The 72089-nt window shown below is 43.0% G+C and overlaps 1 long non-coding RNA gene across 2 annotated transcripts; it reads right to left on the bottom strand.

Moving 5' to 3' along the window:
* Positions 1–43649: 43649 nt before the first annotated feature.
* On the bottom strand, positions 43650–65062 carry LOC127316811 (uncharacterized). 2 transcript variants are annotated; one of them, XR_011749233.1, is made up of 4 exons: positions 64931–65062; positions 64486–64833; positions 61342–61503; positions 43650–43851 (listed from the first exon to the last, which is right to left on the bottom strand). It is a non-coding gene; the product is annotated as an uncharacterized lncRNA (long non-coding RNA). The 2 variants fall into 2 exon arrangements; XR_007860659.2 differs by lacking the exon at positions 43650–43851 and having other exon boundaries at positions 58574–61503.
* Positions 65063–72089: the final 7027 nt, after the last annotated feature.

Here is a 72089-nt window from a genome sequence, read left to right as displayed (position 1 = left end):
ATCCCTGCCACCAGCAGCACAAGCCGCTGCGGCGTGGAGGAGGAGGGGCCGGCGCGGCGTCAAGGTGGAGGAGCCGCCGCCGCGTCAAGGTGGAGGAGCCGCCGCGACCTCCACCCCTGCCGTCGTCGTCGGTGAGCTCCTCCACAACTTTCATCGTCGTCGGTGAGCTTCCTCCCCTCCCCTCCCTCTTCCTCCCCCGCGCGAGCACAACGTGCTCGACGAAATGCTTGATGTCTTGGCGCTGGATGCATTGCTGCTAGGTTTATTCCTGCTAGGTTTATTCCTGTTGTTGCTCTGGATGCATTGCTGTTGTTGCGAAATGCTCGAAGAAATGCTTGATGTCTTGGCTCTGGATGCTCGCTCGGTTGGCTCTGGATGCATTGTTGCTAGGTTTATTCCTGTTGCTCTGGATGCATTGCTACTGTTGCTCTGGATGCTACTGGTGAACCATGCATTGCCCCTAATCCTTGCGTTGACTATGCCTCTCTGTACACCAGCTACTAGCAGTACTATGCCTCTCTGTACACCAGCTACTAGCAGTGACTATGCCTCCCTATACTTGCTTACCATTAACTGGTGAACCATGCTACTGGTGAACCATGCATTGCCCCTAATCCTTGTTGTTGCTTGTCTTAAGCAATAGAAATTGTCTATGCCTCTCTGTACTTGCTTACCATTAACTTGTGAGCTAGTGATGCTTATTGGAGTGTTCTATATCAGTGACACTTCTATGCTGCTACTACATATTGGTGTTGGTTATTGTCAACTTATATCACTTGCTATGCCTGTGTGGCTTACTGGATCATATGTACCTGTTGTTCATGGAGGTTTACTGCCACTTGTTATTGATGAACCATGTGATGGTAATGATTCAATTTAATTCAATGATGTTAATTTGATTTCCATCCTTTGTTGGAAATAAATCCATGTCTGAACCTGTACAAGGTAATGAAGACTTGCTCACTTGGTATGCTACTATGCTACTGTGGTATCCTTGTGAAGATTTACTTGATGGATTGTTGTGAGCTTATGGTATGCTACTATGCTTATAATGCTCTGATTAGTGGGGATGCTTACTGGATCATGTGCATATAGTTCATATAGTTCCCTAAAAAGAAAGAATGCTCCCCAGCTTATGGTATGCTACTATGCCAGATGCTTGATGTCTTGGCTCAGCCAATGATGCAAAGGCTGAGGCAAAAACTTGGATAAGAACAGATACTAAAATAGAGATATTCACATTAGGGAATCATGTAAATGAATGCCACTGTGGTATCCTTTGAAGAAAATGGGAAGTTTCTGATGGTTTAAAAGACTAGGTGATGCTAGGTTATTAAGTTGGCTGTCAAGGTTGGTTTTATCTGGTTAACTTGGATAGGCTATGTGTTCTTGCTTACTTATGCATATCCATCTCTACTGGATTGACTAGCTCAGGCTTGGCCTCTCTCTTGCCAGCATCACTTGGTTACTACCAAGTGATGAATAATCTCTTATGGTACCCCAGCTTTGTTTTGAACTCAACTGAGTAATGATAAATTTCTATTTCTTGTTGGCTTTGATGAAAATAGAGATATCCACAGTAGGGGATCATGTAAATGAATGCCACTGTGGTATCCTTTGAAGAAAAAGGACTGTTTCTGATGGTTTTAAAAGGCTAGGTGGTGCTAGGTGATTCAGTTGGCTACCAAGACTTGTCTCATCTGGTTAGCTGGGATATGCTATGTGTTGTTGCTTGTTTAGGCAAATCCAGTAATCTTACTGGATTTACTGGTTCTTGATTGGCCTCTCTTTTGCCAGCATCACTTGGTCTATATACCAAGTGATGAATAATCCCTTTGGAGCATCTTCTCCATGCATGCTATGTGTGTTTGAGCATCTTGACTTATGTCACCATGGTTGTTGGTTTGTTGGTGTTTTTGTACTTGCCGATGATTAGATGGTTGGTCGATCACTCGTACACTCGGGGGTGGAGCAAGTGAGGCTTGGTGTGATGGCACAAATATCAATATCTTGTGCATCGTACCTGGCCTCACTTACTCCATCCCTGGATGTTAATATTTGTTTCGACCAACAAAGTATGAGGCATTCCATTTAGTTCATACTAGCTACTTCTTAATTGCATTGGCCTTTCTTCCATTTTAGTGCCAATGATTAAATTGTTTGGTCACTTGTACACTCTGGGGTGGGGCCAGTGAGCCTGGTGCGATGGCACAAATATCAATCTCTTGTGCATCCTACCTGGCCTCACTGACCCCATCCCGGAATGTTAATATTTCTTTCGACCAACAAAGTATGAGGCATATGATATCTAGTTGAGATACCACTTGGCTCTTTCTTCCATTTTAGTGCCGATGATTAGAATGTTTGGTCACCTATACGCCGCAATATACTTTGTAGACGGGCCCCCCTTTCCCCGACCGCCGTTCCGTGAACGAGTCCTTGACGAGACAACAACGCCGACCTGCCTCTCCGGCGCATCACCACTTTTCTTCTCTCGCCGTCTAGTACGTGAACGAGTCCTTAATGCAAAGACGGTGCCAGCCTCCCTAGCATCATGCCGACCCCTGTTGCCGCGCTTCAGGCCGTGTCTCACGCACCCTGCACTCTTCGCCTTTTTTCCCGGTGAACGAATAGACTAATCGTTGGAATAAGGAAGCCGATGATGGCCGATCGCAATTTAATCTTGCGACCGGCCGTCATCGGTTTCCTTATTCCAACGATCAGTCTATTGGTTCATCGGGCAAGAAGGCGAACAGTGCAGGGCGCGGGACACACAGCCTGAAGCGCGGCAACACGGCCCGACATAATGCTGGGCAGGCCGGCACGGTCTTTGCATCAAGGACTCGTTCACTGGATGGCGAGGGACTGCCGTGGTTCTGCGCCGGAGAGGCAGATCGGCGTTGTTGTGTCGTCAAGCACCCGTTCACGGAACGGCGACCGAGGAAAGGGGGCCCTTCTGCAAAGTATACGGCGGTGTATATACTGCAACTATGGTTTCTGAATATAGTATTTGTGTTGACCAACAATGTATGAGGCACTTATTCCATTTTGTCATTCCATTTGCTTTGAGATTTTCAAAATGCCGATAATTAAAATGTTTGGTCACCGTACACTCGGGGGTGGCGTAAGTGAGCCTGGTAAGATAGCACAAATATCAATCTCTTGTGCATCGGACTTGGTCTCACTTACACCATCCCTAAATGTTAATATTTGTGTTGACCAACAATGTATGAGGCATTTATTCCATTTCTCTTGTGCATCGGACTTGTTGGTCTCACTTTCTTCCATTTTCATCATAGTAGGAACTGGATGAAGACCCCGATGCAAGCGAGCCTGGTGGGTAGAGATGAGGGAGCAAAGGAGGAACCAGATGAAGACTACTTTGTATCTCGAAATTGTGAATTTTATATGAATTAAGAGTTGTATGCAAAACATTTGACACTTGCCACTATATATGTATCTCGATCGGGCTCTAAGTAATGTGATGATGATGTCTATGTTATATCTGTGCAATGTACATGATATTTATATTATATCTGAATGTTGTTGTATATAACTTGTATATTGCTGTCTATAAACTGCATGTGTATAACAGGCAGCACAAAATCGTGTATAATACAAGAAAATTTTGTGGCGCACTGAAAACCAATTCTGTGGCGCACGCGTTTCTGTGGCGCACCTAAGCACACGTGCGCCACAGAAACCTTAATTCTGTGGCGCATGGGCCGGTGCGCCGCATAAACCTTATTTTTGTGGCGAAGTTTCTGTGGCGCACCTCCCATGCGCCACAGAATCCATTTTTGGTGCGCCACTGATGAGGCTTTTCCTACTAGTGGAAGAGTCATACCGATCTGGGCCGCTTGTTCTCTGGCACTCGTTACAGTCATTACATGTGCTGCCGCAGCTGCTATGATTGTGGGGTCCATTAGTTCAGCATCCGGACCGGTGGCTTTCACTATGAGCGGGGGGATCGATTGCTTACTTTGTTCCCCGAGCTGGGCAACTCGTTTCCCGCTTTCTTTACTTTCTAATTCTTTCTCGGCCTCCTCCAAGGCTTTCTTCTCCTGCTTCTCCGACAACTCTTTCTTCTTCTTGAACATGAGTGCTTGCCTACGAAGTTCACGTGCATAGTCGTCAGGCAGATTCTTCACGGCTGTTGGAGATATGCCCAAGAGGCAATAATAAAAGTGGTTATTATATATCTTTATGTTTATGATAAATGTTTATATACCATGCTATAATTGTATTAACCGAAACATTGATACATGTGTGATATGTAAACAACAATGAGTCCCTAGTATGCCTCTTAACTAGCTTGTTGATTAATAGATGATTAGTTTCATAATCATGAACATTGGATGTTATTAATAACAAGGTTATATAATTGTATGAATGATGTAATGGACACACCCAATTAAGCGTAGCATAAGATCACATCATTAAGTTATTTGCTATAAGCTTTCGATACATAGTTACCTAGTCCTTATGACCATGAGATCATATAAATCACTTATACCGGAAAGGTACTTTGATTACATCAAACGCCACTGCGTAAATGGGTGGTTATAAAGGTGGGATTAAGTATCCGGAAAGTATGAGTTGAGGCATATGGATCAACAGTGGGATTTGTCCATCCCGGTGACAGATAGATATACTCTGGGCCCTCTCGGTGGAATGTCGTCTAATGTCTTGCAAGCATATGAATAAGTTCATAAGAGACCACATACCACGGTACGAGTAAAGAGTACTTGTCAGGAGACGAGGTTGAACAAGGTATAGAGTGATACCGATGATCAAACCTTGGACAAGTAAAATATCGCGTGACAAAGGGAATTGGTATCGTATGTGAATGGTTCATTCGATCACTAAGTCATCGTTGAATATGTGGGAGCCATCATGGATCTCCAGATCCCGCTATTGGTTATTGGTCGGAGAGAGTTCTCACCCATGTCCACATAGTTCGCGAACCATAGGGTGACACACTTAAGGTTTGATGTTGTAATAGTAGAACTTGAATATGGAATGGAGTTCGAAGTATTGTTCGAAGTCTCGGATGGGATCCCGGACATCACGAGGAGTTCCGGAATGGTCCGGAGAATAAGATTCATATATAGGAAGTCATTTTATAAGTTTGAAAATGATCCGGTGAATTTATGGAAGGTTCTAGAAGGTTCTAGAAAAGTCCGGAAGAATTCACTTTGGAAGGCGGAGTCCCGGTGGGACTCCACCACCCATGGCCGGCCAACCCTAGAGGGGGGAGTCCAAGGTGGACTCCACCTAAGGTGGCCGGCCACCCCCCTCATGGAAGGGTGGGAGTCCCACTTGAGGTGGGAATCCCACCTTGGGTAGGTTTCCCTACTACATGGAAGGTTTTGGGTTGGGGTCTTATTCGAAGACTTGTAATCCAACACTTGGGGGTTCCAACTATATAATGAGGGGCCAAGGGGAGGGGGCCGACCACCACAACCACACCACCTTGGCCGCACCCAAGGAGGCCGTCCACCCCCTCTCCCAAACCCTAGCTGACAAGGGTTTAACTTGTCAATGCCTACGGGTTATAGGCTAGGGTTTAGTTAGAAGTAGAGGGCAAGTAGATCTCGAAGGTTTCAGCCGAAAAGTACTCGACGATATGAAAACTAGGGTTTGTGAGACAATGAATCGATGCTTTCTTTGTCCCTCGACTCCCCCTTATATAGGAGGTGGAGCCGAGGGATTCGTGATGTACAAGTTACAGAGTTCGGGAAGGTTTCCAACTTCTCCCGTAATATTACAAGTGTTCTCTCCTAATACAACTCTAGCTTTTCTTAACTAACAAGTTGGGCTTCCGAATTCTCCTTATCCTTCGGGTTGTGGGCCTTCAGTAAACCCCGGGTACCATCTTCGGCAGGCCCATTGGGGATGCCTATGTCAGTAGCCCCCGAGATTTTGCTTGAATCGTAGAGTCAGGGAAAATCTCCACCTTTATATTTATTCGATAACTCTGAACTTTACACATATCTTTGCATACGAATTTCTATATTGTAAATGGATAATGGTAGTTGGGGCTAGTTCATCTGACGGATCAGGTACTAGTTAACTGCTCTAGTGGCAATCCGCAAAAACCTACTTCAAGATCACGTCCCTGGACATGATCTCGGGATACTGGTGTAAACTTCGATAGGTGCCGCTTAAGGTCTTACCATTCTGTCGAGTCCCAGTCATATTTATCGGGTACCTAACGCGTCCGTTAGGATTTTTCTTCGCATCTGTTGATACGGAAAAAAGTAGCAAACCGACGTCAGAGACGGCGCCACGCCACACAGAACGGATCTGGGGTCTTACCTTCGCAAAGTTTTGCGGCATTTAGAAATTGTTCGCAACTTTGGTGTTCTGAGAATATATTGTCGAGTGCTTTTTCGGCTGTTGGAATAACACATTTTATTGAGTCAACGGATGACTTATATTTCTCTCCCGATGGGAGTATATGTAGAGTTATTTATATAACTCGAAATATGCTCACTTTTTCTTCTTCTTTTTCTCTCTCTTTTTTATAATTTTATCGGGCACGCGAACAGCGTTCCCGATGGGAGTAGCCCCCGAGGCTACAGCCAGGAACTTGTGCTTGGGTGTAGGCTCCACGCCTTATGTCGCTTATATTTTTCACCTGTCGCATAATTTTTCAAATCTCTCGAGTGCGCGAACAGCGCTCCCGATGGGAGTAGCCCCCGAGGCTATGAGCAAATACTTGTATTTGATCATAGGCTCTCGCCATTTCTATTTTGTCTTTCTCGAATTTTTCATTTTTCCAAAGTAGCCCCCGAGCATTTGATCAAAACTTGTATTTGATCAGAGGCTCTCAAAATAATCCATAATCTTCTGCTGTCGCCCTTTTTTATGAAGCTGCTGAGTCGAAATTTTCTCTTGCTAAGGTGACATCACTGCTGACGATAGCCACAACCGTTGTTCCTGGAAAACACGAGAAGTTCTCTCTCACTGCCTTGCGGGCCCAAATTATGCATCGTATTGACACGTCGTGCAAGTGGGGGACACACGTCCTCCGCCCAAGATATCAACCTGCTGAAGAAGATGGGGTTCAACAAGAAGGAGAACTCACTCCGCTTCCCCAAGGAGGAGAGCTATCCAAGGCCTCCAATCGAGTATCGGGTCAGTTTCGTTGACCACCTCATCCGAGGTCTTTCTCCCCCAATCCATGAGTTTCTTCGGGGTCTTTTGTTTGTCTATGGGCTTCAACTGCATCAGTTGACGCCCAATTCCATCCTCCACGTGTCGATTTTTATCACATTGTGTGAGTGCTTCCTCGGGGTCCAACCTAATTGGGCTCTGTGGAAGCGTATCTTCTGTCTCCGCCGTAATGGCTCCCACAACGTCGCCTATAACATTGGCGGCGTTGTTATCTGTGTTCGCTCTGACGTCGAATATTTCGACGTCAAATTCCCCGACTCTGTCCAAGGTTGGCGGAAGAAATGGCTGTATATCCACGAAGAAAGCTCCAATCCAGTGGAGGACAACCTTGCCCCTTTCGACGGAGAAGCAAAAATCCTTTGCCGCCGTTCCTGGGATGCTGAAGCTACCGAAGCTGAGAAGTTGGCGACAGAGGCGCTGATGACTCGCATCCACAAGCTACAGAACACCCGCGGCAAGGAACTTTCGGGTATTGAGATTACTGCCTATTTCCTTAGGATTAGAGCGCAGCCTCTCCAGGCTCACAAAAATCCCCTCTGGAAGTATGCTGGTGAAGAAGATGTCGATAGGCTCTCAAAAGATCTTCCTTTGAAGGATTTTGAAAAGCTTATCCGCAAAATCTCATCGCTCAACAAGAAGGATCCAATTCCATCCTCTTGCCGCATTACGCCATACAGTGGCGCCAATCCCCTCCCCGAGGTAATTTTTCCTCTTAGCTGCTATATTGTCTCCTCGAGTTTTACTATTTCCTCGACTACTATCTTGCTAGCTTCGTTTTTTGCATAACTTCTTTTTTATCGACACTCTTTCTTTTTCCCAGAACCACCCCGTTCTCGCTTCTCTTCCTCTACTTCCTGAGGGTGGAGAAGTTGAAGACCGTACCGTTGTCGATGATGAGAACCAAGGCACCTCGCGCCCTGAAAGTGAAGTCGCGGGTTCTCACAAATCCGCGGCTTCTTCTGAAAAAGGCGCTGAGTCTGAGGCCACTGCCTCGACACACTCCCTTCCTCCTGCTGTTTCACCAAGGAACAAGAGGAAGAGGGACGAAGTCGAAGATTCCGGCACCTCCAAAGCCGAAGAAGCTGGTCCTTCAGATCGGAAGGCAGCTTTCGATCCATACCTTGATGCCCTCGTCAGCTCGTAAGTTACCCCTTGCTTCTTACTGTTTTGCTCTTGACATTTTGTGTCTATCTCGCTTCTTATGTTGTCGCTATTTTACTGTAGTGGTGACGAGGAAGAGGCGCAAGCTATTGACGCGACTGCTCGAACAAGTACGTCGCATACTTTAGTTGTTTCTGAAGTGCACGTTGAAGGAGAAGAATCTTCGCCTCCTCAACAAAACACCGAATAACCTACTCCTCCTGCAAGCCCCCGAGTCCCTTCGCCAAAAAAGGGCAAGGGTTGAATCAATCACGGAGCCTGCCCTACAATTGGGTGGCTCCACGACTCCTCTTTTGGATGATGTAAGTCCCTAAGTACTTTCTGATGCTATCGACTTTTTTCATTATTTGCTTCTTTCTTGCTTTGTGCTGTCGAGCTTTTGACTATATTGATGCTTTCTTTCTCTATCTTTCTTTATCAGCCCTTGATTAAGGAATTCATCCGCTTCGGTGCCCAATTTGTCGGGTACCGTGAATATGCTAGCAAAGCTGAAGGTAATATTTTTCTGCTTCTCCTGGACCATGACTTCTCACTCCTTTCTTGTCGTGATTTTGACTGGTTTTGACTATTTTGGCAGAAAAACTTGCGGAAGCCAACAAGCGTGCCGATGCACTTGCTCAAAAATTGGAGCAAAGTGAAAAGGCTCGTAAGAAGGCTGAATCAGATGCTCAGAAGGCTAAAGCAGATGCTGAAAAAGCTAAGGAAGATGCTGCTGGTGTTGAAGATCTTCGGAAGAGGCTTCACGATGCAGAAACTGCTTTGAGCGACAAAATAACTGAGCAGGCTGCTCGAGAGGAAAAGATCCTCAGTCGTTTGGATTCACAGAGTCGATGTTTTGTTAGTAAGTGCTCGAACCCTTGTGCATTTCCTCGAGTTACTTCACATTTCCGAGCATTCTTTATTTATGAACTACCCTTTGCTTGTTTTCAGGGGGAACTCATCAAGAATACGAAGTGGATGGTCCTGAAGGCGACGAGCTTCTCGACGCGCTGACCCTTCTTGAAATCCATGGGGATGAAGCGCGCGAAGGCCTTGCTGATGTTGAGGTAGGTTTGTCGAAGCTTTTCCCCTACTTCTTCCCGAAGAAAGAGGAGCCCAACACTTTTGTTGCTCTTGCCAAAAGCTTCAACGTGCCGGAAGATCTTGGGCTCAAACTTCGCCAAGAGGGCCTGAAGGTTGGCGTTGAGGGCACCATCGCGCTGATTGCTGATAGCCAGCAAAATGTCGACTGGACCAAGGTTGGCGACATAGGGAAGATGGAAACGAAGAAATGGCAATCTCTAATTAGAGCTGCCACACCTCCCTCGAAGCCAATCCTTGCCTACCTTGGTGTTAAACCAACTCCTGCTCCAAGCACATCCAAGCCGGAGGTCAAGTAGACCACCCTTTCTTTCTTTTCTTTTTTCTTTTGATGCTGTCGCCAAAGTAGCTTTGGCGACGCCTACCCCACTAGTTTGTTAGGGCTTTCTCCTTTTGTAATGTCTTGTAAATATTCTGAAAATCAATGGAATTCTATCTAGCTTGATGATTGATGTCGAGCCTTTTCTTTCAGTTGACGTTCGATAACTATACTCCAACTCCTGCTCCTTCCGATGTTTTGCCTACCTCTTCTTGCTCGAAGAAAACGCTTGTGAATAGTGAACTTGGTGAAGATTCCTCGAGTAAGAGTTTATCACAAGACTTGGAAGAACTTCGTCAACAACTTCAGTATGCGAAGAAACAAACACTTGTGATGATGGAGCAATCTCACAAGGCATCCGAAAAAGAGAAGATTGCGCTTCAACAAGCTCGAGAAGCCATAGCTGCCAAGGAAGCCGCCGTTTCTGAAGCTGAAAAGGCAACCACTCGAGAGAATTGTATGCTCGAGCTGATGAATGAAGCCAGTGTTGATATGTCAGGTATGCTTTTTCAACCCAGAACTTCTTCTATCTTTCTACTGTATCCTTTTTTGAATTTCTTGTGCTGTCGCCGAATAGGTTCCTTTCTCGACGCTGCTGCTGAAGACGAAAGGGTAAACGCAAGGACAAATCTTCTCGTTAACCTTTCTCTTGACCACGGTTCTCTGTTCTGGGCCACTCCAGAGCGAACCCGACAGATTGTCAGGTTTCAAGACCGCGCCTGTCAGGTTCGCGAGTTCCTTGATCTCTCCACTAGAACATTGTCCCTTGTTTACAAGACAATGTTTCCTCGGGACGAGGCGCCCGACACTCTTCTTGGTTTGATGGAAAAATTTCGGGATGCTCCTGATACGTCTCAAACGTATCTATAATTTCTTATGTTCCATGCTACTTTATTGATGATACTCACATGTTTTATACATACTTTATGTCATATTTATGCATTTTCTGGCACTAACCTATTAACGAGATGCCGAAGAGCCGATTCTTTGTTTTCTGCTGTTTTTGGTTTCAGAAATCCTAGTAAGGAAATATTCTCGGAATTGGACGAAATCAACGCCCAGGATCTTATTTTTCCACGAAGCTTCCAGAACACCGGGGGAGATACGAAGTGGGGCGACGAGGCGACGCCACACTAGGGCGGCGCGGCCCAGGCCGTGGCTGCGCGGCCCTACTGTGTGGGTCCCTCGCGTCGCCCCCTGACCTACCCTTCCGCCTACTTAAGCCTTCGTCGATAATAGTTCCAGTACCGAGAGCCACGATACGGAAAACCTTCCAGAGACGCCGCCGTCGCCAATCCCATCTCGGGGGATTCAGGAGATCGCCTCCGGCACCCTGCCGGAGAGGGGAATCATCTCCCGGAGGACTCTACACCGCCATGGTCGCCTCCGGATTGATGTGTGAGTAGTTCACCCCTGGACTATGGGTCCATAGCAGTAGCTAGATGGTCGTCTTCTCCTAATTGTGCTATCATTGTTGGATCTTGTGAGCTGCCTAACATGATCAAGATCATCTATCTGTAATGCTACATGTTGCGTTTGTTGGGATCCGATGAATAATGAATGGTATGTTATGTTGATTATCAATATATCATCTATGTGTTGTTTATGATCTTGCATGCTCTCCGTTATTAGTAGAGGCTCTAGCCAAGTCATTACTTGTAACTCCAAGAGGGAGTATTTATGCTCGATAGTGGGTTCATGCCTCCATTAAATCTGGGACAGTGACAGAAAGTTCTAAGGTTGTGGATGTGCTGTTTCCACTAGGGATAAAACATCAATGCTATGTCTAAGGATGTATTTGTTGATTACATTACGCACCATACTTAATGCAATTGTCTGTTGTTTGCAACTTAATACTGGAGGGGGTTCGGATGATAACCTGAAGGTGGACTTTTTAGGCATAGATGCATGCTGGATAGCGGTCTATGTACTTTGTCGTAATGCCCAATTAAATTTCACACTACTCATCATAACATGTATGTGCATTGTCATGCCATCTTTATTTGTCAATTGCCCAACTGTAATTTATCCACCCAACATGCTATTTATCTTTTGGGAGAGACACCAATAGTGAATTGTGGACCCCGGTCCATTCTTTTATATCGAATACAATCTACTGCAATACTCGTTCTTACTGTTCTCTGTAAACATCATCATCCACACTATACATCTAATCCTTTGTTACAGCAAGCCGGTGAGATTGACAACCTCACTGTTAAGTTGGGGCAAAGTATCTTGGTTGTGTTATGCAGGTTCCATGTTGGCGCCGGAATCCCTGGTGTTGCGCCGCACTACACTCCGCCGCCATCAACCTTCAACGTGCTTCTTGACTCCTACTGGTTCGATAACCTTGGTTTCTTACTGAGGGAAAAACTTGCCGCTGTACGCATCATACCTTCCTCTTGGGGTTCCCAACGGACGTGTGCTTTACCGTCACAAGCAGCAAAGCTTTTTCTGGCGCCGTTGTCGGGGAGATCAAGACACGCTGCAAGGGGAGTCTCCACTTCCAATCTCTTTACTTTGTTTTTGTCTTGCTTTATTTTTATTTACTACTTTGTTTGCTGCATTATATCAAAATACAAAAAAAATTAGTTGCTAGCTTTACTTTATTTACTGTCTTGTTTGCGTTCTCCATATTAAAAACACAAAAAAATTAGTTACTTGCATTTACCTTATTTTTATTATCATGACTAGTCCTGTAGTTGTTACTCTATTACCAGAGGAATCGATCTTCACTTTTAAACAAGGTGGTGGAGAGAATTTTAAAGAAGCTTGGTCTAGAATTTTTGATTCTTATAGTAAAACTGAACCTAAAATGACCCTAAGTTTGCTTCTTAGTAACTTTTATTTTGGGCTTATTCTTCGCTATAGATATGCCTTAGATGCTGTAGTGGGAGGAGATTTCCTTCATTGTGATGGGGATCAAGCTTTTAATGCCATAAGAAAATTGATTACATCATCTAACTCCGATAATAATTTTGATCCATCTCTTGCTAGCATTCATAATAGATTAAACACTCTCGAAACAAATATATCCTGTTTAAAAGAAGGGTACAACCAAATTCGCGAATACTATGATTATGTTCCATTAAGCTTCGAACTTTCAATGTGGGTGCCTACCGTTAAAGTTGCTATTGGTGGTGAAACTTTTCATGCTCGTTGTGATATTATGTCTGAGTTTTGCCTTATGCCTAAAAGTATTTATGAATCTTTGACACTTTGGGAACTTAATGAAGGGGGAGAAGGAATAACTCTTACTGATAACTCTATTATAATTCCTAAGGGTATAGCTGAAGGTGTTTTCACAACCTTTCTTGGAAGGACGGTATCCACTGATTATCTTGTTATTGAATGTGTAGGGACAAGACAAATCACGCTTGGAAGATCCCTGCTGAAACTCGTGGGAGCAATCATAGATGTGGGGAAAGACACTCTAAATTTTACCTCTACACCCGGATGAGGTTATGTATTCCCTAAACCAAAGAGTAGGAAAAAGAGTAAGAAGGGTAAGAGCAACGCCCCTGGTAAGAATGTCAACGCATCATCTCTTGATAATACTTGATACACACTTTTTGCGCCTAGCTGAAAGGCGTTAAAGAAAAAACGCTTATGGGAGACAACCCATGATTTTACTACAGCACTTTTGTTTTATATTTGAGTCTTGGAAGTTGTTACTACTGTAGCAACCTCTCCTTATCTTAATTTTATTGCATTATTGTGCCAAGTAAAATCTTTGATAGTAAGGTTCATACTAGATTTGGATTACTGCGCAGAAACAGATTTCTTGCTGTCACGAATTTGGGTTGAATTCTCTGTAGGTAACTCAGAAAAATCTGCCAATTTACGTGAGCGATCCTCAGATATGTACGCAACTTTCATTCAATTTGGGAATTTTCATCTGAGCAAGTCTGGTGCACCTTAAAAATTCGTCTTTACGGACTGTTCTGTTTTGACAGATTCTGCCTTTTATTTCGCATTGCCTGTTTTGCTATGTTTGATGGATTTCTTGAAGGAGATATGCCCTAGAGGCAATAATAAAGTGGTTATTATTTATATCTTTATGTTTATGATAAATGTTTATATATCATGCTATAATTGTATTAACCGAAACATTAGTACATGTGTGATATGTAGACAAACAAGAAGTCCCTAGTATGCCTCTTAAACTAGCTTGTTGATTAATGGATGATTAGTTTCATAATCATGAATATTGGATGTTATTAATAACAAGGTTATGTCATTGTATGAATGATGTAATGGACACACCCAATTAAGCGTAGCATAAGATCTCGTCATTAAGTTATTTGCTATAAGCTTTCGATACATAGTTACCTAGTCCTTATGACCATGAGATCATGTAAATCACTTATACCGGAAAGGTACTTTGATTACACCAAACACCACTGCGTAAATGGGTGGCTATAAAGGTGGGATTAAGTATCCGGAAAGTATGAGTTGAGGTATATGGATCAACAGTGGGATTTGTCCATCCCGATGACGGATAGATATACTCTGGGCCCTCTCGGTGGAATGTCGTCTAATGTCTTGCAAGCATATGAATGAGTTCATAAGAGACCACATACCACGGTACGAGTAAAGAGTACTTGTCAGGAGACGAGGTTGAACAAGGTATAGAGTGATACCGAAGATCAAACCTCGGACAAGTAAAATATCGCGAGACAAAGGGAATTGGTTTTGTATGTGAATGGTTCATTCGATCACTAAAGTCATCGTTGAATATGTGGGAGCCATTATGGATCTCCAGATCTCGCTATTGGTTATTGGTCGGAGTGAGTACTCAACCATGTCCGCATAGTTCACGAACCGTAGGGTGACACACTTAAAGTTGGATGTTGAAATGGTAGTACTTGAATATGGAATGGAGTTCGAATATTTGTTCGGAGTCCCGGATGAGATCCCGGACATCACGAGGAGTTTCAGAATGGTCCGGAGAATAAGATTCATATATAGGATGTCATTTTATGTGAATTAAAATGTCGCGGAAGGTTCTATGGAAGGTTCTAGAAGGTTCTAGAAAAGTCCGGAAGAAACCACCAAGGAAGGTGGAGTCCACATGGGACTCCACCTCCCATGGCCGGCCAACCCTAGTGGGGGAGGAGTCCCAAGTGGACTCCCCCTTAGGGGTCCGGCCACCCCCCCATATGGGAGGTGGAACTCCCACCTTTGGTGGGAGTCCTAGCTTGGCTAGGTTTCCCCCTCTTATGGAAGGTTTTTGGTTCGGGTCTTATTCGAAGACTTGGACACCAACACTTGGGGATCCACCTATATAATGAGGGGCCAAGGGAGGGGGCCGACCACCCCAAGACCACAAGCTGGCCGCCCCCCTTGAAGTGGCCGGCCACCCCCTCCCAAACCCTAGCCGCCCCCCTCTCCTCCATATCTCCCGCGTAGCTTAGCGAAGCTCCGCCGGACTTCTCCACCGCCACCGACACCACGCCGTCGTGCTGTTGGATTCAAGAGGAGCTACTACTTCCGCTGCCCGCTGGAACGGGAGGTGGACGTCGTCTTCATCAACAACCGAACGTGTGACCGAGTACGGAGGTGCTGCCCGTTCGTGGCGCCGGAACCGATCGTGATCAAGATCTTCTACGCGCTTTTGCAAGCGGCAAGTGAACGTCTACCGCAGCAACAAGAGCCTCATCTTGTAGGCTTTGGAATCTCTTCAAGGGTGAGACTCGATAATCCCCTCGTTGCTACCGTCTTCTAGATTGCATCTTGGCTTGGATTTCGTGTTTGCGGTAGGAAAATTTTTGTTTTCTATGCAACGTTATCCTACAGTGGTATCAGAGCCGTGTCTATGCATAGATGGTTGCACGAGTAGAACACAATGGTTTGTGGGCGTTGATGCTCTTGTTATCTTTAGTTTGAGTACTTTGCATCTTTGTGGCATAGTGGGATGAAGTGGCTCGGACTAACTTTACATGACCGCGTTCATGAGACTTGTTCCTCGTTCGACATGCAACTAGTATTGCATAAGAGGCTTTGCGGGTGTCTGTCTCTCCTACTATAGTGAAGATTCAATTTACTCTTCTATTGAAAACATTAGTATCAACGTTGTGGTTCATGTTCGTAGGTAGATTAGATCTCTCTCGAAAACCCTAAACCACGTAAAATATGCAAACCAAATTAGAGACGTCTAACTTGTTTTTGCAGGGTTTGGTGATGTGATATGGCCATAATGTGATGATGAATATGTATGAGATGATCATTATTGTATTGTGGCAACCGGCAGGAGCCTTATGGTTGTCTTTAAATTTCATGTTGAGTAGTATTTCAAAGTAGTTGTAATAGTTGCTACATGGAGGACAATCATGAAGACGGCACCATTGACCTTGACGCTACGCCGACGATGATGGAGATCATGCCCGAAGATGATGGAGATCATGTTCGTGCTTTGGAGATGAAGATCAAAGGCACAAAGACAAAAGGGCCATATCATATCACATATGAACTGCATGTGATGTTAATCCTTTTATGCATCTTATTTTGCTTAGATCGCGACGGTAGCATTATAAGATGATCCCTCACTAAAATCTCAAGATAATAAAGTGTTCATCCTTAGTAGAACCGTTACCAAGTCTTGTCGTTTCGAAGCATCTCGTGATGATCGGGTGTGATAGATTCAATAAGTACATACAACGGGTGCAAGACAGTTTTGCACATGCGGATACTAAGGTGGCCTTGACGAGCCTAGCATGTACAGACATGGTCTCGGAACACGTGATACCGAAAGGTAGAGCATGAATCATATGGTTGATATGATGAACACTTTGAGTGTTCGCCATTGAAATCACACCTTTTCTCGTGATGATCGGGTTTAGGTGCGGTGGATTTGGTTCGTGTGATCACTAAGACAATGCGAGGGATATTGTTTTGAGTGGGAGTTCACCTAGATTTTTAATTATGTTGAATTAAAATTTGAACTCAATTTGTCATAAACTTAGTCTAAACTATTGCAAATATATGTTGTAGAGATGGCGTCCCCAATCAATTTTAATCAGTTCCTAGAGAAAGAGAAACTTAAGAGCAACGGTAGAAATTTCACCGACTGGTTCCGCCATGTGAGGATCTTCCTCTCTGGTGGAAATCTGCAATATGTGCTTGATGCACCGCTAGGTGACCCTCCTGCAGAAACTGAAACCGATGAAGTAAAAGCTGTTTACGCGACTCGGAAAACTCGGTACTCTCAAGTTCAGTGTGCCATCCTGTGCAGTCTGGAATCCGATCTTCAAAAACATTTTGAGCACCACGATCCTCATGAGTTGATGAATGAGCTGAAAGCTATATTCGAGACTCATGCGGCCGTGGAATGCTATGAAGCATCGAAACATTTCTTCAGCTGCATGATGGAAGAAGGCAGCTCCGTTAGTGAGCACATGCTCGCCATGACCGGGCATGCGAAGAAACTCAGTGACTTGGGAATAGTGATTCCTAACAGACTGGGGATTAATCGTGTCCTTCAATCACTGCCACCAAGTTACAAGAACTTTGTGATGAACTACAATATGCAGAACATGAACAAGGAGTTACCTGAACTCTTTGGCATGCTAAAAGCTGCTGAGATTGAGATCAAGAAAGAGCACCAAGTGTTGATGGTCAACAAGACCACCAGTTTCAAGAAACAGGGCAAGTCTAAGGGAAAATTCAAGAAGGGTGGCAAGAAAGCTGCCACACCTCCTGTGAAACCTAAGAACGGCCCTAAGCCTGATGCTGAGTGCTATTACTGCAAGGAGAAGGGACACTGGAAGCGTAATTGCTCCAAGTATCTGGCTGATCTGAAGAGCGGCCTTGTCAAGAAGAAGAAAGAAGGTATATCTGATATACATGTTATAGATGTTCATTTCACTGGTTCTCGTTCTAGTACCTGGGTATTTGATACTGGTTCGGTTGCTCATATTTGTAACTCGAAACAGGAACTAAAGAATAAACGACAACTGCTGAAAGATGAAGTGACGATGCGCGTTGGAAACGGATCCAAGGTCAATGTGATCGCAGTCGGCACACTTCCTCTACATCTACCTTCGGGATTAGTTTTAAGCCTAAATAATTGCTATTATGTACCTGCGTTGAGCATGAACATTATATCTGGATCTTGTTTAATGCAAGACGGTTATTCATTCAAGTCTGAGAATAATGGTTGTTCTATTTTTATGAATAATATCTTTTATGGTCGAGCACCACAAAAGAATGGCTTATTTCTGTTAGATCTCGATAGTAGTGATACGCATATACATAACATTGATGCTAAGCGAATTAAATTGAATGATAATTCTACTTATATGTGGCACTGTCGTCTTGGTCATATTGGAGTGAAACGCATGAAGAAACTCCATACTGATGGATTACTTGAATCACTTGACTTTGAGTCACTTGATAGATGCGAAGCATGTCTAATGGGAAAAATGACAAAGACTCCATTTTCTGGTATGATGGAGCGAGCTACTGACTTATTGGAAATCATACATACCGATGTATGTGGACCAATGAAGCGTAGCATCGCGCGGTGGTTATCGTTATGTTCTAACCTTCACAGATGATCTAAGTAGATATGGGTATATCTATTTCATGAAACATAAATCCGAAACTTTCGAGAAGTTTAAGGAATTTCAAAGTGAAGTAGAAAATCAACGTAACAAGAAGATTAAATTTCTACGATCTGATCGTGGAGGTGAATATCTGAGTTATGAGTTTGGCATGCATTTAAAGAAATGCGGAATACTTTCACAATTGACACCGCCGGGAACACCTCAACGTAACAGTGTGTCCGAACGTCGTAATCGAACTCTCTTAGATATGGTTCGTTCTATGATGTCTCTTACTGATTTGCCGTTATCATTTTGGAGTTATGCATTAGAGACAGTCGCATTCACTTTAAATAGAGCACCATCAAAATCCGTAGAAACAACACCGTATGAATTATGGTTTAATAAGAAATCTAAGCTGTCGTTCCTGAAAGTTTGGGGTTGCGAAGCCTATGTAAAGAAGTTACAACCGGACAAGCTAGAACCCAAAGCGGAGAAATGCGTCTTCATAGGATACCCTAAGGAAACTATAGGGTATACTTTCTATCACAGATCCGAAGGCAAAATCTTTGTTGCTAAGAACGGAACCTTTCTTGAGAAAGAATTTCTCACTAAAGAAGTGACTGGAAGAAAAGTAGAACTCGATGAGATTGATGAATCTATACTCGTTGATCGAGTAGCGCTTGATCTGGAAGTTGTACCTGTACCGCCTACACCGGCAACAGAGGAAGCTAATGATAATGATCATGAAACTTCGAACGAGGAAACTACTGAACCTCGCAGATCGACAAGGGAACGTACCACTCCTGATTGGTATGATCCTTGTCTAAATGTCATGATTGTGGATAACAATGATGAGGACCCTGCGACGTATGAAGAAGCGATGATGAGCCCAGATTCCAACAAATGGCAAGAAGCCATGAAATCCGAAATGGGATCCATGTATGATAACAAAGTATGGACTTTGGTAGACTTACCTGATAGCCGAAAGGCTGTCGAAAATAAATGGATCTTCAAGAGAAAAAGAGATGCTGATGGTAATATTACTGTCTATAAAGCTCGACTTGTCGCAAAGGGTTTCCGACAAATTCAAGGAGTTGACTACGATGAGACATTCTCACCTGTAGCGAAGCTAAAATCTGTGAGGATTTTGTTAGCAATAGCTGCATTTTTCGATTATGAGATTTGGCAGATGGATGTCAAAACGGCGTTCCTTAATGGAGACATTGAGGAAGAGTTGTATATGATACAACCCAAAGGTTTTGTTGATCATAAAAATGCTGACAAAGTATGCAAACTTCAGCGTTCAATCTATGGACTGAAGCAAGCATCAAGAAGTTGGAACCGACGCTTTGATAAGGTGATCAAAGACTTCGGGTTTATACAGTGTCATGGAGAGGCCTGTATTTACAAGAAAGTGAGTGGGAGCTCTGTAGCATTCCTGATATTATATGTAGATGACATATTATTGATCGGGAATGATATAGAACTATTAAGTAGTGTTAAAGGTTATTTGAATAATAGTTTTTCAATGAAAGACCTTGGTGAAGCATCGTATATATTAGGCATCAAGATTTATAGAGATAGATCAAGACGCCTAATAGGGCTATCACAGAGTACATATCTGGACAAGATTCTAAAGAAGTTTAGAATGGACGAAAGTAAGAAAGGGTTCTTACCTATGTTACCAGGCAAGGTATTGAGTAAGACTCAAGGACCGGCTACGACAGAAGAAAGAGAAAGGATGAGTAATATCCCCTATGCCTCGGCAGTAGGATCTATCATGTATACCATGCTATGTACTAGACCGGATATAGCACATGCTGTTAGTTTGACTAGCAGATATCAAAGTGATCCAGGAATGGAACACTGGACAGCGGTCAAGAATATCCTGAAGTACTTGAAAAGAACTAAGGATATGTTTCTTTGTTATGGAGGTGACCAAGAGCTCGTTGTAAACGGTTACACCGATGCAAGTTGGAACACTGATCCTGATGACTCTAAGTCACAATCTGGGTACGTGTTTATATTGAATGGTGCTGCAGTAAGCTGGGCAAGCTCGAAGCAGTGCACGGTGGCGAAGTCTTCAATAGAATCAGAGTACATAGCGGCTTCAGAGGCTTCATCAGAAGCGGTATGGATGAAGAGGTTCATTGTAGAGCTCGGTGTGGTTCCTAGTGCATTGGACCCATTAATCATTTATTGTGATAACATGGGTGCCATCGCCAATGCACAAGAGCCAAGGTCACACAAGAGGCTGAAGCATATCAAGCTGCGTTACCACTCGATTCGCGAGTACATCGAAGATGGAGAAGTAAAGATTTGCAAAGTACACACTGATCTGAATGTAGCAGATCCGTTGACTAAAGCTCTCCCTAGGGCTAAGCATGACCAACACCAGAATGCCATGGGTGTTAGGTACATTACAATGTAATCTAGATTATTGACTCTAGTGCAAGTGGGAGACTGAAGGAGATATGCCCTAGAGGCAATAATAAAGTGGTTATTATTTATATCTTTATGTTTATGATAAATGTTTATATATCATGCTATAATTGTATTAACCGAAACATTAGTACATGTGTGATATGTAGACAAACAAGAAGTCCCTAGTATGCCTCTTAAACTAGCTTGTTGATTAATGGATGATTAGTTTCATAATCATGAACATTGGATGTTATTAATAACAAGGTTATGTCATTGTATGAATGATGTAATGGACACACCCAATTAAGCGTAGCATAAGATCTCGTCATTAAGTTATTTGCTATAAGCTTTCAATACATAGTTACCTAGTCCTTATGACCATGAGATCATGTAAATCACTTATACCGGAAAGGTACTTTGATTACACCAAACACCACTGCGTAAATGGGTGGCTATAAAGGTGGGATTAAGTATCCGGAAAGTATGAGTTGAGGCATATGGATCAACAGTGGGATTTGTCCATCCCGATGACGGATAGATATACTCTGGGCCCTCTCGGTGGAATGTCGTCTAATGTCTTGCAAGCATATGAATGAGTTCATAAGAGACCACATACCACGGTACGAGTAAAGAGTACTTGTCAGGAGACGAGGTTGAACAAGGTATAGAGTGATACCGAAGATCAAACCTCGGACAAGTAAAATATCGCGAGACAAAGGGAATTGGTTTTGTATGTGAATGGTTCATTCGATCACTAAAGTCATCGTTGAATATGTGGGAGCCATTATGGATCTCCAGATCCCGCTATTGGTTATTGGTCGGAGTGAGTACTCAACCATGTCCGCATAGTTCACGAACCGTAGGGTGACACACTTAAAGTTGGATGTTGAAATGGTAGTACTTGAATATGGAATGGAGTTCGAATATTTGTTTGGAGTCCCGAATGAGATCCCGGACATCACGAGGAGTTCCAGAATGGTCCGGAGAATAAGATTCATATATAGGATGTCATTTTATGTGAATTAAAATGTCGCGGAAGGTTCTATGGAAGGTTCTAGAAGGTTCTAGAAAAGTCCGGAAGAAACCACCAAGGAAGGTGGAGTCCACATGGGACTCTACCTCCATGGCCGGCCAACCCTAGTGGGGGAGGAGTCCCAAGTGGACTCCCCCTTAGGGGGCCGGCCACCCCCCCATATGGGAGGTGGAACTCCCACCTTTGGTGGGAGTCCTAGCTTGGCTAGGTTTCCCCCTCTTATGGAAGGTTTTTGGTTCGGGTCTTATTTGAAGACTTGGACACCAACACTTGGGGATCCACCTATATAATGAGGGGCCAAGGGAGGGGGCCGACCACCCCAAGACCACAAGCTGGCCGCCCCCCTTGAAGTGGCCGGCCACCCCCTCCCAAACCCTAGCCGCCCCCCTCTCCTCCATATCTCCCGCGTAGCTTAGCGAAGCTCCGCCGGACTTCTCCACCGCCACCGACACCACGCCGTCGTGCTGTCAGATTCAAGAGGAGCTACTACTTCCGCTGCCCGCTGGAACGGGAGGTGTACGTCGTCTTCATCAACAACCGAACGTGTGACCGAGTACGGAGGTGCTGCCCGTTCGTGGCGCCGGAACCGATCGTGATCAAGATCTTCTACGCGCTTTTGCAAGCGGCAAGTGAACGTCTACCGCAGCAACAAGAGCCTCATCTTGTAGGCTTTGGAATCTCTTCAAGGGTGAGACTCGATAATCCCCTCGTTGCTACCGTCTTCTAGATTGCATCTTGGCTTGGATTTCGTGTTTGCGGTAGGAAAATTTTTGTTTTCTATGCAACGTTATCCTACATTTCTTTGTTCCATTAACTTTTAGTAGCTTTGTGCAATGTCCAGAAGTGTTAAAGAATGATTATGTCACCTCTGAACATGTGAATTTTGATTATGCACTAACCCTCTAATGAGTTGTTTTGAGTTTGGTGTGGAGGAAGTTTTCAAGGATCAAGAGAGGAGGATGATACAATATGATCAAGGAGAGTGAAAGCTCTAAGCTTGGGGAAGCCCCGGTGGTTCATCCCTGCATATTTCAAGAAGACTCAAGCATCTAAGCTTAAACTATATTTTTATTCCGTCACATCTTATGTGCTTTACTTGGAGCGTCTGTATGCTTTTGTTTTTGTTTTGTTTGAATAAAGTTGGATCCTAGCATTCATTGTGTGGGAGAGAGACACGCTCCGCTGTTGCATATGGACAAATATGTCCTTGGCTTTACTCATAATGTTCATGGTGAAGGTTGAACTACTTCGTTAATTGTTATATGGTTGGAAACGGGAAATGCTACATGTGGTAATTAGTAGAATGTCTTGAATAATTTGGTACTTGGCAATTGTTGTGCTCATAAGGATCATGTTTAAGCTCTTGCATCATATACTTTGCACCTATTAATGAAGAAATACATAGAGCTTGCTAACATTTGGTTTGCATGATTGGTCTCTCTAAGGTCTAGATATTTTCTAGTAAGGGTTTGAACAACAAGGAAGACAGTGTAGAGTCTTATAATGCTTGCAATATGTTTTTATGTGAGTTTTGCTGTACCGGTTCATACTTGTGTTTGCTTCAAATAACCTTGCTAGCCTAAGCCTTGTATTGAGAGGGATTACTTCTCGTGCATCCAAATCCTTGAGCCAATAACTATGCCATTTGTGTTCACCATACCTACCTACTACATGGTATTTCTCCGCCATTCCAAAGTAAATTGCTTGAGTGCTACCTTTAAATTTCTATTCTTTGTCTTTGCAATATATAGCTCATGGGACAAATAGCCTAAAAACTATTGTGGTATTGAATATGTACTTATGTATCTTATTTCTTATTAAGTTGCTTGTTGTGCGATAACCATGTTCCTGGGGACGCCATCAACTACCCTTTGTTGAATATCATGTGAGTTGCTATGCATGTTCATCTTGTCTGAAGTAAGGGCGATTTACCATGAGTTGAATGGTTTGAGCATGCATAATGTTAGAGAAGAACATTGGGCCGCTAACTAAAGCCATGATCCATGGTGGAAGTTTCAGTTTTGGACAACAATCCTCAATCTCTTATGAGAATATTATTTGTTGTTGAATGCTTATGCATTAAAGAGGAGTCCATTATCTGTTGTCTATGTTGTCCCGGTATGGATGTCTAAGTTGAGAATAATCAAAAGCGAGAAATCCAATGTGAGCTTTCTCCTTAGACCTTTGTACAGGCGGCATAGATGTACCCCTTTGTGATACTTGGTTAAAACATATGTATTGCAGTGATAATCCAGGTAATCCGAGCTAATTAGGACAAGGTGCGGGCACTATTGGTAATCTATGCATGAGGCTTGCAACTTGTAGGATATAATTTACATAATACATATGCTTTATTACTACCGTTGACAAAATTGTTTCTTGTTTTCAAAATAAAAGCTCTAGCACAAATATAGCAATCGATGCTTCCCTCTTTGAAGGGCCTTTCTTCTACTTTTATGTTGAGTCAGTCTACCTATTTCCTTCCACCTCAAGAAGCAAACACTTGTGTTAACTGTGCATTGATTCTTACATACTTGCATATTTGCATTCATCATATTACTCTGTATTGACAACTATCCATGAGATATACATGTTACAAGTTGAAAGCAACCGCTGAAACTTAATCTTCCTTTGTGTTGCTTCAATGCCTTTACTATGAATTTATTGCTTTATGAGTTAACTCTTATGCAAGACTTATTGATGCTTGTCTTGAAAGTACTATTCATGAAAAGTCTTTGCTATATGATTCAGTTGTTTACTCATTGTCTTTACCATTGCTTTGGATCGCTGCATTCATTACATGTGCTTACAATAGTATTGATCAAGATTATGATAGCATGTCACTTCAGAAATTATCTTTGTTATCGTTTACCTACTCGGAACGAGTAGGAACTAAGCTTGGGGATGCTTGATACGTCTCAAACGTATCTATAATTTCTTATGTTCCATGCTAATTTATTGATGATACTCACATGTTTTATACATACTTTATGTCATATTTATGCATTTTCTGGCACTAACCTATTAACGAGATGCCGAAGAGCCAGTTGCTGTTTTCTGTTGTTTTTGGTTTCAGAAATCCGAGTAAGGAAATATTCTCGGAATTGGACGAAATCAACGCACAGGATCTTATTTTTCCACGAAGCTTCCAGAACACCGGGGGAGATACGAAGTGGGGAGACGAGGCGACGCCACACTAGGGCAGCGCGGCCCAGGCCCTAGCCGCGCGGCCCTACTGTGTGGGTCCCTCGCGTCGCCCCTGACCTACCCTTCCGCCTACTTATGCCTTCGTCGATAATAGTTCCAGTACCGAGAGCCACGATACGGAAAACCTTCCAGAGACGCCGCCGCCGCCAATCCCATCTCGGGGGATTCAGGAGATCGCCTCCGGCACCCTACCGGAGAGGGGAATCATCTCCCGGAGGACTCTACACCGCCATGGTCGCCTCCAGATTGATGTGTGAGTAGTTCACCCCTGGACTATGGGTCCATAGCAGTAGCTAGATGGCCGTCTTCTCCTAATTGTGCTATCATTGTTGGATCTTGTGAGCTGCCTAACATGATCAAGATCATCTATCTGTAATGCTACATGTTGCGTTTGTTGGGATCCGATGAATAATGAATGCTATGTTATGTTGATTATCAATATATCATCTATGTGTTGTTTATGATCTTGCATGCTCTCCGTTATTAGTAGAGGCTCTGGCCAAGTCATTACTTGTAACTCCCAGAGGGAGTATTTATGCTCGATTGTGGGTTCATGCCTCCATTACATCTGGGACAGTGACAGAAAGTTCTAAGGTTTTGGATGTGCTGTTGCCACTAGGGATAAAACATCAATGCTATGTCTAAGGATGTATTTGTTGATTACATTACGCACCATACTTAATGCAATTGTCTGTTGTTTGCAACTTAATACTGGAGGGGGTTCGGATGATAACCTGAAGGTGGACATTTTAGGCATAGATGCATGCTGGATAGCGGTCTATGTACTTTGTCGTAATGCCCAATTGAATTTCACACTATTCATCATAACATGTATGTGCATTGTCATGCCATCTTTATTTGTCAATTGCCCAACTGTAATTTGTTCACCCAACATGCTATTTATCTTATGGGAGAGACACTAATAGTGAATTGGGGACCCCGGTCCATTCTTTTATATCGAATACAATCTACTGCAATACTCGTTCTTACTGTTCTCTGTAAACATCATCATCCACACTATACATCTAATCCTTTGTTACAGCAAGCCGGTGAGATTGACAACCTCACTGTTAAGTTGGGGCAAAGTATCTTGGTTGTGTTGTGCAGGTTCCACGTTGGCGCCGGAATCCCTGGTGTTGCGCCGCACTACACTCTGCCGCCATCAACCTTCAACGTGCTTCTTGACTCCTACTGGTTCGATAACCTTGGTTTCTTACTGAGGGAAAAACTTGCCGCTGTACGCATCATACCTTCCTCTTGGGGTTCCCAACGGACGTGTGCTTTACCGTCACAAGCAGCAGCTCCTCGTATCTATAACTTTGTGCGAGCTCAATTATCTGCTGGAGCAAGATTCGCCATGATCATGATACAGATCTGCTATCGGAAATTAGACCTAACGACGATTGTCTCCAAATGCCTGGCCAAGCAGTCGAAGCGAAAAAGGAACGTTGACAAAATCAATGACATTGTAACTCCTGTAGCCGAAGAAATGATGGACGAACTTCTTCCGATGGATTCTGAATTCTTTGTCAAAGGGAGCTATGCTGAACATACAACAACTGCTGCAAATAACAAAGGCCTATCCATAGATAGTATATTAGGCATTAACTGAATTGTACTATATTGCGAGGAATCATGTCTGTATTTTTGTCGAATTTCTTTGTGATAATTAAGTTGTCTATATTGTGAAGTGTAATCTATATTGTGAAGCCCCCGAGCCTTTGGCCGGCGCTTATACTATTTTTTCGTCTTGATGAATTTACTATTTTGCGAGAATCTATATATTTTGCTGTCGTGGGTTATGAGCCCCCGAGCCTGTCGACAAAAAAGATGTATGTCACCAATATCTTTTACTATATTGCAGCACCGCGAGCCCGCCTCATTAAAAACCTTTCCAGCCCCACTCCTGAAAAGAAAAAGAGTGCGTCTAAAAACTCGCGGGCGTTTCAGTACATTGTATTTTTACAAAGGAGGACTATATTTCGACTCTAAGCGTAGAACCGCCTGAGTTGCGCCACGTTCTAGGGGTTTTTCTCGGGAACCCCTGTCTTCTTGTCCTTGATCCTGTATGCTCCTCCTTCAATTACTTCTGTGACGATGTAAGGGCCAAGCTATGGCGACTCGAGTTTTTCAGTACTTTGTTGATTCAGCCGTAGGACTAAATCTCCGACCTGAAAAGATCTTGGCCGCAGTCGTCGACTGTGGTAGTTTTTCAAGTCTTGCTGGTACTTAGTGACCCGTGATAGTACTTCATCTCGAGCTTCATCGAGTGCATCTACATCGTCCTCTAATGCTCTTCTGGAAGTTTCTTCATCATACTCTGTGACTCTTGGGGAATCATGCTCTATTTCGATCGGTAGCACTGCCTCAGCTCCGTGGACCAGAAAGAACGGAGTTTCCTGCATCGCTGTATTTGGCGTTGTTCGAATACTCCATAAAACACTCGGCAGCTCTTCTGGCCAAATATGTCGAGCTTTTTCCAGCGGTCCAAGTAGGCGCTTCTTGATACCGTTGCAGATGATACCGTTGGCTTTCTCGACTTGACCATTGGTTTGCGGGTGCCCAACTGACGCGAAGTGCAATTTGATGCCTACTTATGCACAGTATGCCTTGAACTCCTTGGATGTAAAGTTACTGCCATTGTCCGTGACGATGCTATGAGCCCAAACCGAAAAACAATGCTCTTCACGAATTTTATTGCTGATGCAGCATCTGGTGAATTTATCGGCTTCGCTTCTATCTACTTGGTGAATTTGTCGACAGCGACAAACATATACTCGTATCCTCCTGGCGAGGCCTTGTGCAATTTTCCCACCATATCGAGACCCCATTGGGCAAAGGGCCAAGACAATGGTATTGGCATCAGTTCTGCTGCCGGAGAGTGCGGTTTTGCGGCAAATCTCTGGCACGCGTCGCAAGTTCGTACTATTTCCTTTGCGTCCTCGATTGCTGTCAACCAGTAAAATCCGGCTCGAAAAACCTTTGCCGCGATAGCTCGACTGCTTGCGTGATGACCACATATTCCTTCGTGTACATCCTTTATGATTATCCTCCCTTCTTCGGGTGTAACACACCTTTGCAGCACACCTGAAATACTGCGTTTGTACAACTCTCCTTTGACCACTGTAAAGGCTTTGGATCGTCGAATAACTCGCCTTGCTTCAACTGGGTCGTCGGGTATTTTGTTCCTTAAGATGTATGATATGTATGCTTGCATCCATGGGACCTGCATCATCATTACCAGCTCTTGGTCCTCTTCTTCTTCTAGTGCTTCTTTGAGAGGCGCCAAAGTTTTCTCCTCCTTCTCCTTCTTCTGCGCCTTCTTTGGCTTTGTGGATCTCTCGGCTATCTCTTCCCAAATAACACCTGGTGGAATTGCGAGGCACTGCGACCCGATGTTTGCGAGAACATCGGCTTCATCATTTCTCAGCCTGCTGATGTGATTTACTTCGCATCCATCAAATAACTTCTCGAGCTCGTTGTACACTTCCTTGTATGCCACCATGCTGTCATTGACTGCATCACATTGGTTCATGACTTGCTGAGCCACCAATTGCGAGTCGCCAAAGATTTTTAATCGGGTTGCACCACAAGCTTTCGCCATCTTCATCCCGTGTATAAGAGCTTCATATTCTGCTTCATTGTTAGATGCGTTTGGGAACGTCATCCGTAGGACATACTTCAGTTTGTCGCCTTCAGGTGATATAAGTATCACGCCTGCACCGGCTCCTTCTACTCTCTTGGACCCGTCGAAGTTCATAGTCCAAGTTCTCGATAAATCTGGGGGTCCTGTATTTTGCAACTCCATCCACTCTGCGATGAAATCTAGCAGAATTTGCGATTTTATTGCTTTTCTTTTTTCATACGTGATGTCCCGAGGAGAAAGTTCTATTCCCCAAAGGGAGACACGACCTGTAGCTTCTGGATTGTTCAGTATATTTGATAGAGGTGCTTCATTGACCACTACTATCGGGTGTGCCGAAAAATAGTGGCGCAATTTCCTTGCGGTTGTGAACACTCCATATGCTAACTTCTGGTACTGCGGGTACCGCTGTTTTGAAGGCGATAAAACTTCACTGATGAAATATACCGGCCTTTGCACTCCATGGAGTTTTCCTTCTTCTTCTCTTTCGACAACTAACACCGTGCTGACCACCTGAGGTGTGGCTGCAATGTATAACAAGAGGGGTTCCTTCTCTTTCGGCGCCACCAAGATTGGTGGTGTCGAAATTGTGCGTTTAAGATCCTCGAAGGCTCCATCTGCCTCTTCGTTCCACTGGAACTTCTCTCCTTGCTTGATTAAAGCGTAGAACGGCAACGCCTTTTCTCCCAGCCTGGCGACGAATCTGCTTAAAGCTGCGACTCGCCCAGTTAGCTGCTGTATCTCTTTCAACTTTGTTGGCTTCCGCATTGTTACGATAGCTTGGATTTTTTCGGGGTTAGCTTCAATCCCTCTTGCTGAGACTAGGAACCCGAGAAGTTCTCCTGCAGGGACGCCGAAAGAACACTTCATCGGATTCAGCTTGAGGCAGAATTTGTCGAGGTTGTCAAAAGTTTCCTTCAAGTCCTCGATTAGCATTGCTCCCTTTTTTGATGTTATTACGACATCATCAATGTACACTGATGACCCACAAGTATAGGGGGTGTATCGTAGTATCTTCGATAAGTAAGAATGTCGATCCCAACGAGGAGCAGAAGGTGTTGACAAGCAGTTTCGATGAAGGATTCACTGTAAATGCTCACAGACAAGTATTCAGGGAGTTTTGATGTAACAGTTGAATAAAGTACGAGTAAGTAAAGTGCGAGAGTAACAATTGCAGCGAGTGGCCCAATCCTTTTTAGCACAAAGGACAAGCCAGTTTGTTTACTTATAATGACCAAACGTTCTCGAGGACACACGGGATTTTAGTCTAGTGCTTTCGCTACATACGGCTAATTAATCTTCATTGTTTTGATTAGTGTTGTGTGGGTGAACCTATGCTAATGTACCACCCTTCCTAGGACTAATATATACTTGTGATTATACCCCTTGCAAGCATCCGCAACTACAAGAAAGTAATTAAGAATAAATCTAACCACAGCCTTAAACTCTGAGATCCTGCTATCCCTCCTGCATCGATATACCAACGGGGGTTTAGGTTTCTGTCACTCCGGCAACCCCGCAATTGGCAAACGAGTACAAGATGCATTCCCCTAGGCCCATAAAGGTGAAGTGTCATGTAGTCGATGTTCACATGACACCACTAGAAGAATAACACCACAACTTAAATATCATAACATTGAATATTACTCAACCATAGTTCACTACTAACATTTAGACTTCACCCATGTCCTCAAGAACTAAACGAACTACTCACGAGACATCATATGGAACATGATCAGAGATGATATGATGATGAATAACAATCTGAACATAAACCTTGGTCCAACGGTTTCACTCAATAGCATCAACAACAAGTAGAAATCAATACCGGGAGAGTTTCCCCTATCAAACAATCAAGATCAAACCCAAATTGCTATGGCGGTGACGATGTCCAGCGGTGGAGACGGCGGTGATGATGGTGGAGATGATGATGATGGTGATGGAGATGATGTCCAGCTCGATGACGGTGACGATGGCGTCGATTTCCCTCTCCCGGAGGGAATTTCCCCAGCGGATCTCTGCCCGCCGGAGAGCTCTTTTCTCTCTGGTGTTCTCCGCCCCGCAGAGGTGGCTGTAACCTTTCGCGAGGTACCCTCTGTGGCTTAGGTCTTCAGGGCGAAGGATTTCACGAAGAAAAGGAGGCGAAAGGGGCTGTGGGGCCCCCTCACCACCAGGTGGCGCGGCCAGGCCATGGGCCGCGCCGGCCTGTGGTCTGGGCCCACCTTGGGTCCTCTCGGCTCCCCCTTCTGGCTTCCTTCGTCATCTGGAAAAATAGGATTTTTGGTATAATTTCCTTCCACAGTTGATCTTCTGAAATATTGCGTTCTGACGGTGCTTTTTCCAGCAGAATCCTGGCTCCGGTGCTCGATCCTCCAATAATGATGAAACATGCAAAATAGATGAAATAACATAAGTATTATGTCCAAATATGAAATATATCAATGAATAACAACAAATTATGATATAAAATAGTGATGCAAATTGGACGTATCAACTCCCCCCAAGCTTAGACTTCGCTTGTCCCCAAGCGAAACTGAACTCGGTAAACAGGACCACATGTTTATAGAGTGAAGAGTCGATAAATAAAATATGGACAAGAAGCATCATATTCATTCACACAAGACATTATAGTGAACAACTTCCTCATATAACTCAACTTGAAACAAGTATAAGGTAATCACAAATAAAGGTGCATAAGAAATCATAGTTGGTGATGGCAAACTTCGTTCTTGGTCAGAGAACAATTAACAGGTTATATTTATTTTATTGAGCAGCGCTCTCATGTTAAAGGTTATATGGCACAACTTGCATACTCAATCATAATAGTCTCCTCATGATCATTGATAACTTGCAAAGCTATATTCATTCAGATAAAACTTGTACTAAACAAGGAAAAGTAAAAAAAAACATGATGAAGCAAATCACAATATAATGGTTTGATCACAACTACTCAAATGCTTGCTTGAGATGGGGGGAAATAGGTTTACTGACTCAACATAAAGTAAAAGACAGGCCCTTCGCAGAGGGAAGCAGGGATTAAATCATGTGCTAGAGCTTTTTTTTCAGTTTTGAAATCATATAGAGAGAATAAAAGTAACATTTTGAGAGGTGTTTGTTGTTGTCAACGACTGGTAGCGGGTACTCTAACCCCCTTGCCAGACAAACCTTCAAAGAGCGGCTCCCATTTATTTTTATTTTGTGTGGCACTCCTTCCAACCTTTCTTTCACAAACCATGGCTAACCGAATCCTCGGGTGCCTGCCAACAATCTCATACCATGAAGGAGTGCCTTTTTATCTTAGTTTTATTATGATGACACTCCCCCCAACCTTTGCTTACACAAGCCATGGCTAACCGAATCCTTCGGGTGCCATCCATCAATCACATACCATGGAGGAGTGTCTATTTAGTTTAATTAATTTGGGACTGGGAACCCCATTGCCAGCTCTTTTTGCAAAATTATTGGATAAGCGGATGAAGCCACTAGTCCATTGGTGAAAGTTGCCCAACAAGATTGAAAGATAAAACACCACATACTTCCTCATGAGCTATAAAACATTGACACAAATAAGAGATAGTAAATTTTGAATTGTTTAAAGGTAGCACACGAAGTATTTACTTGGAATGGCAGGAAATACCATGTAGTAGGTAGATATGGTGGACACAAATGGCATAGGTTTGGGTTAAGGTTTGGATGCACGAGAAGTATTCCCTCTCGGTACAGGTCTTTGGCTAGCAAGGTTAATTAGCAAGCATAAGAGTCGAAGGAAACAAACAAATATACATGTGATAGGAACAATCATGCATCTTCCTTGTAAGCACAAACAATTTTAACTTCAGAATAATAAGCTATGAGCTAACATGAAAGAAAGACAATGGAACAACTACATGTATTTCTCTTTTCTATTTAAACCTCAAAGTGTTGTTGCTATTGACCAATGCTAAGTTTGCCAAAACCAAATAGATTTATTAAATGCTCCCAAAGTGATACCAATACTAACAACAAGGTAAATCATATAATAGAGATTGCAAACTAAAATAAGATGTGCAATATGTAAATGATAAGACTTCTCATTGATATTCCATAACGATAACTCACACCAAGGGATACATAGACAACCAACTAAAGGAGAGATACTTCCAAACTGCAACCCATCTTATATGATAACTTCCCTACTCATGATATGACACTACTTGACAGTAAAAAGTAAAAGGTAGTGATGATGTGATACCGCGGCACTCCCCCAAGCTTGGAACAAACCAAGGGGATGCCAATACCGATGATGAATTACTCCTTTGGCGATGATGGTGATGAACTCCTCCCGTGCTTCTTACAGATCTCCTTCAGCTTCAGTTTCTCAGCTTGGCAATTCTGCACTAAGACTCGAAGATGTTCATTGTTATCTGAAGTTGACGATAGTGACCTTGTGATGGGAATCAGGTAGTATTCCAGCATCCTACGGAGACGGTAATTTTCTTCCTGGAGTATCTCCACTTCTCTTCTTAGAGCCCGGTATCGATCACAAAACTCATCGGTAGTCCGCAGAGCTTCTTCCAACACGGGGAAAGAGTCGAGGCTAAGGGTAGGTGGTAAGGATCCCTGCAAGTTATGAGAGAAAGAACGTCGAGTGTCAATAGATCCCACCAAGATTTGCTTACTCCCAACGGCTTGCTGCTCTTGTTTTGACGACACCCTTCTCACTTCCTCCTCCGAAAGCCCCTTGCCCTTGTTGTTGGAGGCCATGGTGCTCCTAGATTGAAAACAAATCCTGGCAGAAACAGCTCGAAACAAAACATGTCGAGAAAGCGATATACGGACCTCCAGGTGTCCGGGGGATTATATAGCAAAAAATTTCACGTCAAAAGGAAAGTACCAGGTCGAACCAGAGTCGGAAAGGGGCGACGAGGCGGCCAACTCATAGGGCGGCGCGGCCTGGCTGGGGCCCGCGCCGGCCTATGAGGGCACGCCCTCGTGCGTCTCCTCCACTCCGTTTCGATCTCGTAATTTTTCATATTTTCCAAAAACAGCAAAAATATTGTTCCGAAAGTAAATTGCAAACTTTCTATTACCAGTACTGTTACCTATTCAAAGTCGAGTTCTGGCGGACTGTCAATTTGTCCTTTGATGAAGGCCTCCGGTGTTTCCACTCGAATAATATCAACATTAACATTATAAGAATCACCTGAGATATAATGCTTGAGTCTTTGTCCATTCACCACTTGGGTGGCATTGCCTTGGAGAGAGCTAATTTTAATCGCTCCTGAACGATACACCTCCTCAACAACATATGGTCCTTCCCATTTCGAGAGTAATTTCCCTGCAAAGAATCTGAGACGAGACCGATACAATAGGACTTTATCACCGATATTAAATTCTCTTTTGATAATCCTTCTATCATGCCACTTTTTAACTTTCTCTTTAAAGAGTTTAGCATTTTCATAAGCTTCACTTCTCCATTCATCTAGAGAACTCAATTGCAACAACCTCTTATTACCGGCAAGTTTAGGATCTTTATTTAATTCTCTAACAGCCCAATAAGCTTTGTGCTCTAGTTCTAAAGGTAAATGACAAGCTTTCCCATAAACCATTTTATAAGGTGGCATTCCAATGGGGTTTTTATAAGCAGTTCTATAAGCCCATAGTGCATCCTTCAATTTACTAGCCCAATTCTTTCTAGTTTTATTAACAGTCTTTTGCAAGATAGATTTAATCTCTCTATTTGATAATTCTACTTGCCCACTAGTTTGAGGATGATAAGCGGAAGCAATTCTATGATTAATACCATATCTAGCAAGAGTTTTTCTAAAACCACCATGAATAAAATGAGAACCTCCATCAGTCATAATATATCTAGGAACTCCAAATCTAGGAAAAATAATATCTAAAAGCATTCTTAAAGAGGTCTCACCATCAGCACTTTTTGTAGGTATGGCTTCCACCCATTTAGTAACATAATCAACAGCAACAAGTATATGAGTGTTACCTTCTGAAGAGGGAAAAGGTCCCATGAAGTCAAATCCCCAACAATCGAACGGTTCAATAACAAGAGTATAATTCATAGGCATTTCATTGCATATGGAGATATTGCCAACCCTTTGGCATTCATCACAAGATAAAATAAACTTTCTCGCATCTTTGAAGAGAGTTGGCCAATAAAAACCTGATTGCAGAACCTTTTGTGCGGTTCTTTCTCCAGCGTGATGTCCTCCATAAGCACTACCATGACATTTACTCAATATCTCTTGTTGTTCATATTCGGGGACACATCTTCGCAGAATACCATCCACTCCTTCTTTATATAAGTGTGGGTCATCCCAAAAATAATGCCTCAAATCATAAAAGAATTTCCTCCTTTGCTGAGCTGAAAAGGTTGGAGGCAAGTACTTGGAAACAATAAAGTTAGCATAATCAGCATACCAAGGACTATCTCGCGAGCTCACCTTTATTGCAGCCAATTGTTCATTTGGAAAACTATCATTAACAGGAACAGGATCATAAGCAATATTTTCCAATCTAGACAAATTATCAGCAACAGGATTATCAGCACATTTCCTATCTACAATATGTAAATCAAATTCTTGCAACAGAAGTACCCATCTAATAAGCCTTGGCTTAGCATCTTTCTTTTGCATAAGGTATCTGATTGCAGCATGATCAGTATGTATAGTAACTTTTGAATCAACAATATAAGATCTAAACTTATCACAAGCAAAGACTACAGCTAACAATTCCTTTTCAGTAGTAGCATAATTTCTTTGATCAGCATCAAGAGTTTTACTAGCATAATGAATAACATTCAATTTTTTATCTACTCGCTGTCCAAGAACAGCGCCTACAGCAAAATCACTAGCATCACACATAATTTCAAATGGTAAGTTCCAATCAGGAGGTTCAACTATAGGAGTGGTTGTTAAGGCTTTCTTTAGAGTTTCAAAAGCTTCCTTACAATCATCATCAAAAACAAAAGGTACATCTTTTTGAAGAAGATTAGTAAGGGGCTTTGAAATCTTGGAGAAATCTTTAATAAACCTCCTATAAAACCCAGCATGACCAAGAACACTACGAATACCTTTAACATCCCTAGGATAGGGCATCTTCTCAATTGCTTCAACTTTAGCTCTATCAACTTCAATACCTCTCTCGGAAATTTTATGTCCCAATACAATTCCTTCATTAACCATAAAGTGGCATTTCTCCCAATTAAGAACAAGGTTAGTTTCTTCACATCTCTGCAAAACTTTATCAAGGTTCCGCAAGCAATTATCAAAAGAATTCCCATAGACAGAAAAATCATCCATGAATACCTCTACAATACTCTCGCAAAAGCCATGAAAAATAGCAGACATGCATCTTTGAAAAGTAGTAGGAGCATTACATAAACCAAAAGGCATACGTCTATAAGCATAAGTTCCATAGGGACAAGTGAAAGTGGTTTTCTCTTGATCCTTAGTTTTAACAGCAATTTGTGAAAATCCAGAATAACCATCAAGAAAGCAAAAATGAGTATTTTTAGATAACCTTTCTAACATTTGATCAATAAAAGGCAAAGGGTAATGATCTTTCTTAGTAACTTTATTAACTTTTCGATAATCAATGCACATTCTATACCCTACAACTACTCTTTGAGGTATGAGCTCATCATTATCATTAGGCACAACAGTCATTCCTCCTTTCTTAGGAACACAATGCACAGGACTAACCCATCTACTATCAGCAATAGGATATATAATACCAGCTTCAAGAAGTCGTAATACCTCATTTCTTACCACATCCTTCATCTTAGGAATTAGACGACGCTGAGATTCAACAACAGGCTTCGCATCATCTTCCATATTAATGGCGTGTTGGCAAATAGAGGGAGAAATCCCCTTCAAGTCATCAAGAGTGTAGCCAATAGCACCTCAGTGTTTTTTCAATATTTGCAATAACCTTTCTTCTTCAAATTCTGTAAGCTTAGAACTAATAATAACAGGATATATTTTCTTATCATCAATATGAGCATATTTAAGATTATCAGGCAATGGTTTTAAATCAAAGACAGGATCTTCCTTTGGTGGCGGTGTTGTACCCAGATCTTCCACCGGTAAATCATGCTTGAGAATAGGTTGGCGAAGAAAAATTTCCTCAAGCTCATCTCTTTCTTTCCTAAAAACTTCACTCTCGCTATTCTCCAAATGTTGCTGCAAAGGATTATTAGGAACAAGAACAATAGATGCACACTGTTCCATTTTAAAATCATCATTAGGCAAATCAGCTTTATAAGGAGTTTTGGTAAATTTAGAGAAGTTAAACTCATAAGATTCACCAACAAATTTAGTCAAAATTTTCTCTTTCTTGCAATCTATAATAGCTCCACAAGTATTTAGAAAAGGTTTACCAAAAATGATAGGACAATAATCACTAGCAGCAGAACCAAGTAGCAAAAAGTCGGCAGGATATTTAATCTTACCACATAGAACTTCCACATCGCGAACAATACCAATTGGAGAAATAGTTTCTCTATTAGCCAGCTGAATAACCACATCAATATCTTCAAGTTCACAAGAATCAATTTCGTGCATAATCTCCGTGTAAAGCTCATAAGGAATAGCACTAACACTTGCACCAATATCACATAAACCATAATAACAATGATCACCAATTCTAACAGATAGCATAGGAACACTAACTTGTTTGGGTTTATTAGGATGTGAAACAATATTAGAAGCATCTTCACAGAAAATAATATGACCATCCTCCACATTTTCAGTCACAAGATCTTTAACTATTGCAACAGCAGGTTCAACTTTTATTTGTTCTTCAGGTTCTATAGGTTTCTTTTCACTTTTATGAACCGCACTATTTATAACAGAGTACTCCTTTATTTTAGCAGGGAAAGGAGTTTTTTCAATATAAGCTTCAGGAATAACATGATCAACAGTTTCAACTACAACGCATTTATTAATAGATGGATCAATTTTATCTTTATACGGTTCATGATACTTATCAAAATTCTTCTTAGGCAATTCATAATGAGAGGCAAAAGCTTTATAAAGATTTGCAGCAACTTGAGAATCAAGACCATAAGTAGCACTCATATTACGAAATTTATCAGTATCCATAAAAGCTTCAATGCATTTATAATCATAATTTATACCTGATTCTCTACCTTTGTCGATCTCCCATCCTTCAGTATTTTCCTGGATCCGATTAAGAAGGTCCCTTTTAAACTCTTCCTTATTGCGCGTGAATGATCCAGAACAAGAAGTATCCAGCAAGGTCTTGTCTTCAAAAGAAAGTCTTGCATAGAAATTATCAATAATAACATTACCAGGAAGCTCATGAATGGGGCATTTGAGCATTAATGACTTCAATCTCCCCCAAGCTTGGGCAATACTCTCTCCATCATGAGGCCAAAAATTATATATGCGATTCCGATCCTTGTGAATTTCACTTGGAGGATAGAACTTAGAATAAAACTGAGGCACAATATCATTCCATTCAAGAGAATCCCCATTATCCAGTAATTTATACCAATGCGCCGCTTTACCAGACAGCGATATAGAGAATAGTTTCTTCCTCACTTCATCCATAGCAATACCTGCACACTTGAATAAACCGCATAATTCATGCAAGAACAATAAATGATCTCCAGGGTGGACAGTTCCATCCCCTGTATAACGGTTATTCACTACACGTTCAATAATTTTCATAGGTATTTTGTATGGTATCTCTTCCTTACCTGGCGCCTCTTCCACTACCTTTGCAGTAGTAGCGGATTTCCCAAATAAACATTCAAAAGGAGAACTCTCCATAATGAATTATGGCAGCAGGCGGAAATAAAATCAGCACAAACAGTAGAAGTTTCCCTTACCAATTCCACTTACCAATAGCGCTTCACTCCCCGGCAACGGCAACAGAAAATAGTCTTGATGACCCACAAGTATAGGGGGTGTATCGTAGTATCTTCGATAAGTAAGAATGTCGATCCCAACGAGGAGCAGAAGGTGTTGACAAGCAGTTTCGATGAAGGATTCACTGTAAATGCTCACAAACAAGTATTCATGGAGTTTTGATGTAACAGTTGAATAAAGTACGAGTAAGTAAAGTGCGAGAGTAACAATTGCAGCGAGTGGCCCAATCCTTTTTAGCACAAAGGACAAGCCGGTTTGTTTACTTATAATGACCAAACGTTCTCGAGGACACACGGGATTTTAGTCTAGTGCTTTCGCTACATACGGCTAATTAATCTTCATTGTTTTGATAAGTGTTGTGTGGGTGAACCTATGCTAATGTACCGCCCTTCCTAGGACTAATACATACTTGTGATTATACCCCTTGCAAGCATCCGCAACTACAAGAAAGTAATTAAGAATAAATCTAACCACAGCCTTAAACTCTGAGATCCTGCTATCCCTCCTGCATCGATATACCAACGGGGGTTTAGGTTTCTGTCACTCCGGCAACCCCGCAATTGACAAACGAGTACAAGATGCATTCCCCTAGGCCCATAAAGGTGAAGTGTCATGTAGTCTACGTTCACATGACACCACTAGAAGAATAACACCACAACTTAAATATCATAACATTGAATATTACTCAACCATAGTTCACTACTAACATTTAGACTTCACCCATGTCCTCAAGAACTAAACGAACTACTCACGAGACATCATATGGAACATGATCAGAGGTGATATGATGATGAATAACAATCTGAACATAAACCTTGGTCCAACGGTTTCACTCAATAGCATCAACAACAAGTAGAAATCGATACCGGGAGAGTTTCCCCTATCAAACAATCAAGATCAAACCCAAATTGCTATGGCGGTGACGATGTCCAGCGGTGGAGACGGCGGTGATGATGGTGGAGATGATGATGATGGTGATGGAGATGATGTCCAGCTCGATGACGGTGACGATGGCGTCGATTTCCCCCTCCCGGAGGGAATTTCCCCGGCGGATCTCAGCCCGCCGGAGAGCTCTTTTCTCTCTGGTGTTCTCCGCCCCGCAGAGGCGGCTGTAACCTTTCGCGAGGTACCCTCTGTGGCTTAGGTCTTCGGGGTGAAGGATTTCGCGAAGAAAAGGAGGCGAAAGGGGCTGTGGGGCCCCCTCACCACCAGGTGGCGCGGCCAGGCCATGGGCCGCGCCGGCCTGTGGTCTGGGCCCACCTTGGGTCCTCTCGGCTCCCCCTTCTGGCTTCCTTCGTCATCTGGAAAAATAGGAACTTTGGTATAATTTCCTTCCACAGTTGATCTTCCGAAATATTGCGTTCTGACGGTGCTTTTTCCAGCAGAATCCTGGCTCCGGTGCTCGATCCTCCAATAATGATGAAACATGCAAAATAGATGAAATAACATAAGTATTATGTCCAAATATGAAATATATCAATGAATAACAGCAAATTATGATATAAAATAGTGATGCAAATTGGACGTATCATACACTTGTACGTTTTTCCCAATCTGTGTTGCTAAGCACTTCTGCATCATCCTCTGATATGTTGCTCCCGCGTTTTTCCAACCAAAAGGCATTGTTCGATAACAAAACACGCCATAATGTGTGATGAACGCTGTTTTGACCTCGTCCTCTTCTTTCAATCTGATCTGGTTATAACCAGAGTAAGCATCCAGGAAGGAAAGACGTTCACATCCTGCCGCGGAGTCGATAATTTGATCGATCCTTGGGAGGGGAAAGTGATCCTTTGGACAATGTTTGTTGGGACACGTAAAGTCGACACACATGCGAAGAACTTTAGTGTTTTTCTTCGGGACCAATACTGGGTTTGCGACCCACGTGGCCTCTGTATGCAGCTCCTTGATGAAACCAGCTTCTCTCAGTCTATCGATCTCTGACAGCATAGCTTTGCGGTTTGGCTCCGAAAAACGCCGCAAAGCTTGTTTGATTGGTCTCGCTAGTGCATCCAAGTTTAGGTGGTGCTCGGCAAGTTTCTTGGGTACTCCTGGCATGTCAGCTGGACACCATGCGAAGATTTTCCAGTGCTCACGGAGGAACTCGACGAGCGTGCTTTCCTATGCGAGGTCCATGTCTGTCGCGATGGACGTCGTCTTCTTGGGATATGTCGGGTGAATCTGCACCTCCTTAGAATTTTTCGCAGTATTGAAAGTTGATTCCTTGTTAGGCCTTCCTACATCTAGCAACACATCGTAATTGGTCGTGAGCCTTGACGCCATGTATTCTGCTTGCATCTCGAAGGTTTCTGAGAGTCGATGAAAATCCTTGTCACATTTATCGGCTAGCGCGAAGCTTCCTTTAACTATGATTGGTCCCTTAGGTCCAGGCATCCTCCACAACAGGTATGTGTAATGTGGTACCGCCATAAACCTGGCATATGATGGGCGCCCCAATAAAGCGTGGTACTGTGATGGGAAATCCACGACCTCAAACTCCAGCCTCTCTATCCTGTAGTTTTCTCGGGTCCCAAACTGAACGTCGAGATTGATCTTTCCCAACGGATAACTTGGCTTTTCCGGCGTAATTCCATGGAAACGCGTATCGGTTGGCTTCAGATTTGCTAGAGATATGTTCATCTTCCTTAGTGTATCTGCATACATAAGGTTTAGGCTGCTGCCTCCATCTATGAATACTCGCGATACGTCGAATCCTGCTATTACTGCTGGTAAGATAAGTGCTGATTGCCCTGGTCGAGGAACTTGCTGCGGATGGTCCGCTATTGTGAAGTCAATGTCTTGTCCTGACCAATTGAGGTACTCAATCGTTGGTGGAGGCATCTTCTCTGCCATGAACACCTGTCGCGAGATTACTTTCTGAGCTCTATTGGATGGCCTACCTTTCTAAATCATCGAGACCGCTCCATTGGAGTTGGGATCAACGTAAGGCGGTGGCGCTGGTGCCGCCTCTATTATGAGCTGATGTCGATTGTCGTCCGTAATTGCGGGAGGAGGTGGCAAGTGAATCTCACTCCTGGACCCTTGCGGGTTTCTATTTGTTGTCTAGGCATTGGCGTGCCCTGCCCACCTTAGCATTGCCTAAAAATTTCGGCAATCCTTTTGCCGGTGTCCTGACTGTCTTTTTTCCATTGTTGTCGAGATAAAAGTGCATTTGGCATGGCCCATTCATCATCTCCTCGGGGGACACGAAAGGTATCTGGAACCTAGGCCCATTATTTGGCCTGTGATACGTCTCCAACGTATCGATAATTTCTTATGTTCCATGCTTGTTTTATGACAATACCTACATGTTTTGTTCACACTTTATGATGATTTTATGCGTTTTCTGGAACTAACCTATTGACGAGATGCCGAAGTGCCAGTTCCTGTTTTCTGCTGTTTTTGGTTTCAGAAATCCTAGTAAGGAAATATTCTCGGAATTGGACGAAATCAACGCCCAGCATCTTAGAATCACACGAAGCTTCCAGAACACCCGAGAGCCACCAGAGGAGGGCCCTGTGGGCCCCAGATGATAGGCTGGCGCGGCCAGGGGGTGGGCCGCGCCCCCCTACTGTGTCATCGCCTCGTCAGCCCTCCGACTCTGCCTCTTCGCCTATTTAAAGGTCTCTGACCTAAATCTTCGAGACGGAAAAGCCACGGTACAAGAAACCTTCCAGAGCCACCGCCATCGCGAAGCCAAGATCTGGGGGACAAAAATCTCTGTTCTGGCACGCCGCCGGGACGGGAAAGTGCCCCCGGAAGGCTTCTCCACCGACACCGCTGCCATCTCCACCGCCATCTTCATCAACACTGTTGTCTCCCATGAGGAGGGAGTAGTTCTCCATCGAGGCTAAGGGCTGTACCGGTAGCTATGTGGTTAATCTCTCTCCCTATGTACTTCAATACAATAATCTCATGAGCTGCCTTACATGATTGAGATTCATATGATGATGCTTGTAATCTAGATGTCATTATGCTAGTCAAGTGGATTTTAATTATGTGATCTCCGGAGACTCCTTGTCCCACGTGTGTAAAGGTGACAGTGTGTGCACCGTGTGGGTCTCTTAGGCTATATTTCACAGAATACTTATTCACTGTTATGAATAGCATAGTGAAGTGCTTATTTATATCCCTTTATGATTGCAATGTGTTTTGTATCACTATTCATCTATGTGCTACTCTAGTGATGTTATTAAAGTACTCTATTCCTCCTGCACGGTGTAATGGTGACAGTGTGTGCATCGTGTAGTACTTGGCGTAGGTTATGATTGTGATCTCTTGTAGATTATGAAGTTAACTATTGCTATGATAGTATTGATGTGATCTATGCCTCCTTCATAGTGTGATGGTGACAGTGTGCATGCTATGTTAGTATTTGGTTTAGTTGTGTTGATCTATCGTGCACTCTAAGGTTATTTAAACATGAATATCGAATATTGTGGAGCTTGTTAACTCCGGCATTGAGGGTTCGTGTAATCCTACACAATTAGTGGTGTTCATCATTCAACAAAAGAGTGTAGAGTATAGCATTTATCTATTTATTCTGTTATGTGATCAATGTTGAGAGTTTCCACTAGTGAAAGTATAATCCCTAGGCCTTGTTCCCAAATACTGCAATCATCGCTGCTTGTTTACTGTTCTACTGCATCTGTACTGTCTGCAATATTACCACCATCAACCACACGCCAGTTGTAGCATCAAGTTATTTTCTGGTGCCGTTACTACTGCTTATATACATTCATACCACCTGTATTTCACTATCTCTTCGCCGAACTAGGGCACCTATACATCTGACAAGTGTATTAGGTGTGTTGGGGACACAAGAGACTTCTTGCTTTGTGGTTGCAGGGTTGCTTGAGAGGGATATCTTTGACCTCTTCCTCCCTGAGTTCGATAAACCTTGGGTGATCCACTTAAGGCCTTGTTTACTCCTATGGTATTTCCATCCCCTAGGGGTTTGGGGATGAGAGGGGATTGGGTGAAACCCCCCCTTTCATCCAATCCCCAATTTTTCCCTAATTTCCCCTCATTTCCCCACACCCTCCCCCACAGCCTCTAGTTACTTTATTTTTTGGGATGAGAGGGGATATGAGAGGATTGAGATCAGATAATAAAAGCTCAATCTTTGCATCCCAGGAAGTGATAATGGACAATCAGTAAATTAAAAACTCTGTCTTTAACATAAACTTGGTGTCATGCAATTATGTTATGCAATCTTCTCGAACAAGAACATACACATAAATAAATGTCGACCCAACAGATGAGCAACCACCGCCATAAACTCAGTGTCATGCAGTTTGAAGAACTTTAGAAGTCATCGCCGCCAAACTACGGAAACCGCGCCGCCGCCAGAGGACCTCCAGCTAGAAATACACACAGAGGTAAAATTTAGTATTGATACATTGCTTACAGATAGTTCAATTGTATAGTAACTGCAACTAGGGAGCATCCTTATAATTTAAGGTATTTGTCAAAAGTAACTGAAGCTACGAAACAGTAGAAAATTGATCAGTTTGACTGGTCATTCTTGCACAGTACTATAAATTTGAACCTCACAGCTATATCCCTGGGCACTCAAACTGAAGAATGAACATGCAAACAATTTTAGTGGTCAGGTTCAGAGTTCAGACATGATTGAATTGGCCAACACGGCAGGCTAGAGCGCCTCCCATATAAAATGATGCTACATATCGATCATAGTATTTTCTAGCTCTGTTTCAAATACAGTAGGATGTTCAGAAAATGGTTTCTAGTAACGTGAAACCTGACCTAGTGATCCCTCTGGATATTAAGAAAGGAATATGAATTTATAATATCTAGCAAATCTCAGTAGAGAAACATGATACTCACCAGCAAGTGATTGCATTCTAGAGCTAGAACGCACTCCCCAGCACAGTGGCAAAAGGTCAATCTAAAAGAAATGGTAATTCTAGAAACGCACAATGGAAATGCAAACCAGACAATACAGAGTAGCATCAGGCATCAAACTTAACAGCGCTAGGCATCATACAAAAATGGCCAAGCATGGAGCTAGATGGAGCAGATGCAAAATCTGAATTCATCTTGAATAAATCCAGTATAGGCAAAACCAAGTGTGCTTTACTGACTGAAACTACCACATCACCGGTATGGCTAACTTTCAGAAGTTGTTCCCCTTGCTGTAGGTTGCTTTACAGTCATATATGGAAAGGTTGGTTATGAACTGGGAGTACAGAGTAACATTAATTACTTGAAATGAAAATACGAAATAATACATTAGAAGGATCAAAAGAAATACATGATCCGTCATGCACCAGCGGGTACTGCAGTTCATTCAGAGTTCAGAACACCACCTCTAAGAAGTGTGACAGCCATTAATTGACGAGGTGAAGCTACAGGCACAGACACCTAATGAAGATGAGAGCATATGTTACAAATACCCATGACCTTCCAAACCAATTGCGTGGCCTCAACGACATGGCCATCCTCACAGAGCCCTAGCAAAGCGCATATACATCAGATTGAGTCACATAGCACCACATTTTTATCAATCAGTCTAAACCAATATCAACCAATTCGCCAGACGCTACAGAAGAGGTACCAGGCGCAGCCACAGAGGCCGTACCAAGCGCAGCCGCCACAGAGGCATTACCACGCGGCGCAGTTGTAGCCACCGCCGAGGCAATACGGGGTGGCGCCACAGCATAGGTAGTACGAGGCGGCGCCGGCGCAGGCTCAACCACCGCACCCCATGTCCGTCGGAGCCGCGAGCTACCGGAGCTTCGTCGCGGACGGCGGCTGACACCAAGAAACCCTAGGGAGGAGTGGAAAAGGGGAGGAGGCGCGAGAACTCACCGGGGACCAGTCGCCGGAGGAGGATCTCGTCGGCGCCGTTGTGATTTGCTTGTTCTTTCACCGCCGCCGTCTCCTGAAGCTGTCGTCGGCTCCGTCTCTCCCCTTTCCCCGAACAAAACACGAGGGTAGCCTCGTGTGTGAGAATACCGGAGGGTGAGGCATAACGGGTCGGGAAAATCTGGGTTGGGCCGGAAAATTCCCCGAAAAAACCATAGAAGTAAACGGGCATTTCGGTAACTTTCGGGATTTGGTCGTGGGCCGGTAATTTACCCTGTCAGCCCCTAAAATACCTGAGAAGTAAACGGGGCCTAAGGGAAAACTTGCTGCTGTTCTACAAATCTCTGCTCTTGGAGGCCCAACACTGTCTACAAGAATAGAAGCACCCGTAGACATCAAGCACTTTTCTGGCGCCGTTGCCGGGGAGGAAAGGTGAAAGGTACTCACACTCCGGATCTCGGCTACTAAGCTATTTTCCGGCGCCGTTGTAAGTACTCGAAGCTATTTCCTTTAGATCCTGCAATTGCATATTTTTGTTTCTTGTTTTACACTAGTTTGGCATAATGGAAAGCAACATGGAGCTTTTTATTCTATTTCCTGAGTTAAGACATGGATGGTTTGATGCGAAAATTTAAAAACCCATGGAACATATTAGTATGAACACTTTGAATACCATTGTTGCTAATGATATAGAAAGTTCTAAGCTTGGGGAAGCTGGTTTTGATGAGCATGATCTTTTTAGTCCCCCAAGCATTGAGGAGAAAATTTTCTTTGATGATACTTTGCCTCCTATTTATGATGATTATAATGATAGTGGTCTTTTGGTGCCACCTACTATGGAGAGTAAATTTTATGATGATTATACCATGCCTCCTACACTTGATGAGAATAATAATGATAGCTATTTTGTTGAATTTTCTCCCACTATTACTAATAAAATTGATTATGCTTATGTGGAGAGTAATGATACTTTTATGCATGAGACTCATGATAAGAATGCTTTATGTGATAGTTATATTGTTGAGTTTGCTGATGATGCTACTGGATATTATTATGAGAGAAGAAAATATGGTTGTAGAAATTTTCATCTTACTAAAACACCTCTCTTTTTGCTGAAAATCTTGAAGCTGCACTTGTTTTATCTTTCTATGCTTGTTGCATTATGCTTCATGAATTTGTTTATTTACAAGATTCATTTTCATAGGAAGTGGGTTAGACTTAAATTTGTTTTGAATTTTCTTTTTGATGCTCTCTTTTGCTTCAACTCTTATTTCTTGGGAGTGCATCATTGAAATTACTGAGCCCATCTTAATGGCTATAAAGAAAGCACTTCTTGGGAGATAACCCATGTGTTTATTTTACTACAGTACTTTTGTTTTATATTTGTGTCTTGGAAGTTGTTACTACTGTAGCAACCTCTCCTTATCTTAATTTTGTTGCATTGTTGTGCCAAGTAAAGTCTTTGATAGTAAGGTTCATACTAGATTTGGATTACTGCGTAGAAACAGATTTCTTGCTGTCACAAATCTGGGTTGAATTCTTTGTAGGTAACTCAGAAAATTCTGCCAATTTACGTGAGTGATCCTCAGATATGTACGCAACTTTCATTCAATTTGAGCATTTTCATTTGAGCAAGTATGGTGCCTCGTAAAAATTCATCTTTACGGACTGTTCTGTTTTGACAGATTCTGCCTTTTATTTCGCATTGCCTCTTTTGCTGTGTTGGATGGATTTCTTTGTTCCATTAATTTCCAGTAGCCTTGGGCAATGTCCAGAAGTGTTAAGAATGATTGTGTCACCTCTGAACATATGAGTTTTTGATTATGCACTAACCCTCTAATGAGTTTGTTTCGAGTTTGGTGTGGAGGAAGTTTTCAAGGGTCAAGAGAGGAGGATGATACAATATGATCAAGGAGAGTGAAAGCTCTAAGCTTGGGGATGCCCGGTGGTTCATCCCTGCATATTTCAAGAAGACTCAAGCATCTAAGTTTGGGGATGCCCAAGGCATCCCCTTCTTCATCGACAAATTATCAGGTTCCTCCCTTGAAACTATATTTTTATTCGGCCACATCTTATGTACTTTGCTTGGAGCATCTGTTTGTTTTTGTTTTTGTTTTGTTTGAATAAAATGGATCCTAGCATTCATTGTGTGGGAGAGAGACACGCTCCGCTGGTTGATATGAACACATGTGTTCTTAGCTTTTAATTTTCATGGCGAAGGTTGAACTGCTTCGTTAATTGTTATATGGTTGGAAACGGGAAATGCTACATGTAGTAATTGGTATGATGTCTTGAACAATGTGATACTTGGAAATTGTTGTGGTCATGATTAAGCTCTTGCATCATATACTTTGCACCTATTAGTGAAGAAATACATAGAGCTTGCTAAAATTTGGTTTGCATGATTGGTCTCTCTAAGGTCTAAATATTTTCTAGTAAGGGTTTGAACAACAAGGAAGACGGTGTAAAGTCTTATAATGCTTGCAATATGTTCTTATGTAAGTTTTGCTATACTAGTTCATACTTGTGTTTGCTTCAAATAACCTTGCTAGCCTAAGCCTTGTATTGAGAAGGATTACTTCTCGTGCATCCAAATCCTTGAGCCAATAACTATGCCACTTGTGTCCACCATACCTACCTACTACATGGTATTTCTCCGCCATTCCAAAGTAAATTGCTTGAGTGCTACCTTTAAATTTCTATCCTTTGTCTTTGCAATATATAGCTCATGGGACAAATAGCCTAAAAACTATTGTGGTATTGAATATGTACTTATGTATTTTATTTCTTATTAAGTTGCTTGCTGTGCGATAACCATGTTCCTGGGGACGCCATCAACTACTCTTTGTTGAATATCATGTGAGTTGCTATGCATGTTCGTCTTGTCTGAAGTAAGGGCGATTTACCATGAGTTGAATGGTTTGAGCATGCATATTGTTAGAGAAGAACATTGGGCCGCTAACTAAAGCCATGATTCATGGTGGAAGTTTCAGTTTTCGACAACAATCCTCAATCTCTTATGAGAATATTAATTGTTGTTGAATGCTTAAGCATTAAAGAGGAGTCCATTATCTGTTGTCTATGTTGTCCCGGTATGGATGTCTAAGTTGAGAATAATCAAAAGCGAGAAATCCAATGCGAGCTTTCTCCTTAGACCTTTGTACAGGCGGCATAGAGGTACCCCTTTGTGATACTTGGTTAAAACATATGTATTGCGGTGATAATCCAGGTAATCCGAGCTAATTAGGACAAGGTGCAGGCACTATTGGTATACTATGCATGAGGCTTGCAACTTGTAGGATATAATTTACATAACACATATGCTTTATTACTACCGTTGACAAAATTGTTTCTTGTTTTCAAAATAAAAGCTCTAGCACAAATATAGCAATCGATGCTTCCCTCTTTGAAGGGCCTTTCTTCTACTTTTATGTTGAGTCAGTTTACCTATTTCCTCCCATCTCAAGAAGCAAACACTTGTGTTAACCGAGCATTGATTCTTACATACTTGCATATTTGCATTCATCATATTACTTTATGTTGACAACTATCCATGAGATATACGTGTTACAAGTTGAAAGCAACCGCTGAAACTTAATCTTCCTTTGTGTTGTTTCAACACCTTTACTACGAATTTATTGCTTTATGAGTTAACTCTTATGCAAGACTTATTGATGCTTGTCGTGAAAGTACTATTCATGAAAAGTCTTTGCTATATGATTCAGTTGTTTACTCATTGTCTTTACCATTGCTTTGAATCACTGCATTCATCTCATATGATTTACAATAGTATGATTAAGATCATGTTGGTAGCATGTCACTTCAGAAATTATCTTTGTTATCGTTTACCTACTCGGGACGAGTAAAACTAAGCTTGGGGATGCTGATACGTCTCCAACGTATCGATAATTTCTTATGTTCCATGCTTGTTTTATGACAATACCTACATGTTTTGTTCACACTTTATCATGATTTTATGCGTTTTCTGGAACTAACCTATTGACGAGATGCCGAAGTGCCAGTTCCTGTTTTCTGCTGTTTTTGGTTTCAGAAATCCTAGTAAGGAAATATTCTCGGAATTGGACGAAATCAACGCCCAGCATCTTAGAATCACACGAAGCTTCCAGAACACCCGAGAGCCACCAGAGGAGGGCCCTGTGGGCCCCAGATGATAGGCTGGCGCGGCCAGGGGGTGGGCCGCGCCCCCCTACTGTGTTGTCGCCTCGTCAGCCCTCCGACTCCGCCTCTTCGCCTATTTTAAGGTCCCTGACCTAAATCTTTGAGACGGAAAAGCCACGGTACAAGAAACCTTCCAGAGCCCCCGCCATCGCGAAGCCAAGATCTAGGGGACATAAGTCTCTGTTCTGGCACGCCGCCGGGATGGGGAAGTGCCCCCGGAAGGCTTCTCCATCGACACCGCTGCCATCTCCACCGCCATCTTCATCAACACTACTGTCTCCCATGAGTAGGGAGTAGTTCTCCATCGAGGCTAAGGGCTGTACCGGTAGCTATGTGGTTAATCTCTCTCCCTATGTACTTCAATACAATAATCTCATGAGCTGCCTTACATGATTGAGATTCATATGATGATGCTTGTAATCTAGATGTCATTATGCTAGTCAAGTGGATTTTACTTATGTGATCTCCGGAGACTTCTTGTCCCACGTGTGTAAAGGTGACAGTGTGTGCACCGTGTGGGTCTCTTAGGCTATATTTCACAGAATACTTATTCGCTGTTATGAATAGCATAGTGAAGTGCTTATTTATATCCCTTTATGATTGCAATGTGTTTTGTATCACTATTCATCTATGTGCTACTCTAGTGATGTTATTAAAGTACTCTATTCCTCCTGCACGGTGTAATGGTGACAGTGTGTGCATCGTGTAGTACTTGGCGTAGGTTATGATTGTGATCTCTTGTAGATTATGAAGTTAACTATTGCTATGATAGTATTGATGTGATCTATGCCTCCTTCATAATGTGATGGTGACAGTGTGCATGCTATGTTAGTACTTGGTTTAGTTGTGTTGATCTATCGTGCACTCTAAGGTTATTTAAACATGAATATCGAATATTGTGGAGCTTGTTAACTCCGGCATTGAGGGTTCGTGTAATCCTACACAATTAGTGGTGTTCATCATTCAACAAGAGAGTGTAGAGTATAGCATTTATCTATTTATTCTGTTATGTGATCAATGTTGAGAGTGTCCACTAGTGAAAGTATAATCCCTAGGCCTTGTTCCCAAATACTGCAATCATCGCTGCTTGTTTACTGTTCTACTGCATCTGTACTGCCTGCAATATTACCACCATCAACCACACACCAGTTGTAGCATCAAGTTATTTTCTGGTGCCGTTACTACTGCTCATATACATTCATACCACCTGTATTTCACTATCTCTTCGCCGAACTAGGGCACCTATACATCTGACAAGTGTATTAGGTGTGTTGGGGACACAAGAGACTTCTTGCTTTGTGGTTGCAGGGTTGCTTGAGAGGGATATCTTTGACCTCTTCCTCCCTGAGTTCGATAAACCTTGGGTGATCCACTTAAGGGAAAACTTGCTGCTGTTCTACAAACCTCTGCTCTTGGAGGCCCAACATTGTCTACAAGAATAGAAGCACCCGTAGACATCAACCTGCTGTTTCGGGAGCCATCTCTATTGTCGCCTCGCTGCTCCTTTGATAATCATCTCTATTGTTTCCTCCAACGCTTGCTCGAAACCCAGCCGAGATTTGGCCAGGTGCATCGTAGTTTGAGTACTGCCGAGAAAACCGGCGTCTATTTTGATAATTTCGACCACGGTCCTCCTCTGGCGACCTATGCCGTTTGTTGTGAACATCATCCTCTCCATCTGCCCATCTATTTTCTATCTCCATCAATGCAGATACTGTCTTTGGGTTGGTTCTCCCCAAGTACTCGACAAAATCTCCTCGTCGGATTCCTGCGACAAACGCTTCTATCGCTCTCTCGTCAGATATATTCTCTGCCGAGTTTTTGATGATATTCCACCTTTGGATGTACTTTCTCATTGATTCATCCGGCTTTTGTCGACATGCTCTCAACTCCTCTAGTGATGCAGGTTTTTTGCAAGTAGACCAGAAATTTTTGACGAACACATCCTCGAAGCTATCCCAGCTGTCGATAGAACATGGGGGAAGCTTCTTTATCCAAGATCGCGCAGCTCCACTCAGATGTACTTGGATGCTCTGCATGGCTGTTGCTCTGGTTCCTCCTGTTAATTTTACCGTCTCGAGATAATCGACTAGCCAATCCTCTGGATCTTGCAGGCCGTCGAATTTTTTGAAGTTATCGGGCAGCTTGAACCCCGCAGGAACTCGAGTTTTTCGGACCCTCCTTGTAAAGCACCGCACATATCCTCGTCATCTAACTCTGGGGAGTGCCGATGTTCCCTTCTATTTTGTCGTGCTCTGTCCACCCTTGCTTGCGCTGCTGTGTCTCTTGCTCCACCTGTTCTTTCGGGAACTGTTGCTGCTGCCGCAGGTCGTGGACTATTTTGCCTTGCTGAACCTTCGGGAGGCGTTGATGCAAACGCTGTTCCCATGGCCCCAACACCTGCCATGGCCATGTTGTATAATGCCTCCCTTGGATCTCCAGGAGGTGGCCTAGACGCGAGGATAAAGGCTTGTGTCGCCATATACCCAGCTTCCGGTGTTTTAGGGATAATGTTCCCTCGTGTGTCTATCGACATAAAGGACATGTCGAGGTTTTGCACCAAGTGCTCTCTATCAGCTTCAGGTATGTTTTGCATCCTAGATCTTGTCCTGTTCCGAGCTTCTCTGTGGCTATCTCCCGAAGTTCCTGAATGTCGACTTAATTCCGCCCTTCGCCTGCTTGATGCAGAGGCTGCTTCCTGCCTTCTGTCCAACGCGATTTTCTGCTTATCGAGCTCCCGCCTGGTACGTGCAAGCCTATATTGATATGCTTGTAACTCCTCAGGTGTCGCCGTTACAATCATTGGCTCTGTACCATTAATGGCTCTTGCGACTCGATCCCATACTTCCTGCGGAAATCGTACCATCTCTCGTGTTCCTGGTCCGATATATTTTGTTCCTAGACCTCTCGTGAGATCTGCAGGATCGACATACGGATTTCCTGCTTCGTCGAAATTCTCTGACGTCTCCTCTTGTGGGCGACTCAGATCTCCAATTGCATAGATCTGTTGATATTTTGGATACTGAACCATGTTGGGTTTGGTGACACCATCATAGAGATTGGTGAAGACCTCACCAATGGTAGTAGATCTGTCGATGAAGTTGAAGTTGTCGAAGCTATTCGAGTCATCGCTTATATCTGAGTCCGCAGATGACTCGAAGGACATGTCGCTGAAGATCTTGGCGAGCTTTTCGCTTGCCCTGGTGCTGATGAAGCGTGGCGATGAAGTCTCCTCTTCGCCTGACTCGATTGTCGATGTTGAGTTCGAAAGATCGGAATCGACCACCGATGATCCCGACGAGATCGGAATTTCGAGACGATACGCTCCCTCCTTCTCGACGCGAAAGTGGAACCTTCCGAACGTCATCTCCATAGGCTCCTCCAGATACGCATATGCATCCAAACGGGAGGGCGGGTGAGGAACAAAATCGACAGGACCAGTTGCGATCTGTTTACCTCGATCCATCGCGTTGTTTGCCGTTGATGAAGTCAACGATCTTGAACGTGCCATCGAGATCAGATCCTTGATGCCTCTAATCCCCACAGACGGCGCCAATTGACAAGGGTTTAACTTGTCAATGCCTACGGGTTATAGGCTAGGGTTTAGTTAGAAGTAGAGGGCAAGTAGATCTCGAAGGTTTCAGCTGAAAAGTACTCGACGATATGAAAACTAGGGTTTGTGAGACAATGAATCGATGCTTTCTTTGTCCCTCGACTCCCCCTTATATAGGAGGTGGAGCCGAGGGATTCGTGATGTACAAGTTACAGAGTTCGGGAAGGTTTCCAACTTCTCCCGTAATATTACAAGTGTTCTCTCCTAATACAACTCTAGCTTTCCTTAACTAACAAGTTGGGCTTCCGAATTCTCCTTATCCTTCGGGTTGTGGGCCTTCAGTAAACCCTGGGTACCATCTTCGGCAGGCCCATTGGGGATGCCTATGCCACTAGCCGCCCCCTCTCTCCTCCACCTCTCCCGCACGCTTAGCGAAACTCCGCCGGAGATCTCCATCGCCACCGCCACCACGCCGTCGTGCTGCCGGATTCAAGGAGGAGCTACTACTTCCGCTGCCCGCTGGAACGGGGAGAAGGACGTCGTCTTCATCAACACCTAACGTGTGACCGAGTATGGAGGTGCTGCCCGATTGTGGCACCGTGATCAAGATCTTCTACGCGCTTTTGCAAGCGGCAAGTGATCGTCTACCACAGCAACAAGAGCCTACTCTTGTAGGCTTTGGAAATCTTCAAGGATGAGTCTCGATCATCCCCTCGTTGCTTCCGTCTTCTAGATTGCATCTTGGCTTGGATTGCGTTCTCGCGGTAGGAATTTTTTTGTTTTCTATGCAACGAATCCCTACAGTGGTATCAGAGCCGTGTCTATGCATAGATGGTTGCACGAGTAGAACACAATAGTTTTGTGGGCGTTGATGCTTATGTTGTCTTTAGTTTGAGTACTTTGCATCTTTGTGGCATAGTGGAATGAAGCGGCTCGGGCTAACTTTACATGACCGCGTTCATGAGACTTGCTCCTCGTTCGACATGCAACTTGTATTGCATAAGAGGCTTTGCGGGTGTCTGTCTCTCCTACTATAGTGAAGATTCAATTTACTCTTCTATTGACAACACTAGTATCATCGTTGTGGTTCATGTTCGTAGGTAGATTAGATCTCACTCGAAAACCCTAAACCACGTAAAATATGCAAACCAAATTAGAGACGTCTAACTTATTTTTGCAGGGTTTGGTGATGTGATATGACCATAATGTGACGATGAATATGTATGAGATGATCATTATTGTATTGTGGCAACCGGCAGGAGCCTTATGGTTGTCTTTAAATTTCATGTTGAGTAGTATTTCAAAGAAGTTGTAATAGTTGCTACATGGGAGAACAATCATGAAGACGGCGCCATTGACCTTGACGCTACGCCGACGATGATGGAGATCATGCCCGTTGATGATGGAGATCATGTCCGTGCTTTGAAGATGAAGATCAAAGGCGCAAAGACAAAAGGGCCATATCATATCACATATGAACTGCATGTGATGGTAATCCTTTTATGCATCTTATTTTGCTTAGATCGCGACGGTAGCATTATAAGATGATCCCTCTCACTAAAATATCAAGATAATAAAGTGTTCAACCTTAGTAGCACCGTTGCCAAGACTTGTCGTTTCGAAGCATCTCGTGATGATCGGGTGTGATAGAATCAACAAGTGCATACAACGGGTGCAAGACAGTTTTGCACATGCGGATACTAAGGTGGCCTTGACGAGCCTAGCATGTACAGACATGGTCTCGGAACACATGATACCGAAAGGTAGAGCATGAATCATATGATTGATGTGATGAACACTTTGAGTGTTCGCCATTGAAGTTACATCTTGTCTTGTGATGATCGGACTTGGTGTGGTGGATTTGGTTCGTGTGATCACTAAGACAATTCGAGGGATATTGTTTTGAGTGGGAGTTCACCTAGTTTTTAATTATATTGAATTAAAATTTGAACTCAATTTGTCATAAAATTAGTCTAAACTATTGCAAATATATGTTGTAGATATGGCGTCCCCAATCAATTTTAACCAGTTCCTAGAGAAAGAAAAGCTTAAGAGCAACGGTAGCAACTTCACCGACTGGTTCCGTCATGTGAGGATCTTCCTCGCTGGCGGAAATCTGCAATATGTCCTTGATGCACCGCTAGGTGACCCTCCTGCAGAAACTGAAACCGATGAAGTAAAGACTGTTTACGAGACTCGGAAACTCGGTACTCTCAAGTTCAGTGTGCCATCCTGTGCAGTCTGGAAGCCGATCTTCAAAAACGTTTTGAGCACCACGATCCTCATGAGTTGGTCAATGAGCTGAAAGCTATCTTTGAAACTCATGCGGCCGTGGAATGCTATGAAGCATCGAAACACTTCTTTAGTTGCATGATGGAAGAAGGCAGCTCCGTTAGTGAGCACATGCTCGCCATGACCGGGCATGCGAAGAAACTCAGTGACTTGGGAATAGTGATTCCTAACAGACTGGGGATTAATCGTGTCCTTCAATCACTGCCACCTAGTTACAAGAACTTTGTGATGAACTACAATATGCAGAACATGAACAAAGAGTTACATGAACTCTTCGCCATGTTAAAATCTGCTGAGATTGAGATCAAGAAAGAGCACCAAGTGTTGATGGTCAACAAGACCACCAGTTTCAAGAAACAGGGAAAGTCTAAGGGAAAATTCAAGAAGGGTGGCAAGAAAGCTGCCACGCCTCCTGTGAAACCTAAGACTGGCCCTAAGCCTGATGCTGAGTGCTATTACTGCAAGGAGAAGGGACACTGGAAGCGTAATTGCTCCAAGTATCTGGCTGATCTGAAGAGCGGCCTTGTCAAGAAGAAGAAAAAAGGTATATCTGATATACATGTTATAGATGTTTATCTTACTGGTTCTCGTACTAGTACCTGGGTATTTGATACTGGTTCGGTTGCTCATATTTGTAACTCGAAACATGAACTAAAGAATAAACGAAGACTACTAAAGGATGAAGTGACGATGCGCGTTGGAAATGGATCCAAAGTCGATGTGATCACTGTCGGCACACTTCCTCTACATCTACCTTCGGGATTAGTTTTAAGCCTAAATAATTATTATTTTGTACCCGCGTTGAGCATCTAAAGGTATAAACGATGCCCCCATAGGGGGCCTCACAAGGCTTTCAGCTTCTGGGCCGTTGGATCTTGTCAGCATGTGTCAGTAGGTGGATCTTGGCCATCTGTTACACGCGAGCAGCACGTCTCCTGGTTTGGCGTGGGCACGTGAGCTTCCTCCCCTTCCTAGATCAAGCCATGCAACAGCCATGTTCTACCCGCATGTGGCTGCGTGCGGGACCTACATTTGGCCGGATCCACTTGTCAGTCTTCTGGGGTTGATTTTAGATGTGTCACACATTGCTGCGGGCCTAGAGTGAGTGAACGTGGTGGGGGCATGCGATGGGTGGGCAGCCAATCCCCACCCTCGTCTTCCCTCCCCAATCTCATCTCTCTCCTCCCTCCACCTCCTGGTCAAACAGCCGCCGCCCCATCTCCCCGTTAAGCCGCTCCAGCCTATGCCGCCGGCGGCGGGAGAAAGCACCGGCGGCCGCTCACACCACCGCATCCAGGTTCTGCACATCTTTCTCGACCAAGTGGAAGGAGGGATACAGCGGGAGCAAGGTTAAGGAGGGTCCCCTCAACATCGTCGCACCTCTCGATCTCCTCTGGCCTGCCTCCTCCCTGGGCTCAACAGGAAGAGCACGACGTGCCGCCAAGAGCGCTCAGCAGGAGGAGCACGAGGCGTCACCAGGGGCGCTTCCTCCTTCCTCTTCCTCCACCTCTGGCCAGGAAGAAGTAGCACGGCACTGTGCACATCGTCCCCACCGTCCTCCATAAAGGAGGCCACTGCCGGTTCGTGATGCTCTGTACCACGTATTCCTTCTACCCGAGGGAGGGTAAGCAGCCGCCGACCCATCCCTCCTCCACCATGTTGCTTTTTAGGGAAACTCCACCATGTTGCTCTCCCCTCGCCCATCTCTCTCTCTCCTCCCAAGTGCTCAACGAGAATAGCCACCAGAACAGAGGGGGCCGACATGAAACATAGGTACCTAGAGTCCCAAACTCTTGATCTCTCTCTCACGATTTAATCCCTAGAAGCTAAGTTGTTTTTGTGCAGATCTACTTATCTATACGAAATAGAGGTCAGAGTCCATCGACAGTTACTAGTGATGGGATGGCCAATGCCGAAGAAGCTGTTCCTCATAGCATGAACCATGATTCATCCCCAAAAGGAAATTATGGCAGTGCTGAGGCAGATGATGCGATGTCTAGTGTTGGAGAGGGAGTTCATCAGTACTAGAATCACAAGCAGGCTTCACATGCAAATCAGGATGTTGCAAACACTGATGAACCAATGTTGTCTCATATTTGACTACAGTCTAAGCAGGTTATTCACTCTTTTTTTTTATCTCTTGATTGGGCACAGATGAAGAGGTTTTTGGATGTAGTAAAGATTTAGCTTTGTTCTTTTCACAGATTATGTAACATGTTTTTATGTCAGATTGAACACACCAGTTATTGGACCTCATAGTCAGTATCTTCGTAAAATAGTTTCTATATTTACTGAGGTAATTTGTGACTCCTTTTAACAGAGTTCTGTGTTTAGAAGAGAAATTCTTCTCTAACAATTTTTTTACCATTTTCTTTGTTTATATAGTTTATGTTGGTCAACTTAGGTGTATTTCATCTATCAGGTTGGCGTTAATAGCCCTTTTCCATCTGCAAGTAAATGGGATAAATCAAGCGTGGGTCCTGCGGCAAGCTGATTCCTTTACAGAGGTAATCCATCGGGGTCTCATATAAGCTCCTCCTTGTGGCGTTGTGAGCTTGTGAGACATTAGCTGCGAACAGAGGTCCCACTTCTAGCTCAACATCTTCCCCGTATTATTTATTAGTTTCTAGGTCAGTACATATTCAGTTCTTATTGCCTCCCTTTTTGCTTACATTTCATGAATTCCAACTGATTATTTGACTATTCATGGTGTCTGTTAATTATTTAATGGGGGAAGTTGGTAATTGTTTGATCAAGGACATTTACCTCTTTTGCGAAAATATAAAATATTAGTTATGAGACCATCCGTTGCATACATAAGGCATTGTTATCTGGTTGGGCATACTGCAAGTGATATTTCACATGGTAAATAACAAATATAGTGGAGCAAAGTAGTACATAAGATATATATATTTTTACTTTCAAATGCACACTTGCGGATTCACACATAAGAGTATATATTGTGCAAAGGATGCATTAAGGCCACGGTTGGTTGAAATGTATGGAAATTCCTAATTCCAGCTGACCATCTTTGTCACTTGATTTAGTAGTCTCCAGGTCATAAAAGATTTAGTTTTTTTCCTCCCTTCATGTTGACTTGATGGTGCAATTACCTGAAGGCGACTATTTTTGTGTGTGGCCGAAACAAGTTTTTTTTGTTGAAAGAAACCACATATTTCATTAATCGAAAACCAAGTTACATAAAGCAATATATGTGGAAACTAAAAGACAAATCGGGATAAAATGATTATCCTGAATTTGCAGAGAAAATCCTAAAAGATCGAGAAATACAAAACGATCCTTAGAGTTTCCTGCAACCACCATAGACAGCGGCCGCCGTCTAAATCCACCGCCGCCGAGACGAACGCAAGAAGAGACGCCCGAGCCTCCACCATTGCAAGATCCAAAAAGGCACCATCGCCAACGAGGCTTTGTGAGTCGATGAACAGGCCTGCTGCAAGCAGCGAGGCACATGTCGCTGTGGCACGTCGACCGGGGGACGTCCCCGTGCTCTCTTGGACCAAGATACACCGCCTCCCATCGACGAAGTCGGAGAAGAACGGCATATCCACCACCTCCGGACCAACATCTTCGCTCCAGAAGAACCACCTCGCACCGGCCCCCAGCATCGTCGTGGACAACGACAAACGCCAGTGACACGTCGAGAAACAGATCTCGCCAGATCTGAAGAACGGCGAGAAGACCAAGCTGCCGACCTGAAAGATCGACAAGCACACTTTGCCAACAACTCCGAGACGCCGACATGAAGGTCGCCGCCGGTGTGGGAGTGGAGTTGAGGCAGATTTATTTGCCCGGGCGCCGCTCCCACCACCCCAACGACGCACCACAGCAGACAAGTCCTAACTACAAAACGAAGGAGAAACGAGGTCCCCTCCCCCTCTTGCCGCCGGAGCGGCAAGCGGAGGGAGAGGGGCCCAGATCTCACGCCGGTGGAGATGGGATCTGCTGCCCGCCGCCTGGGAGAGAGAGCAGGGGCAAAACGGTTCGTCCGTCCGGGATATTGGCCGAAACAAGCTGTTGCTAATTTTGCATGCTTTTATTTATTTGCCTTGGCTTCCCATCTCCTTCCTAATACATCTTCTTATTTGCTCCCTTGTTGTGAGATTACAGGCGTGCAGGGAAGGTGTTTGTGTAAATGCCTAAGGGCAAAAAATGCTCTAGAAAGATGGTTATTTCTGTATTGTGGTAAGCCTCTTGTGTGTTGATTTTACAGGACAGACGATGAATATCCATTGATGTTTTTACTATTCCTTGATACGGGGCAACGTGCCCAATTTTAGGTAATTTCCCTAAAAAAATCTTCACTATGATGCATTTGGTTTCAGGTGTTAACTTCCTTATATATATTATTACATCATGTCTGTAATACGAGTTGGAACTGCAGCTACGAGTTGGGATCAAGGAGGCACATAATTCCTTTACGGGTTTATTAAATTGGACCCTACATGTCTAATTTCACCTACCAACGCAATGTGAGAGGTACCATCATCTCAGAGGTGAGCTACTTATCCGGTTCTAAGTGAACTTTGTTTCTCTCTTTTTAGTGGCATGTGATGATGGTATATGGTACACAATTATTTATCCTCAAATCGACACATTTAAGAAATATATGCATGGTTCTTCTAATGCACAAAGCCATTCATGATGTACTTTGTCAAAATATTGGTATCCTCTTTCAGTGTGGAGGTTGTCAGAATTATCAGATTGGTGTATTGACTATGTCGATACCATGAGATAATTACTTGCTAAAATAGTCAGAGTATATTTTACCGTTTAGTGTTCAAGGATAGTTTTTCTTTATAGTGGTTACTGGTTAGTACCATTTGCTTAGCTTTGTGGGTATTTGCATACATCTCATGGTTTCCCGGTTCAGTTGTTCCCATTCTGGATCATAATGGCATAGGCTGGTTTCCCTTTCTCATTTTGGTCCAGTTGTTCCCATTCTGGATCATAATGACATAGGCTGGGCATTCATTTCCAGTGAGGTACATTTCATCTGAGTCATGCAATCTATGTATTCTTTCATATTAGATGGTTTTTAGCTTATCTTAATGTACAATATTTGCAGTCGTTAGATGGTTTTTCAACTTATGTGACTTTACATACTTGCATTCAGGGCACACTGATCTGTTATTTAAATCACGGTCCAGTTGATCATGTGTCCGCTCTTTAGTAGTATGCCTTTTTGGTACATCGTTTGTTGTGTTCCGCTTATATTTTTATTGGAAACGAAAATATGTCATGCAATGATAGTTATAACAGATCTCAGATTCTACATTCGTTGAGCAGTTAATTATGCTACTACACAAACATATTATCGTTTTATTTCTCCTAGGAATTTTTTAGTTAAAAGGTAGGTAAGTAGCATCAAGGATTTGTTAGGAATGTACTAAAAGTAAATACTCAATTGATACTTTATTTTTTTAATGGACAGAGATATAGCATGAGCTGTTATCAAGGGTAAGATCTCTTATTGTGATTGAACTTAATTAGAAGAAAATCCAAACTCATTAGCAGTTGTTGTTTCAGTAAATTTAACTCATAAAAAAGAAGGACCCTATATTAGCCATCTTAGTCTGTAGCTATTGTTGAAACAGTCGATCAAATGAGATAGTGCTACTAATGTTGCCTCTATTTTACTAATTCATAGGAATTAGATTTAACAACGCCTATCAGCTAGGATGTGTCATGTTTTTATAGGGTGCATAGGCTGAGCTTGAAAATAAAGGTAAGAACGATCTTATGAATCATAGGTTGCACTTTATTAACCTACTGCCCCTGCGGTGTTTGTTCTTCAGTTTACAGTTATCAATTGGACTGCAAATGGGTAATTTCACTGAAATAAACAAACTGGAAACATTTCTTCTAGCTTTTGCTCTTGGATCTTTCCGATTTAATAATTTTGGTCTTGATTTAGACCATATCTACAGTGGACAGAAACAAAGCTCCCATGGTGTCACACAGAAACATAACATACCAGTTAGTGTCATCTGAATCCGTGCTTCCTTCTGCGGAGGTTGCCGCTGGCAAGTGGCATAAATCCTCTTTGTTTCCTCCTTTTCTATCGCTGCTATTTTCTATTCTGCTTCACTCGAGCACGTCTCCAGTCCTCCGTATCTTATCCCTTCTTTCCACCAAGCTGCAACAATGTAACAATTTTCACTGATGTGTGTTCTATATTGCAAGCTGCTGTATATCGATTATACAAATTTTTCGATGGTTCATTGTTTTGCATATAAGCTGATTCTTCTTTTTGGTGGCCTCGGGTTTTGTGTACTAAAAAGAACAATATTCACACGGGCATAATTACAATGTTGGATTCAGTATCATCAGGAGTGAAGAATCAAGATGCAACAAATGTCGATTATAAATATGCTTGCTGATCTCTAATGGTATGAAAGTGTAACTTCTGGTTAGTTACAATTTTCCAGTGTCATAGGTCAGCTCAGAATTTTCAAGTGTCCGCTATTTGCTAATTTCCATTTCTGCTTATAGTGGCTATGAAACCACCCTGCTTCTCTAGGGAGAGCGAGCAATCACTTTTGATGGAGAAGATGTGCTCCGGACCCCTGAGAGTAAACCGGTTGTTGCGATCTTCGTTGGTACTTAGGTTAACCGTTTGAAGGTTAGAATTTGAAGAAGCTAAAAGGAATTTTCCACTATGTTTTTGTGTCGCCTTCTGTTCAGGCGTTTCCACCCTTTATGCTCGCAGGTCGAAAGGGGTTATGTGGCGGTGCTCCATGCCGTTGGTACATTAACGAGGACCTGCCTAAGATCAATGGCCTGTGTGTACAGTGAGTGCTTCTGCAGCATTACCGTAGTAGTTAGTCATGTCTTTATTACAGCTCTGTGGTTTATATCGCTAGATGACTCTGTGGTTTATATCGCTAGATGTTGGCTTATTCCTGCTTTGGTTTTGTAGGTTGCGGGATAGACTTCCTGCCATCCTTAATGCATATAAATGTCCTGATAAGGTACGTGGCAGCACTGGCGGAGGGCGTAGGTGATTAACTAGACTTGCATGCTATGTGTTCTCTCCTACTATTTTTGTTACCTTGCTTTTTTTTCAGGTACCGGCTTTGTTATATTGCCTTTGATGGTGCTGATGGAGGGTTTAATGTAGAGAACTAACCGTATGCTCTGCTACGGCGAATGATTTAGGAGCAGGTTTGTAGTCTCTACAAACATATACTCTGCTTCATATCTAAACTGATGCCAGTAACACGTGGTCAGTTGAAGTTTATATTTATAGTAAGGTGAATGATTTAGGAGAAGGTTTGTAGTCTCTACAAACATATATATACTCTGCTTCATATCTAAACTGATGCCAGTAACACGGGGTCAGTTGAAGTTTATATTTATAGAAAATAAACATTCGCTACTACTTTCTTTACGTGCTCAAGCTTGCTTGCTCCCTTATTCCTGGTTCTCTATCCTTTGTAGCCTATGCAAAAGGTTGAACACAGGATGTATGTGTTATTTGCTAGGCATCTTCTTTTAATTTTTGATAGATAGACTTCTCACATAGTATATTCACTTCCAAATAAAAAGATGTATATTGAATACCCTGTACAGTGGCTGATGTTCCATAACAAGTTGCTTACGAGAGATGCCTTGGCTATTCGAACACATGTTTGTTATGTTTTGAATTCAAAAGTGTGAATCGTCTATTTTTTTGAATGTTATATTGCTAAGACTGTTTGGTCTACTTTTGGTGCTGCAATGGCCTTTCGTTGATTGTTTACCATGCAAAAGATTTTGCAATTGGTACGGACTATCAAAGGAGGGAAGTTCATCTCGACATAAATTGAGCATGCAGCCAGTATGTTCCTATTTCTTTTCTATTGGAAGCCAAAATTTTACATGCCTAGCTGTATTTTCTTTACAGCTTTACGACCTATCCCTATGCTTCCGTTATTAATGTCCTTATCATGTTATCATGTATGGATAAATGAACATGGAATTATTTAGTTTGCCTACCAAGTGTTCCAGTACGGAATGTGCATTATTGTAAACTGCAGTTTTCTGTCTAAATAACTGAACATGCTATTTCTTGCTTTCCCCAAAAAATGATGTAGTTTTGCATGAACAATGCATTTTATGTGTGGTGTTTTTCTCCTACTGGAGTTTTGTGTGTCTTCATCTACATGCTTCGCTTAGTCGTAATGTGGGTATGCCCTTTTGTGTAATTTCTGGTTGTTTTCATTCAGTTTAGACATATATAGGAGACAAATACTCTTATCAGTTGTTTGCTCTATGCTCTATACTCCGATGTACCAAGAGAATACTATTTTCCTGTAGTATGAGACATCCGTTTAGTGACAATACAATGAGACATCATTCCATCATAAACGAATCAACAACCCAGCCATTTTCACTTAGATTTTATCTACTATGTGGTAATAGTGTGCTCCAAACTGGCCAAATCTAAGACTAGTTATTTGAACTCTATTGCAGGAACATGACTGTACGCAGAGAACTGACTTCAGATATCTAGAAGTGTGAGTTAAGACAATATCTGGTGCTTAATCTACTTATGGAAGTTGATGCAGTCATGGATGCAGCTTAGTTTAGATCGAATTACCGCTACTTATGTATACTTCCTGTTACCTGCTGGTTCTGTGCTATCATATATTCAATTTATTTTTGCGTGCCATATGTTTTTGTAATTTGGTTTTTCAGTTTACACCTATTCATATAAACATAGAGAACAAAACTTAGTATATCGAGCAGAAAATTAAATGTCCTTATTATGTTATCATATATAGTCATACTCCTAATTCTTGATTGCTTTTTATGTTGCCATGGTCACCATAACTACGAATAGTACATAGACTTGAGTAGTTTATATGAGTGATTGGCTTAAGTACAACAATCATGTTGCCTCCCTTTTGCCCCAAGTATACCTAAAAGGCTCAAAGCATATTATTTTTCTAGAAGTTCTAATGATTTCTTTTCATTAAGTTGCCTCGGGTTAGTTAGTAGATAAGAAATGCCCTAAATATAATTATGCACTAACTGTACAAATTAATAACTGGAGTAGATAAATGAATAATTGCAGTAGTAACAGTGAACAGAACCTGAAATGAAATGCATTATGTTCAGAAGCTAGGAACAGTACCACTTGGTTCTGCCCTTGTAGTAATTTGGCCAAGGCTGTCTTTCTTCATGACATCTCAGAGATTCATTATGTGAAGAAATAAGCACAATATCCTGGCCAAGGCTGTCTAATTGAGCATCCCTCAATTAGACACCAAAATTTCAGCCAAATTAATCAAGGCTATGAAGGATTAGTAGTTCTGATTCTGAAATGAACATTCGATTACAAGCAAGTGACCTGCTGTATAGACTAGGGATATGTTCAACAGTGAAGCTCGTCAGGTCTTCCTTGTAGCGGCAGCGTTATGCTCGTGCCGTGTCCTCAGCCACCATTGACACACTACAAATTGTGGCCAAACTGATTCGGTACCTACATAAAAGAGCATTGCATCTTAAAATTGGTAGGGGAACATAAAAGAAGAAATGCATTGAAAATAAAACGAATTAATTAGCTCCTGGTAGATAACCTTGGAGTTGAAGATTCTTCTCATCATCCCCATTGGCTCATGGTGTTAGTTCTACACCAATCTTTTGCTTTAGAGCATCTGTAATGCAAATCGTGTAGCAAAGAAAAATAAAATAGTCAGTTTCCAAAAAACAATTTCACAGATCAACGAAACAAACAAATCCAAAACTGGATTTTCCTCCTCACGCTAATTAAAGCCACATCTAGATGGGTACATCTGCTTCTAGGTTCAGAAAGGTAGTAGTAAAGATGAGGCTGGCGAGATACGGCCGCGCTGTGGAGGTCGAGCTCCTCGTGATTGACGGCCCTCATCTCCTCGCTCTGTCGCCCATCTGATGTTGCTCGGCGTCAGCACGAGCAGGCAGACGAGACGCAGCATCCGTGCCGTAGGAAAGCAGGTCGAATGCCATCGCATGCAGATCGAACACCGGCGCATCAAGCGAACTTTAACCTCCATGTCACTGGCCTCCATGTCACTGGCGCCTCCCTCGTTGCGGTTGCTCCACTCGGTAATCAGGAGGAGAGGCAACGGGGCGTCGCTGGTCCAGCTGTTGAAGGCGGAAGAGGGAAGCGCTGCCGCCGGCCAGGAGCACGGGAGCCATGGCAGTGGCACTCGGTTTGGGTCAGGTGAATAGGAGGCCGGGGAGAGAGGGGGTGGTGCAGGAGAGTGTGGGGGTAGTGAGGTCGCAACGTGACGACAACTCGACACCCGTACGATGGCAACGTGTAGCTCCTCCTCCTTGTGTGTGCCAGATGTGTCGTTAGGGCATCTGGAGGGTCCCGATGCACACGGGCGAGAAAGCGTACGTTTATGTCTACATGGATAAAGAATCATCTCTACCGGTCTGACGCAAAATGATCGTACGTTTCGTTTGGATGTAAATGTGGACGAAATTTCCGCCAGTGAATGTGTTTTGCATGCGATGTCCCTCTCTCTAATTAATTCTATGCTCATGTGTTGGCGAATGGTGGTCACACAAAAGTCATCTTTTATTCTCTTCTATGCAATTAATGCATAACAGGCCACTAGCGGTAAAAAAAGGTCTTGCCGCTGGGGAGGCGCAAATGTATAAGTACATGTGACCATTTTTTGCACCGTGCTCCACGCAAGCGGACATAAATCGTGTCCAAAATGCGTCGGCCCGCTAGAGATCTCATGAACAACCAAATTGTCCTCCCCATTAGCTTGGCCCACGAGTCAGTAGAAAAAAAAGAGTGCCCGAATAAAATTGAGTCGTACCGCTGTGACACTTGTCCGGGCAGACCGGACAAGCCAATTTATTTTGTCTGTGGGGGACGCAACTGGGGATCGACGTCCCCCAAACGCAGCACGAACAAAACACGTCCCCCAAACGCTCCATCCGACGCGGTTTGGGGAACGGTTTGGGGGACGCAACTGGAGATGCTCTAATATTGTATTGCTTTCTCCTCAATAGTAGTGGTGCCAGCACCATAATGTTGTGATGTCAAACTTATATTACGTACACATTTTTAATTCTTTTACAGCTGTTTGTAGGATTTTTTCATATGCATACAAAAGATTGACCAAATTCCTGTGTAGTCATTTGACTACACAGAAACTCCTGGCTATGCTTCTCAACATATTCCTTGTGTTTAATCTACCGGATAGAATAAATCAGCAAAGAACTTCTTGCTTTGGAGCCAACAATTTAGCTTCAGCCTTCGTTACCCCGCGTGGCAAATGCGGTGCTTTCCCTGGCTAATCTCCAGTACGTGGCTACTGATCATACTCACAATATGGATGAATCAGTTAGGTGCTCAAAGCTGCATCGGTGTTTCCATTTGACCCTGATATGATTCCGAATTTTCAATGGACGTCCTATAGACTACGAGGTGTAATCATCATGGCCAAGCATGTGATCGCAACCTCTGGTGATGCGCTCTAATCCTAGACTCCGTGTAATAAACAATTAATGTCGTCGTTGTGAACCCTGTGTGGGATCCTCTACGTATCATAACTATATGTTGATAGCTATTGTATTGTATTGTCTTCCATATTATAACCATATGCTCATTACTGTTGTAATATATTTCCCTATTTTTATGATGCTATGTATGTAATTATTATGTAGATATTAATATTGATATTCTTACCTTCTATATTGCTATGAAAAAACACTATTAGTTGTTGTATAATCATTTTCCCGTTATGGTTATGTGTCATGTTGACTTTGTTTTCTAAATCCAATAAAATATAATTTTATTTATTCGTAGATCGGTACGAACTTCACGGGATCGTGCGCCAAGGCGCACATCTAAATCTAGTGAACATTGTATCTGGATCTTGTTTAATGCAAGACGGTTATTCATTCAAGTCTAAGAATAATGGTTGTTCTATTTTTATGAATAATATCTTTTTTATGGTTGAGCACCTGAAAAGAATGGCTTATTTCTGTTAGATCTCGATAGTAGTGATACACATATACATAACATTGATGCTAAGCGAATTAAATTGAATGATAATTCTACTTATATGTGGCACTGTCGTCTTGGTCATATTGGAGTGAAACGCATGAAGAAACTCCATACCGATGGATTACTTGAATCACTTGACTTTGAGTCACTTGATAGATGCGAAGCATGTCTAATGGGAAAAATGACTAAGACTCCATTCTCTGGTATTATGGAGCGAGCTACTGACTTATTGGAAATCATACATACCGATGTGTGCGGACCAATGAGTGTAGCATCGCGCGGTGGTTATCGTTATGTTCTAACCTTCACAGATGATCTGAGTAGATATGGGTATATCTATTTCATGAAACATAAATCCGAAACTTTCGAGAAGTTTAAGAAATTCCAAAGTGAAGTAGAAAATCAACGTAACAAGAAGATTAAATTTCTACGATCTGATCGCGGAGGTGAATATCTGAGTTATGAGTTTGGCATGCATTTAAAGAAATACGGAATACTTTCACAATTGACACCTTGGAACACCACAACGAAACGGTGTGTCCGAACGTCGTAATCGAACTCTCTTAGATATGGTTCGTTCTATGATGTCTCTTACTGATTTGCCGTTATCATTTTGGAGTTATGCATTAGAGACAGCCGCATTCACTTTAAATAGAACACCATCAAAATCCGTTGAAATGACACCGTATGAATTATGGTTTAATAAGAAACCTAAGCTGTCGTTCCTTAAAGTTTGGGGTTGCGAAGCCTATGTAAAAAAGTTACAACCGCACAATCTAGAACCCAAAGCGGAGAAATGCGTCTTCATAGGATACCCTAAGGAAACTATAGGGTACACTTTCTATCATAGATCCGAAGGCAAGATCTTTGTTGCTAAGAACGGAACCTTTCTTGAGAAAGAATTTCTCACTAAAGAAGTGACTGGAAAAAAAGTAGAACTCGATGAGATTGATGAATCTTCACTCATTGATCAGAGTAGCGCAGTACCGGAAGTTGTTCCTGTACCGCCTACACCGGCAACAGAGGAAGCTAATGATAATGATCATGAAACTTCGAACGAGGAAACTACTGAACATCGCAGATCGACAAGGGAACGTGCCACTCCTGATTGGTATGATCCTTGTCTAAATGTCATGATTGTGGACAACAATGATGAAGACCCTGCGACGTATGAAGAAGCGATGATGAGCCCAGATTCCAACAAATGGCAAGAAGCCATGAAATCCGAAATGGGATCCATGTATGATAACAAAGTATGGACTTTGGTAGACTTACCTGATAGCCGCAAGGCTGTCGAGAATAAATGGATCTTCAAGAGAAAAACAGATGCTGATGGTAATATTACTGTCTATAAAGCTCGACTTGTCGCAAAGGGTTTCCGACAAATTCAAGGTGTTGACTACGATGAGACTTTCTCACCTGTAGCGAAGCTAAAATCTGTGAGGATTTTGTTAGCAATAGCTGCATTTTTCGATTATGAGATTTGGCAGATGGATGTCAAAACGGCGTTCCTTAATGGAGACATTGAGGAAGAGTTGTATATGGTACAACCCAAAGGTTTTGTCGATCCTAAAAATGCTGACAAGGTGTGCAAACTTCAGCGTTCAATTTATGGACTGAAGCAAGCATCGAGAAGTTGGAACCGACGCTTTGATAAGGTGATCAAAGACTTCGGGTTTATACAGTATCATGGAGAGGCCTGTATTTACAAGAAAGTGAGTGGGAGCTCTGTAGCGTTCCTGATATTATATGTAGATGACATATTATTGATTGGAAATGATATAGAACTATTAAGCAGTGTAAAAGGTTATTTGAATAACAGTTTTTCAATGGAAGACCTTGGTGAAGCATCGTATATATTAGGCATCAAGATTATAGAGATAGATCAAGACGCCTAATAGGGCTATCACAGAGTACATACCTGGACAAGATTCTAAAGAAGTTTAGAGTGGACGAAAGTAAGAAAGGATTCTTACCTATGTTACCAGGCAAGATCTTGAGTAAAACTCAAGGACCGGCTACGACAGAAGAAAGAGAAAGGATGAGTAAGATCCCCTATGCCTCGGCAGTAGGTTCTATTATGTATGCCATGCTATGTACTAGACCGGATATAGCACATGCTGTTAGTTTGACTAGCAGATATCAAAGTGATCCAGGAATGGAACACTGGACAGCGGTCAAGAATATCCTGAAGTACTTGAAAAGAACTAAGGATATGTTTCTTTGTTATGGAGGTGACCAAGAGCTCGTTGTAACAAGTTACACCGATGCAAGTTGGAACACTGATCCTGATGACTCTAAGTCACAGTCTGGGTACGTGTTTATATTGAATGGTGCTGCAGTAAGCTGGTCAAGCTCTAAGCAGTGCATGGTGGCGAAGTCTTCAACAGAATCAGAGTACATAGCGGCTTCAGAGGCTTCATCAGAAGCGGTATGGATGAAGAGGTTCATTGTAGAGCTCGGTGTGGTTCCTAGTGCATTGGACCCACTAGTCATCTACGGTGATAACATGGGTGCCATCGCCAATGCACAAGAACCAAGATCACACAAGAGGCTGAAGCATATCAAGCTGCGTTACACTCGATTCGCGAGTACATCGAAGATGGAGAAGTAAAGATTTGCAAAGTACACACTGATCTGAATGTAGCAGATCCGTGACTAAAGCTCTCCCTAGGGCAAAGCATGACCAACACCAGAATGCCATGGGTGTTAGGTACCTTACAATGTAATCTAGATTATTGACTCTAGTGCAAGTGGGAGACTGTTGGAGATATGCCCAAGAGGCAATAATAAAAGTGGTTATTATATATCTTTATGTTTATGATAAATGTTTATATACCATGCTATAATTGTATTAACCAAAACATTGATACATGTGTGATATGTAAACAACAATGAGTCCCTAGTATGCCTCTTAACTAGCTTGTTGATTAATAGATGATTAGTTTCATAATCATGAACATTGGATGTTATTAATAACAAGGTTATATCATTGTATGAATGATGTAATGGACACACCCAATTAAGCGTAGCATAAGATCACGTCATTAAGTTATTTGCTATAAGCTTTTGATACATAGTTACCTAGTCCTTATGACCATGAGATCATATAAATCACTTATACCGGAAAGGTACTTTGATTACATCAAATGCCACTGCGTAAATGGGTGGTTATAAAGGTGGGATTAAGTATCCGGAAAGTATGAGTTGAGGCATATGGATCAACATTGGGATTTGTCCATCCCGATGACGGATAGATATACTCTGGGCCCTCTCGGTGGAATGTCGTCTAATGTCTTGCAAGCATATGAATAAGTTCATAAGAGACCACATACCACGGTACGAGTAAAGAGTACTTGTCAGGAGACGAGGTTGAACAAGGTATAGAGTGATACCGATGATCAAACCTCGGACAAGTAAAATATCGCGTGACAAAGGGAATTGGTATCGTATGTGAATGGTTCATTCGATCACTAAGTCATCGTTGAATATGTGGGAGCCATTATGGATCTCCAGATCCCGCTATTGGTTATTGGTCGGAGAGAGTTCTCACCCATGTCCACATAGTTCGCGAACCGTAGGGTGACACACTTAAGGTTTGATGTTGTAATAGTAGAACTTGAATATGGAATGGAGTTCGAAGTATTGTTCGAAGTCTCGGATGGGATCCCGGACATCACGAGGAGTTCCGGAATGGTCCGGAGAATAAGATTCATATATAGGAAGTAATTTTATAAGTTTGAAAATGATCCGGTGAATTTATGGAAGGTTCTAGAAGGTTCTAGAAAAGTCCGGAAGAATTCACTTTGGAAGGAGGAGTCCCGGTGGGACTCCACCACCCATGGCCGGCCAACCCTAGAGTGGGGAGTCCAAGGTGGACTCCACCTAAGGTGGCCGGCCACCCCCCTCGTGGAAGGGTGGGAGTCCCACTTGAGGTGGGAATCCCACCTTGGGTAGGTTTCCCTACTACATGGAAGGTTTTGGGTTGGGGTCTTATTCGAAGACTTGTAGTCCAACACTTGGGGGTTCCACCTATATAATGAGGGGCCAAGGGGAGGGGGCCGGCCACCACAACCACACCACCTTGGCCGCACCCAAGGAGGCCGGCCACCCCCTCTCCCAAACCCTAGCCGCCCCCTCTCTCCTCCACCTCCCCGGCACGCTTAGCGAAGCTCCACCGGAGATCTCCATCGCCACCGCCACCACACTGTCGTGCTGCCGGATTCAAGGAGGAGCTACTACTTCCGCTGCCCGCTGGAACGGGGAGAAGGACGTCATCTTCATCAACACCGAACGTGTGACCGAGTATGGAGGTGCTGCCCGATTGTGGCACCGTGATCAAGATCTTCTACGCGCTTTTGCACGCGGCAAGTGATCGTCTACCGCAGCAACAAGAGCCTACTCTTGTAGGCTTTGGAAATCTTCAAGGGTGAGTCTCGATCATCCCCTCGTTGCTCCCGTCTTCTAGATTGCATCTTGGCTTGGATTGCGTTCTCGCGGTAGGAAATTTTTTGTTTTCTATGCAACGAATCCCTACAGCGGCTTGGGACGGTGTGCTCAAAAATGACTTAGCCCACTTCTTTTGCTTGTCAGAAAATACTGGCTTGGGCTCAGGCTCTCTTTTCGCCTCCATATCCGCCTTCCATTTCTCATAATCAGCAGCCGCGACCGCGTCAGTTTCCTCGGCACTACGTTCCCAAGGCTTCGTGGGGAGAGGCTTCAGT

This window comes from Lolium perenne, chromosome 7 (genome assembly GCF_019359855.2).
Source record: "Lolium perenne isolate Kyuss_39 chromosome 7, Kyuss_2.0, whole genome shotgun sequence".
In the NCBI taxonomy this organism is placed as follows: domain Eukaryota; kingdom Viridiplantae; phylum Streptophyta; class Magnoliopsida; order Poales; family Poaceae; genus Lolium; species Lolium perenne.
The sequence above is the reverse complement of the archived record's forward strand: the minus strand, read 5'-3'. Positions and strand labels throughout refer to the sequence as shown.